Below are 70,678 nucleotides of genomic sequence, written 5' to 3'. Positions count from 1 at the left end.
AAAAAAGGTAGGTACGGCTGGTGCAGATCAAACAAGGAAGGAGTGAATGTGAGACAAAGCCAGAAGGAAGCTGGGCTCAGGCCGGGAAGGTCCTTCAGGGCCACATTGAGAAACTTTTTCTTTATAGGACCAGTCACAGAAAGCCTTCAAAGGCATTTGGGCAGGGGAGGGTGGGCCTTGTACTCAGGTGTGTCTCCCAGAACTTGCTCCACATCTGGGCAGGAACAAAGTTCAGCGAGGTTGGGCTGAAGAAGGCGCACTGTCTAGATGCCCTGGTATTTATTCCAGATATAGCTGAAGCCCTGAATCTCGGATCTATCCAAAGATCCCACTGTGTGCTCAGGATCACTCTGCCCTCCGCCAGTTACAAGGAGGGAGCTCAGGACTGAGATTAAGGGGCTGCCCTTGGCCATCAGGAAGCAGCCTGGCTCAAATATAATCTATAAGAGCAAATGAAAGTCAGGAACTATGACATATAGCAATGTAGCGATTGGAATGGCTGAGACCCAGGGTCCCCGTGAAGGTCACCATTTCGTCAAAAACAATGAGTCTGTGTCAGGCGTTCACTCTGTCCGTGGATCCCAACACGGCACGGCTTGCAGGGGGTGGCAAGGTTCTGACGGGGCAGCAAGTCTGGGTCCCTGGGCAGAAAGCTCCACGGAAGACAAAGTGGATTCATCGGATGGCCTCATGCGATAGAAATACTGCTATAGGACACCACCTCTATTTGCTCAAATCAATGTGATCTATGCTTTGGTTCCTTGAATAAGCCAGGGTCCTCAGGGAGGGAGGGTGTTGGTCCAACAACCACTTGTCATCACCAACTCCTGGGCCGTTACAGACTGGCTGGCTGACCCGGAATCAGGCTGGGACCCCAGGAGAAGTAGGACAGAGGCTATAAAGGGATCTGTCGCTCCAGGGAGGGTGGGGGAGGCAAGGACAGCAGAACTTCTGGTTACGGGTCATTTGCTCACATGGTACGTGACTGTGAAACGCCTTTGCTTCTATGAACCTCACTTTCCTCGTGTGCACCATTGGAAAATGACAGCCTCTACCTCCCAAGTTGTTAAGAGGCTCAATGAGATGACCCATGAGTCCCTCTATATAGCACCTGGCGGGGTGGGCGGGGTCAGCGAGTACCCAGTAAACATCAGCTTTTATTAGTGTGGCTGTGGCACCCTCAGGATCGAAGCTCTCTAAACTTGCAGGCTGGTTTCACTAGCTTAGAGCATCCCAGAGCTAATGTTTGTAAGCAGAGGGCCAAATTAAGGCAAAAAAAAGAATCACATCAGTGTCAAGGCTGAGAAAGTTCACGGAAGAAAGGAGGCCCTGGAGAGGGAGGCAAGAAAAATAAGACAAAATGGATCCATCGTCTTCCCTCTCCTTCTACCAACCCCCACCTTGATTCCCAGGAACACTGTTGCAGAGCCCACCTAATATCCCTCAGTATATGTTCTTCTTTGATAACAGAACCTCAAATGTCAGCTGGTTATGCCACTTCAAATAATAAAAGACTACATTTCCCAGCCTTCCCTGCAGCAAGGTTAGGTCATGTGACTAAGTTCTGCCAATGGCATGTGAGCAGAGCAGGGGCCTGTGTGCCTCCGTGTGTACATGAAACTTCCAGGTTGTATCTTTTCAAGGGAAGGGCCCTTCATGTCCCGTCATTCCATTAACGTGGACATGGAGGTGAGGCAGATCTGATCAACGGATGGGATTAACACCTTAGAAGGGCAAGGCAACAAAATGGAAGGAGTTTGGTCCCCAACACGGGGGAGCCATCACATGAGGCCCTGATGGCTAACACATAGAGTTTACTAGGAAAGAATACACCTCCATCTTGACCACTGATGTGTTGAGCTTTCTTAACTTTGTCATAATGCTCAGGGCAATCAGCACCTTGGCGCAATAGCTGAGTTCTCTCAGCAAAACCTATGTCAAGGTCCCGTGTGTCAGTTCCCTCTTCCCACAACACAAACTACCCGCAACCTTAGTGGTTTGGACAACATTCTCTGATTTCGTTCACATTTCTGAGAATTAACGGCTCGGGCTGGGCTCAGCGGAGCAGCTGTCTCCTTCTGCCGGGGACAGCCGGGCATCAAGGTTCCTCACCCTCCAGTAGGAGGGCGGGCGGGGGATTAGTCTCAGTAGGTTTCCGCCCAGGTAATCACGTGGCATGACGTCACTGTTTTTCCTGCCGATTATTGGCCCAAGCAAGTGGGGAGGAAGGAGACTCCACCTCCCAGTGGGAGGAGCCACACACACCCTGCGGGCGGCATCCCTGATGTTATCCGGTCTCCCTGCCTCTGTCCTCAGGGCTCCTGCACATGAAACTCTACTTTTTACTACCCTGACTTCTCCAGTGTTCTGTCTTTCCTGCTTGACTGAGCTCCGTGAAGACAAAATTATTGTTTTCTTCACCACAGTTTCAGCAGCGCCTCACCAGAGCCAGACTTACAATAGGGACTCTGTATAGGATTGCAAATGAGTGAATGAGTGAATGAGTGAATGAATGAATGAATGAGAGAGAAGGAGGAAGGGAGGGAGGAAGGAAAGAAAAAAAGAATTAGGTGTTGCTGCTTGGCCATGCCTCCCCCACTGTGGGCACAGACAATGAGCTATGTGGACCCATACTCAGGAACTTCCCTTCTGCATCTGTCCATCCACTCCCCTGCAAAGGCATGTGGGGTCCTCTGCCTGAGCTGGAGTTCCAGGGAGGACACTTGCTATCTCTGTGCCCTTGGGCAAGGCGCTCCACCCCACTTGCCTTGGTACTTCATCTGTAAAGTGGGGCTATCATGAGGAAGCGGGGGTAACTTGGGTGAAGCACGTGACACCCAGCCTGAGACAAGGGGAGCATCAATCGTGTTAGTCACCATTAGTGTTAAGAAGGACTGAGTCCCAGCACATCCTCCTCCAGTCAGGAATCTCACTGGGCAGATGGGAAATCCTCACCCCAAAGGAATTAGGGGTCTCCTTTGGAGCTGTCCCCTCTCTCACAACCCAAAGATTCCCCACCTCAGCCCATTGCCAGCTGCCTCGGATTTGGATTCAGCCATCCACAGAGCAGGGAAAAGGAAGGGAAATTTATGACACCCTGACAATTATAAACGGCTGGCTGGCCAGCCACCACCCATCACACCCACAGGACAACCAACAGCAGGCGGCTCATGGACCAAGTCCTCCTTACTGCAGGGCACGCTCAGCATCAGCCTAGTGGAGTCATCAAATAAATCCAACATTTAGAAAATGAGGGTGGGGCAGGGGACTTCAGCGGACACTTTCCTGAAATGTAATGGTAATAAAAGAGAAAAATGGACACACTTGCTCCAGATAACCAGCGCCAGAGAAGTAATTTCTCTGCCCTGAGTCAGGATGCCCGTGGCAGAGGCACCTGCCCAGGTAATTCATCAGCCTCAAATGAATGGACTCCTCACAAGTCGCCTGCATATGTCTCCATCCAGGGTTCTCAGAACGCTCCCATTTAGATATTATCAAGACTGTTTTTCTCTCTCATCCCTGATCAGGGAGGCTGGCACCATACATGGTGCCACAACTGAATGCCAATTTACCAACAAGGACCCAGAGTAAAAAACACTCTCATCAAGTGAGCCAATTGTTCGCAGCTGCCTGAGACCTCCCCAGGGCCTCAGTTTCCCCGTGAGTCACTGAAGTGCTAGCGTTAGACCAGGCAAATGAGAGCCCAGGGGAAAACGGACTCACTGGGGGAAAGGGCTGCATTAGGCAGAAAATGCCTCCGTTTCCTCACCTGTTAAATGGGGACAAGGGCATGGGATGAAGAGGGCTCTCGCTTTAGTGCTTGAAATCTTTTTAAGCAAGCGTATGTTGCCATCGTGCTTGTACCGACAAAATAGCACCATGAAAACATAAGTTGAGGGTAGGAGCCCACACCTCATCAGTCTGCAGCAAGGTTGAACTAGACGGTCCTCAGGATGTCCACAACACATGGCCAGTACACACTGAGCACACGATGCCTGTAGCTGCCAGGACCCACGATGGTCGTTGCCGTTGGAAATCTTGGCAGGTGTTGACTGTGTGACTTTGAACATGGGGCATGAGCTCTCTGATTCGTCTTTAAAATAAAACACCGCTTTCCTGCCTAGAGCAAAAGAATGGACTGAAAGACCATCAAGAGCCTGACCAAAACCATCTCTGAAGAACAGTGCAAAGAAAAACCCTAAAGCTAAGGGCTCAACAGACTTTGTGCTGGCAAACCAACCCCATGCAAGGTGTTGCTACAAAACTTTAAAGCCTAAGATGCGCTGGGGGCAATCGGAACAAGTCAGTCCTACCCTGAACGTTTTCATGGTAAAAACACTTAACAAAGGAGGAATAGAAAAAAGGCACCTTAACACAATAAAACCCATATATGAAAAGCCCACGGCAAACATCACACTCAATGGTGAAAGACTGAAAGCGTTTCCTCTAACATCAAGAAAAAGGTAAGGATGCCCACGCTTGCCATTTATTTTCAATATAGTACTGGAAGTCATCACCCGCGCAATTAGGCAAGAAAAGGAAGTAAAAGATCCCAAAACTTGCACGTGGGGGTTTACAGCAGCTTTATTCATAATTTCCAAAAACTTAGAGGCCACCAACATGTCTTTCAGTAGATGAATGGATAAATAAACTGTGGTACGTGCTTCCTTTTTTTTTTTTTAATTTTTTTTAATGTTTTTATTTATTTCTAGGAGAGAGAGAGAGAGAGAGAGACAGCGTGAGCAGGGGAGGGTCAGAGAGAGGGAGACACAGACTCTGAAACAGGCTCCAGGCTCTGAGCTGGCAGTCAGCACAGAGCCCGACGTGGGGCTCGAACCCACGAACCGTGAGATCATGACCCAAGCGAAAGTCGGACGCTCAACCGACTAAGCCACCCAGGCGCCCCTGTGGTATGTGCTTCCTAAGCACAATGTTCTTTAAGAGCCACTCTGGGGACGCCTGCATGGCTCAGTCAGTTAAGTGTCTGACTTTGGCTCAGGTCATGACCTCACGGTCCATGAATTTGAGCCCCTCATTGGGCTCTGTGCTGATGGCTCAGAGCCGGGAACCTGCTTCAGAGTCCGTGTCTCCCTCTCTCTCTGCCCCTCCCTTGCTTGTGCTCTGTCTTCCTCTCTCAAAAATAAAACATTGAAATTAAAAAAAAAAAAACAAAGAGCCACCTCTGTGAGAGAGTTTAGGGTCCATCTCCCTTTCGATAGAGATCTTCTGCATCTCTGTCCCTGCACCATGCAGAGCAAGTCATCTAGGACTTAATAGGAGCTTGGAAAAACACTGGTTGGATCGAAATGAACGTGAAACAGAAACTGAACATGCTTTTAAAGTTGTATTGGAGCATAAAAAGAAAATGTTTGAAAATTAAAGTCCTTTTCTGTTGCTCCCTGGAGAGCACAGTACTTCAAGAAAGCCTTTGGCAAATCCTTTTGTAAAGTGCAGAAGTGTGGGATCCTTTTGTGTCATAAATAACCCTCACTCATGACACTGTGAACGTATATATGTACTCCTACGCGTGTGTTAATATTGAATATATAATATTAATGTATAAATATTATTAAATAATTAAATACTAAATAAAGTATCTAGTGGATACTTTATACTGATCATCTTTCCGGTCTTGCCCCTACAGGACACCCACAGTTAAATTTGGGGTTTTATTTAGGACTTGCTCAAGGTCACCTGGGTGGCTCAGTCAGTTAAGCGTCCCAACTCTTGGTTCTGGCTTAGGTCATGACCTCACAGTCATGAGATCAAGCCCTGCATCAGGCTCTGTGCTGACAGCGCAAAGCCTGCATGGGATTCTCTCTCTCTCCTTCTTTCTCTGCCCCTACTGTGTGCTCAATCTCTCTCTCAAAAATAATAAATAAATTTTAAAATAAATTTTTTGAAAAAAGGATTGCTCAGGGAGTGCCTGGGTGGCTCAATCAGTGAAGCATCAACTTTGGCTCAGGTCATGATCTCACAGCTGTGGGTTCGAGCCCCTCATCAGGCTCTGTGCTGACAGCAGGCCTGGAGCCTGCTTTCGATTCTGTGTCTCCTTCTCTCTCTCTGCCCCTCCTCCACTCACACTCTGTCTCTCCCTCCTTCAAAAATAATAAACACTTAAAAAGAAAGGAATTGCCCAGATCAGAAACATTTCATCCTCTCAGAACTGGATGAAATTTGATAACTTTTTTATTATGAGACAGAAAATCTGGGAAACCAAGAGACGGGTCTCTGGCCCACAGGGCTTCTTCCTCCCTCTGTCCCCTAGGAAAAGAAGTGCCCACAATACGCAGCTACTCCCGCCACCGTCCCCTCCCCCAGCCGCAGGGGGTGTTGCCAGCTATGGGATGGTCCAAAGCCCAGAGTCACTCACGTCACTGGGGGGACCACTGTTCCGGAAGCAGGGGCTCTGACTGCAGGACAGAAATGAGGCGCAGCGGTCACAGCACCCTGCAGAACTTTGCATGAGAATGATACACGTGGTCTGCAAATTTGCCACAGGCTTCCCCCTGAGGCCTGGGTTCAACGCTCCTCCCCCTGCGTCTGGGCGGAGCTCTGGCGACGCCGCAGCCAGCTGACGGACCCTTTCCCCAGCCTCTCCTGGAAAGTCTATGACGGCGTCATCAGGCTTAAGCAGGGGTCCTAACATCTGAAGCAGGTGCAGGTGTGGAGGAGCTCCTCGGGGACAGCCCGCAGACACAGGTGCCCTGGGGGAGGAGGCGCAGAGAGGAACAGGTGTGGAAGAGTCTGCCAGGCCAAGTAACGAAGAAATGAAGCCGTGCGACGGAGTTGTCACAGAACTGAGTTATGGAAGAAACTGATGGCACGTTTTGCCCGGATGGGGATGAACCCACTGAAGGAGGGACATTGACGACTCGGGAAGGTCAGTGCTGCTGGAGACATGCTCTTGACAGGTCACAGGTCGGGGGCGGGGGGCGGGGGCAGGGGAACCGTGTGCACAGGTAGCCTCGATGGGGCACAGAGAGCTCCACTCAGAGAGTGCTAAACCCATGGTGGGTTTTCCCCGGGGTCTCCCAACACGGGAGCACGGCCTTCCTTGGACAGGAGGCTGACTCTCTCTCGGAGAGCCCTGGCCCGGAGAACCTCCATCACGCAGGGCCTTTTAGAACTGAGGGCTGAGCCGACAGGGGCCGTGAAGGTCATCTGGCTAAAACCTCTCATCCTGCAGACGTGAAGCCCAGGGCCCAGCCCCACAGTGACCCAGAGGCCGGGTCTGGCCCAGAACCCCATCTCCCAAGTCTGAATTCAGTTGTTTTTCCTCCAAGATTAGACCTGCTTCCTGCCCAGATCCTCAACCTTCCTCCTTCCCTGTAGATTCTCTTCTTTTTGAGGTTTTGGGTTTTGTTTTGGGGTTTTTTCTTTCAGTCTTATTGATATATAACTGCTGTAGATCGCCGTATCCCTGTTGGGTCTCGGTTCTCCGGAAAGCAGGCCCAAACATCTCCCTGCCCCGGGCCTGCCCTGAAATCTCTGAGTCTGTGTCGCACTGACCAGCTGCAGGCTCCTGGAGTCAGCACGTCCAACCCCCTGAGTGAATGTCAGAGGTCATCCGTGGCACAGAAGGTTGGGACCTGTGGTCGACAGACACGTGTGAAAGTCCAGCCCCACTCATGAGAGGCCTCGTGTGACTGACGGTCACCACGCACTGTGTCCGCAAGAGGCCACCCCGCCCCGGACTCCACGGCCTCCACGGGAAGGCTTGGTGATCAAAGCCGATTTGTAGAGGTTGGAAGGCTTCCCACGAAGCTCCCAGCAGTGGGTGACCGGCTCCGGCAAAAATGCAGGCTCATCGTTTAGCTGTTGGCGTAAAACACAAGGACCGTCATGAAATTCTAATGACATTCTTATTTGTGTTAAATAATTCAGCACTGACTGCCCAGGCCTGTCTCTGGAAGGGAAGCCATGGCCTGCCTGTTCCAGCAGAGAAATATTGGCGTTGGAGATGCCATGTGGGTCTTCCCCGTCACCAGCCCTGCTGGTGGCTTCCCACTTCCTGCTTCCTGCTCTGGTGGCCCCGCAGAGTGAGGAAGCTGGAGGAGCAGATGGGGGCAACCCAGAAGAACCCTGGGGCGGGCACTTGTGGCAAGACCATGGAGCTCAGGGTCCAGCAGAACAAGCTACAAATCCTGAGTCTATAACTCACCAGCTGCAAGATCTCAGCATGTCACTCCCCCTCTTTGAGTCTCCATTTCAGTATCTGTAAAGCCAGACTCGCACTCCCATCTATATAGAAATGCCAACTATTTTTTCCCTGCACATCTCTTCTTACCAGCCCACAAGCCTGCTAAGGGTCTACTCCAACCCCCACAGTTTAGCAGGCCTGGAGTGCACACTTTGTCCAGGCTGAAAGAATCAGATCCTCTCTTCTGGGAATTGTAGTTTGGAACATGAGGGCGAAGTGAAACTTCTGCACAGAGCCAATCATGTCAGCCCTGGGGTAGAGGCATTATTACCTTGGGTCACCAGTGAGCAGAGAAGCCAGTCTGCAAAGGAATTGAAAAGATAGGCAAAGGGAAAATAGAGATGAGTCACCTTGCAGACCCAGTGAGGGAGAAAAGCAGAGAAGGCAGGGAGAGTCAGAGAGGGTCCTTGCCAGGAGACCAGCAGGTCCCAGGATACCTGATGGGCCTCTACTTTGGGGTCGAGGCATCCTAACCCTGTTCCTACTTGAGTTTCCTCACATGAATTTGTTAACTCATTTCTGGTCCAAGCAAAAAGAGAGTGAATTCAGTGACTGGTGTAATGGGAGCTTGCTGGGTTAGACTTGAGTCAGGAACAATTTACTGGGGTCCCCAGTGATGGCACCAAGACCAGAATTCTCTCTATTTCTCCTCCATATGCTATCTTCATTGTCAGGCTATATATGGTATATATATACCATCTATATACCATAGAGATGGTAGCAACCACTCTAGAACATGAACTTCTCTGGGTTCAGGTTCAGTGGGAAGAATCTAGGTCAAGTTCAGGGGAAAGAGCAAGAGCATATTTCTCAGAAACCCCAGTCAAAGGCTTATTGTAAAACAATAGCTCTGGTTGGGTCACATGCTCATCCCTGAACCAATTACTGTAGCCAGAGGAATGGTCTGAATGGATTCGTTCGAGTCTCAGTCTTGTAGCTCACCTCTGAGCTGTGGGGGCAGCCTCCCTCATGAGCTGAAAGTGGAGAAGGGGATGGCCCACTTAAAAATTCGTTCTGCTCATAAATGGCTAAGGAATGCAAGAAAACAACCCTTACAAAGACACAAACTCATGGACAGATAGTAAGGGTCAAATGAAGTTCCTTATGAAATGTCTTTTTTTTATGTTTTATCTATTTCTGAGAGAGAAAGAGAGACAGACAGCACGAGCAAGGGAGGGTCAGAGAGAGAGGGAGACACAGAATTTGAAACAGGTTCCAGGCTCTGAGCTAGTTGTCAGCACAGAGCCCAATGCGGGGCTCGAACCCAGGAACCCTGAGATCATGACCTGAGCCAAAGTCGGACGCTTAACCAGCTGAGTCACCCAGGTGCCCCATGAAATGTCTTAGTAAGACTGGTGCTTAATAATGGTTTCTCCTCTTTCTTTCCCTTAAGTTTGCAGCTTTTCTGCCCAGCTCAATTAGACTAGAAACCCAAGCCCTTCCCATCCCCATCCAGTAGTTTGGCCCCGTGACACCAGCAGGCCAGTCTCTCCACCTTTTGCACACTTCACATGTGACATCCACGGGTCTGGATGCTCACCCTTTCCAAACCATTACCTGTTCAATGCTTGAACTCAAAGCAGAATTCAGGTCTCACCTCCTTCCCGAAAGCTTCCTGTAACTTCCTGATGGACACTAATTTGTTATGTGAGGCTGCAATCTCTCAGAAGAGGGAGGTGTTTTTACAAAGCACTTTGCCTGCAATTCTAGTAGCTGCCATCAGGAGGTGGTGTATGTCAGCAGTCTCAGATACCGGTGAATCTCTAGTTTTTTTCTTTTTCTTTGTAGAGCTGTATTGTCAGTGGAACTATATCAAAAGGTGATGATACTATTTGTAGGCATGATGTATCAGAAAGATCTGGGTTTTGATCCTAGCCCCAACATTTAATAGGTAGGAAATTTGGGCAAATGTCTTAGCCTCTCTGAGCCTCAATCACTCCTTTCATACATGCCATCAATATCATTGGGTTGCTGCAAAAATTCGGTAAAATGACATATGCAATGTCCTTGGCACATGCCTACCACAATAGGTACATGGTGGGTATTAGCCTTTCTAACAACTTAGAAATGTGTTCCAGAAGTTTTTTGAAACTCACTTTATATATTGTTTCATAAACTCTACTCTAGTTATGATTAGTCAAAATAAAAGCACTAATGGCTTCTACTACTAATAGCCATGAATAACAATGTTTCTTTGGAAAAATCTGGTTCAAACTCCAGACATAAGCAGCCAATCCTCCCTCGCCTAAGCAGCTCTCAAGAAAGAAAATGTATTTAGGATGATACCCAGGGCAGAGACAGGACCAGGCTCTACAGACGCAGATGCTCGGGGCTGATAGATGCCAGGAGCAGGAATGAACTTCAAGCTCTTTCATCCATGATCATTATAATAACAATAATTAATAGCACCAACTATACCATCACTTGGGGGCTTCTGTGTGCCATCGTTCCCTTAATGCTCACAGTCACCTTCGAAAGAAGGGAGCGCACTATCTTCCATGTCACAGCTGAAGGAACTGAGACCTGCAATGGTAACAAATTTGCCCAGTCTTCAGGGGTCTGAGTGACTGACTCCAGGCCCCTGCCCCTCACCATGGCACTCAGTGCCCCTCCCTCTGCTCCTAGGTGTCCATTTGTGCAGCTTTTAGGGCTCAGGAGCCACCGCTGTGGTCAGCTGCAGGCCTGGGCCACACAGGACCGCCCCCTCTCCCTGACCCTCTAGGAATAGACAGCCAAGGCAAGAGAGTCTGGGCCCCCCTGCAGGCCCCCTCCTGGCGGCGCCCCCGGTGGACAGTGGGTGCACGTGCAGGCTTCAGGGACGCTTACTTTCTGTGTCACTCATGCAAGTGGCTAACCTCTCTGAATCCCAGCTTCCTCATCTTAATGTGGGAAAAATACCTCCTTTTCCCTTTGTGGACCTTAGTTTCCCCACCCCGACCCCCCACACTGCAAAATAAAACCCATATCCATTGGCTCACGCTGTCTGTGCTCCCACATCAGCAGGCATGTGAGCTCCACGAGGCGGGGCAGACCCATCTTGCCCACCGTGTCCCAGTGCCCAGCACACAGTAGGCCCTCAGTGAATGCTTGGAATGTGAACCCACAAGCAAGATGACCTCTGACCGCCCTGGATCGTCAGCAAGCCCTCTGTGGCCCAGCGGCAGCAGCATGGCCCAGGGCTTGCTGGGAAAGCAGTAGCTCAGGGTACCATCACCGCACACCGCCCCCCCCAGGCTTCCTGGGCCACCGCTGCACCTGCACACCGGGCCCCCCTCCCCGGCCACCTTCCGGGACAGCAGGTGGAGGGGCATATGGGGAGGGCAGGTGCCCAAACTGAGTCCTCCTGACCCTTCTGCGGTGCTAAGTGCCCCAGTGTCCATGTGGTGCCAACCCCCATGGGCCAGGCATCATGAACATATGGGATCCAATCCCCACGGCAGCCCTGCAAGGTGAGGACTGTCATCTCTGTGCAGAAGCCAAGACTCAGAGAAGTTTGCGTGGAGTTGGGAGGGTCCCTGCTGCTGAGCCCATGAACTAGCCCAGCCCCGCTCAGACACTGTGCAGCTGGGAGCTCCAGACCGCCTTCATTTCCTGACCCCTGATCTTGACCTCCTCTACAGTCAGCAGCCTGGTTCCCCCCCGCCCCCACCTCGCCCCTACCTGTCCCCTTCTGCCATTATGGACCCCTGGGTTTTTAAGGATGTCCCCCTTCCATTCTCTTTGCCTGTGGCTGGGGTGGACTCCACCCTGGCCCCTTGCTGGACCATGTGACCTTGGTCTGGCCAATCAAAGCCCTTCATTCGCCCGGCCTTGTGAAGCTCCTAGCCCAGTGACACATCACAATAAACAGAGGAATATATGGCTTAATGTCAGATTAACACAGTGAAGAGAAGCCAAGCGGGGCAGGGGATAGAGGGCCATGGGGGAGGGGCCTGTGTCCAGGGATGGGGATTTGATAGAGACTTGAAGAAAGCAAGGGGATGAGCCAAGGTACGAGGACATTCCCAGCAGTGGGAAGAATGAGTGCAAAGGCCCTGAGGCAGAAGTATGCCGTGCGACTGGAGAGGAGGGAGGGAAGGAGAGGCGAGCTCAGAGGAGCGGGCACTGCGAGCAGCAGGGACTTCGAGTTTTACATTAAGCAAGATGGGGAACCCAGTGAGGGCCCTCTGCAAGGACTGATGTGAGCAGTTATAAATCACAGTCATAACAATAATGCCAATCACCTGTGTACACTTACGAGGGCCAGGCCCCTCTTTTAAGCTCATTAAATATGTATTCTTGTCCTCCTCACAACAACCCTACGATGCAGACACTATTATCTCCACTCATTACAGATGAGAAATTAAGGCTCAGCGAGGATACATACACAGGTTCAAGGTCACATGGCTAGTTAATGGCAGAACCAGGATTTGAACCCAGGCAGTCTGGCCCCAGAGCCCTGGCTCTTCATTACTCCTTCCTTTAAAGAGCTTGATTATTCCTATTTTCTAGACAAAGAAACTCAAGCGATTTCAGGCATCCAGGTGGCAGAGCTGGGACTTGAACCCAGGTCCAGTGGTCCGGTGTCCAGCTCTCGACAGTGAGCCTGGATCCCAGAGGGAACCCTGCTGCCGTCACCCACCCCACAGGGAGCCCAGACACGGAAACGACTCCGCCTCTGCCTCCCCAATCACCTGTCTCTATGGCCTGAGCACCACCCCCCCACACCTCCCGTCCAGGACTCGGCACCTGCCTGAGCCTGCACGAGCCCCCTAGGGGGGGCTGGCCTAGGCCCCAGGGGCATCGGTGCTCCCCCAGGTGCCTGCTGGGATCCACAGAGGGACTCTGGCAGCTCTAGTTAGGCCCCATTAGCAGGTGTCGTGCCTGCTTCGTCATTTGTCAGTGACAAGGTTCAAAGCCCCAGGCTCATCAGAGCTCCCCTGTGGGGAAGAGCCACCTTTCCATCGAACCCTCTGTGAGGCTTCAGGAAGAAGCAGGCTCCCCCTGAAGGGCTCAGCTTGGGGGTGGCCAGGTTACGCCTCCAGCGCCTCTGCCATCTGACTCACAAAGGACACAAAATACTAAGGCCCGTGCTGAGCAGAAAGCAGAGGGTTGACGACCAAGATGCAGCACAGAAGCCCCAGCGGCTCCACTCACCCCTGCGGCTGGGTGGGGCTGCGGCTGGGCGGGGCTGCAGCTGGCCGTGGCCGTGGCCGTGCAGGTCCGCGTGGCCTGGCAGTGGTGGGAGGGCACTTGTGCCTCTGGTGGGGGATGGGCTGACCTTGGTCATAGGGGGTTGCACTTGCTGGCTCTGATCCCTGGGCACTCCTGTGCTGGGGGCTCTTAGTGTTGCAGACTCCATGGGTGTCCCGCCCATGTCCCCAGCCAGTCACCCTCACGCCCCGAGGAAGGCTGCCCAGGGAGGACACTTGGGACCCTCCATGCCCCCTGTGCCTCCATCAGAGCACATCCAACGACAGTCCCAAAACAGCGTTCGCTACGTGCCAGGACCTGTTCCAGGTATGGGACAAAGGCCCACCCTGGTGCAGCTGACGTCTGGTGGGGTGACAGACATTGACAGACGCAACTGTCTCTGGGTCAGTTGGTGACATGTGCTAAGGGGACACCAAGCAGGATGAGGGGACAGAGGTGGCAGCGTGCCGGTTGGAGGCTGGTGTGACCTCACGGCGTGCAGAGGGAGGGTAGGGACCAGGGCTCGTCCAGCCGGAATCTCCAGCCCAGGCGCAGAGCGGACACGGGCTGGCCCTCAGCCGGCACTGGCTAACTGGACATCTAAGTGAACAGCCCCCGCACCCCCCACCCCGGGGCCTTTGTCCAGGAAGGGGTTACAGGAGGCTGATCTCAATCCTCCCATCTCTGGTGAGATGTCTCTACATGGCCCACACCCCTAGAGAACTGGGGTCCCTGCACGCCCTCTCCCCAGCGTCTCCAGGGTTCCTTCCCCAGCAGATGGGAAGTGGGAGGGATTGAGGAGAAAGCAGGACCCCTTCCCACCTCCCTTCTCCAGGCAAAGCCGGAACCCCCTCCCAAACACACACCAGATGGGAGGGAGTGACCCAGACACCCTCTCCCTGTGGGGGCAGAGCCGGATGGGGACGGGATCAGAAAATGCCACCTCCTGTGACTAAGAAAATGACCCAGGGCATCACGCTCCCCTGGAAGAGGCGCACACGGCCCCCTCCTCACCTCCCAGCCGGGAAGCCCTCCTTCTCCTTGTAGCTCATGTTTCAAGCACCTTGTTTTCCCCTCTTGATAAAGTGTAATGGGTTTAAGCCTCTATGACGGCGATTTCATGTCTCCAAAGCATACTTTTCACGGGCAGATCAATTGCAGGAAAACACCTAGAGCCTGTGGAAGTTAGATCCATTAACAGGGCTAAGTGGCCAGTCACTCACCGAGGGGACTTTTGACTAAGACCGAGGAATGATAAAAATGGGGCCACTCTGCCCAGAGTCCTGGAGCACTGTCCACAAGGCTTTACAAGCCTTAATTGTCTTTCCTGCAGCTGAAATGAAACTTCATTTCTGAGTCTGGAGAGGATGATTAAGAAAGACTCAGAGAGCAATCAGCCCCATGTGGCGGACCGAGGGGCCCCTTCACAGATCACCCCCAGAGAGACCTCTGTCCCTTAAACCCTGTGAATGTCGGGGAACATCCTCTGACTCCCATGGCCCCCCACGGTTTGGACACTGTGCAACCTCACATGAGTGGGGGCAAAGGGGAGAGAAGAGACCTGAAATGCCACCGCGACACCACAGTCCGTTAGGAAAGGGAAGCCAGGCAGGGACTCTGGACCAGCAGAGCCCTTTCTAGAGCCCGAAAGAGGGCTGACTCTTTCCTACCAGCTCCTCGATTCTAATGCATTAGTAGAAATGTGGGTTCTGAAGACTGACCTCTGGGAGTGGCCAAGGAAGGGCCCAGGGACTCGGTGTCGGAATGCCCACAATAAAAATGTGCAACTCGGACCATAGTATTGACATTGACTCTCAGCGGCCGGGAGTTTCTGTGTGCCCTGCCCTATGTTAGCACTTTGCTGTCACGCCTCCCCGACTCCCGTTTGCAGACCTCCATGTCCCCGCCCCTTGCAACATGACTTTGCAGATCTTCCCATCAAGAGGTAAAATCTGTTTCCCCACTCCTCAATCTGAGCTGGCCTTACAGCTTGCTCTGGCAGACTCGATGCTACAGGAATGACATAGTGCCATTTCTGAGCTTAATCCCCAAGAGGCCTTGGGGGGTCCTGCTCCTCTTTTTGTTACATGCCTTCACTATGACAACAGCTCTGGAGAACTACTCTCTCATTACTGCAGGATGGGAAAACACAAGGAGCAGACATAAGCCATCCCAGTAGAGGGCATCCCAGACCCCTCTACCCCTCAACATACGAGCCAACAGGTGTCCTGAGGTGCTAATAATGAGCCCAGCCAAGCCCAGCCAAGAACCACCCAGAAGACTTACAGATTCTGCGTATTTGCTTAGTTTTAAGTCAGCAAGTTTTAAGGTAGCTTGTTACACAGTAATAGCTAACTGATACACCATACCTCGGACTCCAAAGCAGTTATACTCATACATTTTTCAACGCTGGTAGCACCTTGCCTCTTCCAAATTCTCCCTCAACTGCCATCTTCACTCCTGAAGACCAGAGGACTTTTTCCTAAATCCAGAAAGACCATGAATAGACAGTTGCCGGAACGCATATCTCCTTCCAGCGATTCCTTCATCTGGTCATTTGGCAACTATTGATGATGTCTCACTCTGTGTAAGGTACGTGGTCGTTGCCATTTTAGAACACACAGGGAATAGCAGCATTAAAGAAACGATTGCAGACGTAATAACAATGGAAAGAGTTTGCATGTAGTGTCGCAGCCTGATACAAAGCTGCTACCTCAGGGCTGAGAGGCATTTTATGAAATGGCAGATGCTCATGGGGTGGGGGTGGGTGAGATCGGCTGGCTTGCCCTGCACTGCGGGGAACATCAGCTCTGCATCACAAGAGCGGCTCATGGGCTTAGCAAAGTCCTCAGGGCTGTGTGAACCCACAAGGGCTTCTACAGGTAAGACGGGAAGAGCTCAGTGAGCCCTTGTTTCTCCCCCCGCAGGACACATCCTGACTGGAGGCCAATCCGGGGAGGAATGGGAGGCCCCTGGGGAGAAGGAGCACTGTCCAACAGGACCATGGTCATTAGAGCCAGACACAGGGGGAGTGAGCCACAGCTCTGCCCCCTGTGAGTGGTACCAGCCTTGTGCAGTTGCTCGACACCTGCGACCCCCGAGGCTCGCCACCCACATGCAGATAATGACCAACAACGCACAGGGTTGGTGCTTTTGAATGAGAGCATCGAATGGGATCATGAATGTGAAGGAGCACATATGGGTCCTGATACAGGCTCAACAGATGTTCACTCTGTGACGAATGCATTTATAGAAGACATCGCATCCAGGCACCGAGAGAGGACAGGATGTTGGAGGCCGCAGATCTGAACGTCCAGTTTTCCTCTTACCCCAGCAGCCTTGGGCCAGGCATCTAGCCATCAGTCCCCTGGATCTGCGCCCTTCCCAGTGTTTCACCCTCACGGCCAGATGTTTCCTGCTCTCCCCTGCCTGGATTCTCTTGTGCATCAGGGTCTTTATTTTAGTAGCTCATTTAGCCCCTCCCCCCCCCCACAAGCCTGTGGGACAGGAATAATCCCAGTTCCGTGTTTGTTGATAAGGAAACTGATCCAGAGAGTAAGCTGGCCAAGGGCTGGTGGCTGGTGAGTTCCTGAGCCAGACTCTGTACCCAAGTCAGACAGGGTCCTGGGTGCACGCAATTCCCTCTATGCCTTGTTGCTGCTTGCGTGGTCACGTAGACCCTCCCCCATGCTCAGAGGACAGTGGATCCGCAGACCCTAAGGGGACGGGAGCTGGGAGGGCCTTGCAGACAAGCCACCTGAGACAGGGGGTCGGTGCGGGCTGTGAGGGGGTCTTTCCTCCCTTATTCACGCCACCCTGGGTTCCACTATCAATCGTCTCACTTGAAACTGGAGGACCTTGGGGCCATCACTTAATGCCTTTTAGCTGCCTTGTGTTCCGTACTTGGCAAAAATGCCCGACTGGATGTCCAGATGCATGTTGTCCTGTGTGTATGTTCCATATGCATGTAGGTACCATGATATGCATAAAAGCATGTTGTTTGGCTCAATAAAGCCTAGCTGAATCTGGGGCTGGATGTCTGAGCCCCGGACCCCAAAGCTCTTCTTCTCACCTAGAGGCTAATACCTTCTTCTCTTGTCTTGGAAATAACATCACCAGAAGATCCTCCTTTTTTACTCGTATGCCCTTCTCAAGTGGCCCAAACTGCCTGAATTAACCAGCATCGTCACCCCCAGGGATGGCCACGCCTAGGGGAGCGTCGTCCCCCACTCCCTCTGTCTCCCCTTGTCCTCTCCCCCATCTTCCTCTCTCTCTCGATGCCTCTGTCCCTTGCGCGGTGGCCGAGGGCGTCTGCAGAGCTCTGAGTGGCTGGTGGGGACCCTCTGTGGACTGTGCTGTGCATTCCCCATGAGGACGTTCATGACTCCGGCCAACTTCAACACTGTTCTCAAGTTCATCTGTTTAACTTAATGAGGCCTCATTTTCACTGTGAAAACTATTGAAGAAGCATGTTTTCTCCCCGTGAAGTCAGCTGATAAATAGACTAATCCCAGACTCCGAGAATGAAAATGGCGGCTCGTTTTTACCCTCCAGTTTGGGCTGGCCTTGAATGAACTTGTCTTAACCTGATTGTTGCTTCTGGGAATAAATAGGAAGACGTTCTCTGCTAGGCCCTGTGACTGATGTGTCCTCCTTTGTTACCTGTTGTTTCCTTCCTACCAGCTCTGAGGAAATGAGAAACTAGTACCAGCCCCTCATGAGGGGGAAACAGTGCCTGAAATCCAGCAGCAGGGAGCACCCTTGCTGGCTCACCATGAATGAGCACCCTAGGCTTAAAGGTTGGTGAATCCTTGACTGGAAAAGTGAACAAAATACTGGGTGCTGCCCACAGCAAAATGCACGTTCTTAACCACCCTGTGCTCCCCTCCAAGGAGAGCTGTTTTGCTCACTCTGGTTTTTTCCTCATTCTAGATGCGATTCCTCATTCTTCCTTGCCTGACCCTTTCTTGGCTGTGGTAGAACAGCTCCGCTACTCCAGGAAAGCTCACAGTGCTGGGCAAACCAGGACGGTTGGCCACTCTACTGTAGCTCCGGGCTGCACCCAGACTGCCCCCTGTCCCCACATCCCCACTTTTCTAGCTGGTGGACTTGCTAGGCAGGGGGACACCTCCCCAGGGCGTAAATATTACTCAAAGATCCAGATACCAAAATTTTTAATAAGGAAACACAACTATGTTATGGGGTCAATTGCAAAATTCACAGGGCTTTTAAAGTGAGCCATCAGCCTCTAGAATGTTTTCTTCGTGGGGAGCATCCCTAGAGGAGCACTCACCCTGCACTGTCCTCACGCAGGGAGCATCTCAATCCTATCCTTAAGCTCGGTGTTCCCACTGACTCACCCCTCACCTCTGTCTTGCACTAGCACAGCTCTGAACAGCCAGTCCACGTGGCTGATCCTGACCTTGCCCTTGAACCGGTCCTAATCTGTCTCAATCAAAAGTCTAACTCTTGGAGTGTCTGGGTGGCTCAGTCGGTTAAGCGTCTGACTTCGGCTCAGGTCATGATCTCGGTTCATGGGTTCAAGTGCCGTGTCAGGCTCTGTGCTGACAGCCAGCTCAGAGCTTGGAGCCTGCTTCAGATTCTGTATCTCCCTCTCTCTGACCCTCCCCTGCTCACACTGCCTCTCTCTCTCTCTCTTTCTCAGAAATAAATAAAACATTAAAAATTTAAAAAAACAAAAACAAAAGCCTAACTCCTGAGCCTAAGAAGTAGACATGGCGCTATGTCTGGTGTTAGACATGGCTGGGTTTGAGGGATGCCAACTCACCGAGTGTCTATTTTCTCATCCTTCAAATGGGGATAATGACTCGGCTCAGAGGAATTCCTTACATCGCTGCACACAGGATCATTCATACCCAGCGTCCAAACAAGGACTGGCACATGGCGGGGGCTCAAAGACTTCAAAGACTTCACCTTAAACTTAACCCAACCCTATTCAAGCCCCTGTCCAGCACGTCCCCACTGCGCCCCATGCCGATGTCTGGAGCCCAGACCTCAGCTCCTAGCCCTTGCCACCTCCAGATTTATCACACTGCATCAGGACACTCCCACTCTCTCCACACACTGTATCTCATTAAGAACCTTTCCAGAAAAAAAAAAATCTCCCAAAGCGCTAGCAGCTTTGAGCGAGCAGCTGCAAGGGGACAGGAGGGGACTGATGTCGGGAGCTCCAAAGGGGAACAGGACAGTGCACTCCTGTTCTGGTCTTTCAAAGCCTCTCGGCTTAACAGTCCAGGCTGGGCTGTCCGGTGCCCCAGCGCTGCCCCCCGCTGTCCGCGTCACCTCGGGCGACCTCTTACCCTCTCTGGCCCCAGGTTCCCTGCCTCCATAAGAAGTCACCTGGGGCTTGAATCTATGTCTCCTCCGGCTCTACCCCCCAGAGGACTCTAGCTGGCACAGGCCTCTATGGACTCTTCCGTTTGGAGGCCTTGGGAGACCTCATCTGCTGAGCCTTGCTTTAGTCCACATGCAGCCTGTGGTCCTCACACATTTCCGAGAGAGGTGGGAGCCCAAACGTCCCCTGCCACCTGGCCTCCTGAGTCTGTAGCCAAGCTCTCTGAGCCTCCCTTTCTCGGGCAGAAGTGCGGCAAGAACCGAGAACTGGAGACCAGAGTTCAAGGCTGAAGGCTGACGGACGCCCACTCACAGAGTAACCGGGCATACCTTGCTCTACCCTGGGTCTCAGCTCTTCTGCTTAATGAAACAGAATTCATCTTCCCTAAGGCTCCCAGCTCGTGAGTCTGTAAAGCTGATGTTCTGCAACACGCCCTCCCTGCTTCCCCTGAGAATCGTTCCAAACCCACCCACCAAGGCCCTACTGTGCGCCAGGCCCTGTGACCCAGCCTGGGGATGAAGGACGCATGAGGCCCCGGTGACCTTGCTGAGTGATACTCTTGTTTCCATGGGGAGGGAGACTACGTAGAGTCGTGACCCCAGCACAGGGGCAGAAGGCCAGGGCCAGGTCGGCTCAGGGCCCCGCAGGCCCCAGGACTGTGTCCGTGCTGGGCGTTTGGGAAGCACCCCCGGGAGCTGGGGCACACCTCCCCCGTGGCTCCAAACCTGCTCCACGACTCACCACCTCCAAGGGCTTGGGCAAGTCATTCCCTCGCAGGCCTGCTGCCCCTCCTCCAAAGGCCACCTCCTCCAAGAGGCCCTCCTGGACCCCAGTCCAAAGTAGCCCCATGTCACTCTCTTCCACGCAGTCTGCAAATCATACTTTCATCTGTTGCTTCTTTATTGTCTGAATGTCCCTGACTCCACACACATGAAATGAGATCCTCCCATTCATACACACAATAAATATTTATCTGCCGGGCAATATTCTAGGAGTTGGGGATTCAGCAGTGGGCAAAAGTGTCCAACACCCCACCTTTCATACAGCCCACAGAGCGGTAGCCGGGGAGATGGCAGACAGCAAGGTAAATACATTACAATACAGAATCCGTCAGATAGAGTGGAGTGATTGGCAGGGAAATGAGGCAGGAAGAGGGGTGAGGGGTGGGCCAGGAGTCGGGATGCCCATTTATGCGGTTGGGCAGGAGGAGCTTACCTGGAAAGACTTACTGAGCACAGAGCTGGAGGGCGTAAGGCTGTGGGGGGGAGGGGTGTATCTGGGGAGAGCACCTCGGCCACAGGAGCCATGGGCTCAAAGGTGGAAGATGGGAGTGTGCCTGGCGCACCTGAGGGTCAGCAAGGAAGCCAGTGTGGCCGGGACTGGGTAGGGGGAAGCCAGGGGCCTGTGAGGGACTCTGGAGCTACCCTGAGGCAGACGGGAGCCATGGTGGGTATGAGCAGGGGAGAGAAGCGACCCCACTGTTGTTTTTAAAGGCTCTCTCCAGCTGCTCTCTCCAGCTGTTTTAAAGGCTGATCTCCAGATCAACGAGGCAGTTGGAAGAATCCAGGCTGTGGGTGATGGTGGTTCAGATCAGTGTGGGGGTATGATGGGTAGAGATGGGAATTATTTTAGGTATCCTGCACAGCACCTGGCACACAGTAGGCCCTCAGCGAGAGTATGGAAGGAATGAAGTCCCTTGGCCACGCGTGCTCATCTCACTGCAGCCCAGCAACTATGTTGCAGACTCTCGAAGGGATTAAAAAGGACAGATCCCTGGGCTGCAGAGAGAAATTGCCAGCGACTCGGTGAGGGCGTAAGTCACTTGCCGAGGTCTTCAAAACAGTGGAGAAGACGAGAGGGCTGGATTACATAAGTGATAAAACACTAACATTCACACATCCGACATGTGCTTAAAGATGCACGTCCAGAGTATTTTTAAGGGTAAGGTAACCTTTAAAAATGATTTGCTCTTTCTTGGTTTAAAAAAAAAAGTTTGAGAGGTAAAATAGATCTGTGTGTGCGGTGACTTGCATTTTCCCAGATAGAACCCTTTCCTCCTGTAATGTATTCTGTCACTGGGATTTTAACTGGATGTAATTACAGCAACGGCCATGCTCTGCTCGCATGGGCGAGCGATCACACACATTTCTTTTAGAGTGAAGCTGACAGCAGGTTAGGATGGGGATTCTGCGAGTGTGCGTGCGAGCGTGCGTGCGTGCGTGTGTGTGTGTGTGGTTTAAAAAGAAAAAACCAAGCCCTGAGCAACTGAGCCACCCAGTTGGCTGGGATGATAAACCCACTGGAGAGACCGCCAAAGTGAGGTCCGAGGTGACCTCGGGGAGCCGAGGGGTAGAGCCTGGCAGAGCAAGAAAATGGGGCTCAAACTCTTGCATGGACGTCGGGATTTGGTGGCAGGCTGGCACGGTGATCTGGAGCCTCCTGCTCCTCCTCTCTGGGCCTCAGTTTCCCTAATGCATAAAACAAGGCATTATGTCATCTCTCAGATTCCTTCCTTCCAGTTTCTAGAATTATAAGCAAATCTAAGATGAATACAGAGAAAGGAGGAAGGAGTGGAGGGGAAGCAGTAAGGATACTCTTGCTGCACTTGGGACCCTGATTCATAGTGTGGCACCAGCCCGGGGGTGGGGGGTGGGGTGGGATGAGGTGGCAGAGTCTACGAGACACTCCCCTCCATCGTCTTGCTCAACTCTCCTGTAGACGCAGGAGGTGGCTGTTGTCATCCCCTTCCGTGGCCATGGCGCCAAGGCCCTGACGGGTGGTAAGACCTACCCAGAGTCCCTCAGTCGCGAGTCGCTGGCTGGGACTGGCTTTCTCTCTCTGCCTCCAAATCCCACGACCTGTCGCAGATGCCGGAGTCCTGAGTTCTCAACACAAAGATGAAGGACCCCGCGCCCCCTCGCCCCTCCTCCAATGCTGGGGGGAGTGTCCTCTGTGGGCTGACTCCCGGGCGGGGGGGGGGGCATCGCAGAGGCCCCGCCCCCCCAGCGAGCACCAAACGGGAAAGTGGCCTTGTCCTATGGGGTCACCCTCTGGGCTTCGTGCCTGCTGGAACTTGGCTGGAGGAAGCTGTTGGGTGGGGACAGCGAGGCTTCTCACTCCCCCGTCTAGGTTCTGACAGGCCCCCCCTCCCCCCAGAGAAACGGGGTTTCAGAGCTGACACCCGGGCCGCCCCAGCCCCCCAGGTGTGTGGGAGCAGGGGCCCCGAGAGAGGGACCCGTGCCTGCCCAGAGAAGGGGGACCCTGGTCCACGAGCTGGGGCGGAACGGGGGGCACGCCCCACCGCAGGGCCGACGTTCCCGTTCTTCTCTTACAGACGTCCGCGCGATGACGCGTTTCCGCCGGATCCCGTCCCCCCCGGCTCTGCCGTCCACACGGCAGGTGCTCAGCAAGGCAGGGAAGTCCGCCCTGACCGCCTCAGGAGCCCAAAGCCAGTTTCAAAATCCGGAGGGGGGGGGGCACGGAGGCGAGACTCAGCCCGACGGGCTTTCCTGCTCCAGGCGCAGGCCTTTCGCATCAGTCTCTGCATTTGTAAGCACCAGACGCCTCTTCCTGGGGGCACCATCCGCACCTTCAAGTGCAGCTTGTCCAAAACCGAGTTCATCTCCTCTGCACCCAACCTGTTCCTCCCTTGTGTTCTCAAGCTCCAAGATTGGATGCACTCCCCCAGTCACCCGAGCACGGGACCTGAGTGTCATCCTGTCACACTGACAAAGCCTTCTCCTAAGAAAAGGGCAAGGAGCACTTTCTACGCGATGCCCAGAAAGCACGGAGGGATGTGTAAGGCTGGGTCACAGCAGACCAGACATGTCTCAGACGTGGGTGATGAACACACGGTGCATATTTGATGCACACATTTTAAAACATAAGTGAACGGACAAATCGGGGAGTGAACCAAGGCGGGGCGAGTGAGTGACGTGCTCGGGAAGGAGGAGGTGCGGAAACAAATGCATCAGTGAGCTGATCACAGAACGAACACAGAATATTTCTAGTGATGGAGCAAGTGAGTGACGGAGTGCGTGTGAGCAGACAGATGCACAAGTGGGCGACTGAGGAAACCGGGTCCGAGCAAAGTGCAGGCACACGGTAACGTGTGACCAAATGATGGAAAGGAAGAACACATTCACACAGAGTGAGGGGGAGAAACCATTTTCAAACGGATTGTAAGGCTGCTTGAAGAGGGGAACGAATGACTGAGCGAGTGAGCCAAAGAATGGACGTAGAAGCAGAAAGATCATCCCGCGAATGAGCCCCCTGAGCAAGCACGTGAATGGACCAGTGGACAAGGTGTCCCGGGGGACCCCAGGGACCGGCGGGTCATAGGGCAGGACATGGCCACATCCCACAGGGATCCATTCGGACCCCTGGAGTGGAGGGCTTGGCCGACTGGCCACATTCCTCTCCTGGAAGGGGTTTAAAGTGGCTTCTGTTTGGATTGGATAAGAATATTATTAAACCCATACCGGCTAAAGGTGGCTGCTCCACAGGGTTAACTGGTTCTGCCGAAGGAGCTGAGTAGAATCGACTCTACTGTTTTCCCAATTTGGCTGCAGATAATTACCTATTATGTAGCAAACCCTCAGCATGATTTTAATAATCACTATTAGAATAACTGCTTCCACCATCTCTTTACAAATTAACCTCGGGTGGTGTAATTACTGTCGGGAGGAAATGTTTGGGGAGGGGCTTGGGGTCCTGAGAGACAGCAAGCAGGCCACGCTGCCCAGGCAGGAGGTTGGGGAGCTCAGAGCCTGGGACCTAGGCCCCATCCACCGCCATGTGACATCACACAAGTCACTCAACCATCTGGGCCTCACCGGGGGGTCCTATAAAGGGAGGTTGGTGCCCCAATTCCTGACCTCCCTGGGGGAATGGGGGGCTTGTTCTAGAAGGGTTCCTCACTGTCCCCTGACCCCCAGCAGGGGCTCCTCCTGACCTGGCTTCTCCCCCACCAGACCAACCAAAGATGGGACCCGCTGCCCTCAATGGGTGCTCAGCACACAGCGGGGGGCCTGCACACAGTAGGTGCTCAGCAAACACTGGTGGGAGGAACAGCGGATCCCACCATGCAGCGGGGATTTAGAAACGTCCCTTTCAGGACAAGGAGGTTTGATAAGCAGACGGCCCCTCTCCGCTGTCCTCAGGGAGCCTGTCACTGTCACCCTGTCTCTGAGGCTGGCCTGGGCGGCACTGGTTCCCTTTACTCCTCTGCCGTCGGCCTGTCTGGGCCCCTCTGCCCCCCATCCCTACCCCCACCCCCGTGCACCTTCTCTAACAAACATCTGGGGCCTGAGAAGGAGGGACCGCTGTGGGTCGAGAGTGAGAGGCCCTGGGGCTCTGCCCTGAGGAGGAGCGTCCAGGGAGCACCTCCCCTTCTGTCCCCACAGCCCCGACCTGCCACTGACCGAGATCGGCTAGAGAGCCTGAGACCTGCCGAGTCTCTGTGGTGCCCAGAGGAGCTGGTGCCTGACAGCGGACTCGATGCGCCCCTGCCGCCCTTCGTGCACACTGAGGGCTGTGTCTGCACGTGGGAGTCTGGAATTTCTGCATGCTTCCAGAAGTCCGCCTTCCTAAATAGCCCAGCTCCTTCCAACCCTCTTCTCGGTCCCTGAGAACTGCACACCCTGCACGGATAGGCCCCTGCCCACAGACTCCCCTCTGGGTTGGAGCCCACCTGACTGCCTCATTGTTCCACTCTGTGCCCACCTCTACCCGCTGGGTGACAGCCAGCCTCCTCTAATCCCGCCTGTTGGAGCTGGCTGTGAGGAGGATGGGGGAAGAGGCAGAAGGCCAGTCTAAATTGGAGAAGACTCTAGACATTTTTACAGGGCTGCTCAAACAGTATCATTACCAGCTAAGCCTGGTCTGGACTGGGCAGTATTGCACGCATCTATTGATTAATTCCACGCACACTGGCTGGGAGTCCTTCGTGTGCCCCAGGCTGGGTTCTGGGGCCAGAAGGGCCAGTATGAACGCTCCCAACCTTCTCACTAATAGAGAAAGGACAGCAGGACGGAGTCATCACAACCACCCTCAGCCTTTCAGCAAATATGCGTTCAGCGCCTACCACCCGCCCTCAAGCAGCCCACGGTCAGGAAAAAAATAGTCCCTAAGAAAGCGCTGCCCGTAGGTGGGTGCCCCAATGGGGACGAACACGTGATCCTCTCAGACACACACATCTGAGTTCAGAAGCTGGAGGAAGCCAGAGCTAAGTCATGGAGGACGCGGAAGGCAGTTCAGCTGGCAGACAGGTGGGGAAGGGGGACATTCTGGGAAATGGGCAGCACTGGGGAGAGAGTGGGGAGCAGGTGAGAGACTGGGCTGTGTAGAGAACCATAAGTAGCATATGGACGTAGCTGGGGGGGGTGTTCACACAATGGTGTAAGGGTGTGTGTGCATGTGAGAAAGTATTGTGTGCATGCATTTGTGAGCGTGTGTGCATATGTGTGAGAGTGTGTGCACGTGTGTGTAAGAGTATGTGCATGTGTGTCCGTGCGTGTGTGTGAGAGTGTGTATGCATGTCTGTGTGTAAGAATGTGTGCATGAGAGAGTGTGCATATGCATGCATTTGTGTATGTGAGGAGTGTGTGCTTGTGTGTGTAAGAGTGTGTGTGTGTGAGAGTATGTGTGTGCATGTGTGTGCCTGTGTATGTGTGAGAATGTTTGTGTGAAAGAGTGTGCCTGTGTATGTGAGTGTGTGTGCCCATGTCCATGTGAGAGCATGTGTGAGAGGCAGGGGCTCGCCTGTGCATGTGTGAGAGTGTGTGTGCACATGTATGTATGAGAATGTGTGAGAGAGTGTGTGCATGTGTGTGCATGTGTTTAGGAGAAAGCAAGACAAAGCGGGAGAGCCCCAGGCAGTCACACTGGGCTCTGGGCCCTGGCCGCCATGCCAAGCAGTGTGGACTCTATGCCGTACGAAGAGTAGACGGGCTCCTGAGGCAGAGTCAGTGGTAGTAGATTCTGCACAACCAGACAGCCCATCCATGGAGCACAGTCTTTGCTCTGTGCTCAGGGTGGCCCCTTGGTCGCCCCAGGGAGTGTGGTCACAAATTGCCTTGGGACATCTTGCCTATAGGACCCTCTGCCAGTTCTGGANCATGACCTAAGCGAAAGTCGGACGCTTAACCAACTAAGCCACCCAGGCGCCCCATGAGTTCAGCCACTTCTGTGGGCAGGTTGTGCTTCACCTTCCAAACCTCTGGAGTGGGAGAGGGCGTCTCTCTCACACAAGGGAGTGCACGAGCGTGGGTGCAACTCGGGGCCCTGAAAATCTTCCGGACATGCTACCGCCGTGATGGACTGTAAAGAGCAGAGATAAAGCAGAGGTCATGGTGGGAGTGACGCGTCTGGCCTCTTGGTCCCTTTGGAAGTGTCCGCAGTGGACAGCCTGAGCCAGTGTGATCGTCTCCTATTCCTCTGATGAAACAAACTTGACTGCGGAAAGAACGGGACATAAAAGACACTCCCTCTGCACTGTTCATAAAATCCGCTTCTTACACAAGTTCCCTGGTTGCAAAGAGGCGAGGGCAGTCACTCGCCCCCTCCGTGTGTCGTCTCATCCCACAGTGAGGACCAGGGAGGCAATCTCATCACATCCCACAGCAACTGCAAGTGGGCATCATCCCCGCCCCCGCTGTGCAGAGAGGGGAAACTGAGGCTCAGAGATGTGACGTCATTAAATCCTTTGCTCAAAGTCACACACGGATATGAGTGGCAGTGCCAGAATTCTGCATTCTTCTTTGCAGTATCAATCAAAATTTTTTTCCTTTTCTCCCCCTCTAAGGGTTTGGAAATTGAACATTCTGTTTATCTTCTTTGCTGGTTAATCTTTACGTTTTAATAAACACATTTAACACAGTCTAAACTAAGTCAGTATCTCTCCTCTCCCTCTGATAAGATCTGAGAATACATCAGTTTTCATGCCCCTTCCCATCTTCGTGCGATGCTTTCACTCTCCTTTACACTCCAAATTAGTCACTATTAGTGTTGTCACTGCTCTTGTGGTATATGATTAGTGTATGTTGACCGGTTTCTCCCCTCAGACTGTACTCGTGATTTACTCCTTCCTTCTCATAGCAAGGCGTTCCCTGAAATAGGTTATTTTATCAGTTCTCTCAGCAAGGTCCTGTGAGCGACGTCTCTCAGACTTTGTCAGAAAATATCTTTATTCCTCCCTCAAAGCTTTCTTGGATTTCAGAAATTTTTATTCCTTCAAATTTGTTATTTATCAAGAGTGACTGAAATTTTAAAAATATAATTGAGGGGCGCCTGGATGACTCAGTCAGTTCAGCGTTCAACTTCAGCTCAGGTCATGATCTCATGGTCCATGAGTTCGAAGCCTGCATGGGGCTCTGTGCTGACAGCTTAGAGCCTGGGGTCTGCTTTGGATTCTGTGCTGACAGCTTAGAGCCTGGGGTCTGCTTTGGATTCTGTGCCTCCCTCTCTCTGCCCCTCCCCAATTTGTGCTCTGTCTTTCTCTGTCTCTTGAAAATGAATAAATGTTTTAAATTTTTAAATAGGGGTGCCTGGGTGGCTCAGTCGGTTAAGCGTCCAACTTCGGCTCAGGTCACCATCTTGCAGTTTGTGGGTTTGAGCCTGCGCCGGGCTCTGTGCTGACAGCTCAGAGCCTGAAGCCTGCTTCAGATTCTGTGTCTCCCTCTCTCTCTGCCCCTCCCTTGCTCATGCTTTGTCTCTCTCTGTCTCAAAAATAAACATTAAAAAATTATTAAAATTTTTTTAAAAAGTAAATATGCATAATTGAGCTCCATCACCATCGTCAACATGGAATGGCTTGAAGAAAAACTGGTCAGATGAGCTAGTATTTCCCACTTCAACCATGATGTCCCTCACCGTGCAACGACAGTGTACCTGACACCAGAATTTGATAGCCCTAGCCCTTGACACTAAAGGCATTATCCCATTGTTTCCTGATCTCTATTGTTGCTGCAGAGAAGTCTGTTGTCTTTCCTTGGTAGGTCATCAAGCCTTTCTCTGGTTGTTCTGTGTGATGCAAACTTTGTATCGACACATATGTAACATACATGCAGAAATATGTCCAAGCCATAAGCATTCAGCTGTATGAATTTCCACAAAGTGAACGTAAAACTTAATAAACCAAGAATCCTCCTTGTAATTGCTTCACTACACCCCGGCCAGGCATTACACCCTCCTGACTTCTAACCGCAGAGAATACTTTGGCCTGTTTTGAACTTTATGTAACAGAATAATGTACTATGTACTCTTTTATGTCTGGTTTCTTCTCTCCATATTATATTTGTCATGGTGCTGTGTGTGGTTTTGGCTTCTTCATTCTCATGGCTATTTAGTACTGTAGTTTATTTATCCATCCTGCTTTCATTGGACATTTGGTTAGTTTCCAGCTTGAGGCTATGATGAATACTGTTGCTGTGAAGATTCTCGTACCTTTCGACTGGTAAACAGACGTATATAAGTGGGAGTAGAATCTGTAGCCAAGTCATAGGATAAGCCAAGTGGATTTTAACTTTTGTAGACCCCCAAAGTTTCCCCAAATGTTGAACCAGCTCATTGTCCCCCTGGCTGTGAACGTGAATCCTGCTTACTCCAATCTTCACCAACACTTGGTACTCTCATTCCCATCTTAGCCAATTCTTGTATGTGTATCATGGTGTTACGTTGTAGTCTTACATTTTCCTGGTGACTAATATTTGAGAAACTTCTCATATGCTAATAGATCATTTGCATAACCTTTTTTGTAAAAGAAGTCCTTTTCCAGTTTTCTATGGGTAGCCTTTCTCTTCATTGTTGTTTTAGAGGAACTCTTATTTATTCTGTGTCTGAACCCATTGTCAAATACCTGCAGTAGCGTGCTGGAGACCAGCACCGTGGGGGAAGGGAGAGATAGGCTTTTTGCATTTGCCAATTTCCATGGTATTAAAACTCCCTCCATGGCCAATTTCAAGCTACTGAAAGCTTGACAACAAGTAGTTCTCCACGTTTTTGAATATTTAACAATGAGTTCTCACAAGATGGTACAAGCCAGCCTCATCACTGGATATATATTTTTCCACTCTGTGGCTGTCCTTATATTTAATTTTTAATGAGGTCCAATTTATCATTTTCCCCTTAGTAGTACTTTTTTTAAACCTGTTTAATACATCTTTGCCTCCTCCAAGTTCCTGGAGATACCCCTCTATAGAGTTGTCTAGAAGCTTTATTGCTTTACCTTTCATAGTTAAACCTACAAGCCATCTCAGTTGATCATACATGGTGTAAGGTAGAGGTCAAGCTCCTTTTTTATTTAGTGTGTGTATATTCTATCGACCTGGTTCCATTTATTGAAAAAACTATCTTTCCATGATGCTTGAGTGTTCCCTTTGCCATAAGTGAGAGTATTCTCATGGATTTTTGGACTTTCTCCTGGTCTTTGATTTACTGCATTTTCACTATGATATATCTAGAAGTGGGTTTATTTTGTAATAGGATTTTTCACTTCAGAACAGTCTTAGATTTACAGAATTATTGCAAAGACAGTAGATCTGATGTATTGCAAAATGATCCCCATGATAAAAGTTAACATCCATCACCATATAGAGTTACAACTTTTTTTCCCCTTGTGACAACAACTTTTAAGGTCTACTTGACTTCTCTAGTTTTAAGAGAGCACTTTATATGATTCCATTTGATCTTGTCTCTGCACGTGTCAGTTATACTTCTTTTTAAAATAAGTTTTGGGGTGCCCGGTGGCTCAGTCACTTAAGCATCCAACTTTGGCTCAGGTCATGATCTTATGGTTCATGGGTTCGAGCCCCACGTCAGGCTCTGTGCTGACAGCTTGGAGCCTGGAAACTGCTTCAGATTCTGTGTCTCCCTCTCTCTGCCCCTCCCTGCTAGTTCTCTGTCTCTCTCTCTCTCTCTCTCTCTCAAAAATAAACGTTAAAAAGGTTTTTTTAAATAAAATAAGTTTTAGTGGCTCTCCTAGAATTTGTTATATATACCTTCAATGAGCCCAAATGTACTTGCAAATAACACTATTTCAGTTCACATGTAGTACAGGTACCTGAGGGTATTCCCAGCTCCCGACTCCCATCACTTAAGAAAATGTGGTCCTTATTTCACTTATATATATGCTATAATCACCCAATATAAAGTTACTGTTATTTCTTCAAATGGTTTAAGCAGTTTCCGATTAAGAATAAGAAAAAAACAGTATTTACTCTTACCTTCATTTATTTCTTCCCCAACGCTCTTCCTTTCCTGATGTCACTGCAAGTCTTGGACCACATCCTCGTCCTTCTGCCTAAAGAAAATGTGGTAACATTTCTTTCTGGGCAGGTCTCCAAGTGACAAATGTCTTCAGCTTTTGTTTGTCCCGTAAAGTCTTTCTTCCTTCTCCTTCACTTCTGAGGGAGGACCGAGGCACCCAACGAGCTTCTCACCTTTACACTCAGCCTCTAGCAATTTGTCAGGCCTATCCTGGAATAGCCCTCCCAATAGGGGGCTGATGGAATTTCCCATTCTCTCCTCTGTGACTCTGAATCTCTCCTCCATATTTTCTTCTCCATTCCTTTCTGTGGTGCATTCAGGGTCATTTCCTCTGGTCTGCATTCCAGGTAATTGACTCTTACCCCAGTTCTACCTAATCCACTAGCCAATCCACCCTTGAGGACTTATCAAATTACAATGATTATCGATCTCATTTTTATATTTCTATTTTTTTCTAGTCTGTTCTTTTTTCATAGTGTCTTCTTCTATTCTTGGCCTTTCATATTTTTTAATATTTTTAATCACTTTAAATACAGGTATGTTATAGTTTCTATCAGAATTGTGCTAATTTGAAGTTCTTGGGTTCTTATTGTCCTGAATTACATGGTTACTAACTCTCACGGGTGGTAAATTATTTCCTTATTTGTTTGTACGTTGAGTTTTCCATTCATCTTCAGTGGGGCTTTATCTGTGGAAATTCTGAGTGGAGGGTGTGTCCCTCCTGAACTGTTTGTGCCTTGGCTTCTGCCAAATACCCCCAGAAGCATCACCAGCTTGGGACCGATTGTATGTAAATTGCTTCATGTGGGGGCTCATGGACGATGCCTGCCGTATAACTTAAAACCACAAACCCAAGTACAGCACAGGCTTGTAGCCATGATCACCCAAGAGGTGGTCAATTTTCTCAGAGTCCAAGTGGAAACTGACACACTTCTCTGTTGTTTCCCATTTCTTGAAAATGGATTATTTTTCTTTCTTTCTTTCTTTCTTTCTTTCTTTCTTTCTTTCTTTCTTTCTTTCTTTCTTTCTTTCTTTCTTTCTTTTTACAAATAGTTTATTGTCAAGCTGGTTTCCATATAACACCCAATGAGAGGCAAACCATGACAGACTCTTGAATGCTGAGAACAAACAGGACTGATGGGTGTGGGGGATGGGGAGATGGGCATGGAGGAGGGCACTTGTCGGGAAATTGATTATTTTTCTTGTCTACCCATCTTTAAGGCTCAGTCCTTGGAAGGTCTCGACTTTACGCAACTTCTGGCACTGCACTTCAAGGGTCATTTTCTGTCCCGAGGGGCATCAAGCCTCTCCTCTCAGCCCCTGTGACTGGCTGACTCCACCACCAGCCCACCATATATATGGCGGCTGCTCTATCTCTTCACACACTCGCCACCTGGTTGCCAGCTCCTTTCCCCTTCCAGGGAATGACCCTGTCCCTTTCGCTGTACTTGATCAAGTGTTTCTAGAGTTCACAGAAGGGAGGTTTTTAAGAGCAGAAGTCAGCACGCAGTCCCCATGTTGGGTCCATCCTCTGTCCTGCCCACCCAAGGCTCATCCTTGGGAACATCCATACAACTGTGTCTGGGTTTTGTTCCTTGGCCTGTGTGTGCCTGGGCCTGTGTGGGTGGAGGTGTGTACTTTTGTGTCTGAAGTCTAGATCAGTGACAAATATGACTGTAAGTTTAGGGGGCACTGCATCTTGCTGCCTTTAGGGGAGGAACTAAGTGGACTCACATAAGCCAAAGATCAAAAAGACACAACTTATAGCTGTGTCCAGGCTCTGGCATTGATTAAGCATGTAACATTGAGCCAGTCAATTCCCCTCTCTGAAACTCGGTTTCCTCATCTGTAAAAGGGGGATAATATAGATCAGCTTACGAGTTCAGATTAACTGGGATGACACATCTTGGTACATCTAGATGTACCAAGCCACGCCCATAGTAGGGGTCTAATAAGTGCACAGAAAGCCCCTGCTCCATGTTCAGAGTCAGGTCAAACAGATCCAAGATCAAGGCGTGATCAAGAAGATTATGTTTGAGGGGCGCCTGGGAGGTTTTGTCAGTTAAGCGTCCGACTTTTGATTTCGGCTCAGATCATCAACCCAGGGTTGTGGGATCCAGCCCCACATCAGGCTCTGCACTGGGCATGGAGCCTGCTTGGGATTCTCTCTCTCTCTCTCTCTCTCTCTTTCTCTCTCTCCCTCTGCCCCATTCCCCTGCTTGCTATCTATATAAAATAAGATGAAAGAAATGAAATATAAAAAGATAAAAAAGAAAAGAAAAGAAAATAGATGGTGATGTTTGAGTTGGGTCTCCAAAGATCAAATTTCACCAGGTGGGAAGGAGAGGGAAAGGCCTTCTAGGCAGAGAGTATAGAATGTGCAAAGGCTAGAGACGTTACAGGTTATAGAATGTTCCAGGAGCAGGAAGTGGTTCTGTGTGGCTGTTGGGAGCAAGGTAGAGGTGGGATGTGAATTCCATGGACATGAAGGAAGACTTAGGGGATAAAAATGCAAAGGAAAGCAATCCCACGACTCAAACTGAGCGTGGATGAGGCGCTTGGAGCTTCTGCGATGACTGACCCAGGGACTGAGACGTCTGAGCTCCGCGGAGTCCGGAAGCAAAGCCTCGCTCTGCACCTTCCGCTATTCAGGCTCCCAAGAGTGCAGGGTCCTTCCCGGCTCTTCCTTTCATGTGGATGTGGGAGTTCTGGACACAGCCTGGGCAGGCCTCAGATGAGCGCAGGGGTGGATCCAGCTGATCCCACAGGATGGAGGGGTGAGGGTGAAGGAGCCACAATGATATTATTGACTCTGTGAATCGCTTCATACACCTCATAGCTAACATCTACTCAGGGATTTCTACTCACCAAGCACTGTTCTATGTATTAACTCAATTAAGCCTCACCATAAGCTCATGAGGTAGGTACCCTTATCTCATTTAAAACATTTTTTAATGTTTTACTTATTTCTGAGAGAGAGAGAGAGCATGAACAGGGGAGGGTCAGAGAGACAGGGAGGTACAGAATCTGAAACAGGCTCCAGGCTCTGAGCTAGCTGTCAGAGCCCAACGCAGGACTTGAACCCACGAGCTGTGAGATCATGACCTGAACCGAAGTCGGACACTCAACCGACTGAGCCACCGAGGTGCCCCTCACTTTACAGATGAGAAAACAGCCACAGAGTTTAGCTGATTCGAGAAAAGGAGGAAGGCAGGGTGAGCAGCACAGACTGAGGACTCAGAGCACAGTGCATGTCTCCATCTGGCCCCTCACTGGCTGTGGCCTAGAATAGGTGACCCGCCACATCTCTGAGCCTCAATGTCCCCTTCTGTACAATTGGGAATGAGATAGGACTGCTGCAGAACCCAGGGCATAGTAGAGGCTAGAAAAAAGAGTGCGCCCCCTCCCTCTCTGACCCCGAGGTCGGCACCAAGCCCCCAGACAGCCAGCCCCTGGCACATTTGGGCTCAGAGATGCCCAGAGGGGGATGCTGGGCCTTTAGGGACAACATCTGACTAAGCTGGCCTCCTCTAGAAGCTTCCTTGGAGATCTGCACCCGTGTCACTTTTGGGGGCCATGCCCACCTGGCCAAGGACAGTGGGTGCTCAGTGCCAGCCCTGAAACCCAGCAGAGGATCTGAGCTCCCGCCGCCGGAGGCTGGACTGCCAGATGCAAGCACCTCTTTGATTACTTTTTAATGAAAAACACGTTTGCATCCAAACTGAAATTATATTGTCAGCAGTTAATTATCACTTGTCAAACAAGCGTGTGTCCAGATTGCGGGTTTCATTTCCATATAGGTTTGCAAAAGCCTCGTTCCTCTCATTTGATGAGGCCTCTCGAAGCAAGAGACACTCATTGTCAGAATTGTTCCTTTTTTTTTAAGCAGTTTTGTGTATTGTTGTTGTTTTTAATAAGCAGGTATCCTTGGCATCTGAGTCGGGGCTCTTTGCAAATCACAGAAAAGCACTCGGTGTCATTTAGGCAAAGAAACATGGGGCGGGGAGAGTACAGGGCTGTGAGGGTGTCTCTGGGAAATTAGGGCCCCCGGGCTGGATGCAGGGCAGGGATGGGGAGCTGGAACCCCCGTGGGACCCCAGACCCCTGCCCGCTCACCCTCTCCCTGGGCGCCTGGTCTCTCGTGGCGATTTCTCTTGATGTGTGTGTTCCCTTCTTCCCGCCACTTCTTGGCTCCCTCTTTTCTTATTACAGGAATAGCCCTCCCTCCTCTTAAAGACCCAGCAGATCTGGGTTCAAGTTCTGCCCCCGACTCACCAGCCCCCTTGGGTTAGCCCGTCAGTCCCACAGAGCTGCTGCCTTGTGTGCGACATGGGGCCAGCACCCACCTTGCCCACTCATTGTGTGGATTAAATGACATCCTATAAGCAAAGTGCTTTGCCTGGGGACAGTCGCAAGGAGGGGTGGCTGTTTCTGCTGCTGCCGGGGTTATTACTGTCATTGTAATGATAACAGGGCAGGCTCCTGAGCAGACTAGGAGCCCCTCCCTGGGGAGACAGGGACAGGGAAAGGCTCTGTCTGCCAGACCGTAGCCAGGTGGCCAAGACACCCAGAGCAGGTGCTGTGTGACCTCAGCCCAGGGCGCCGAGTCCCGGCTTCCTTGCCTGCAAAATGGGGAAAGTAATGTCTACTTTTTGCAGCATCCTTGTGGGGACAGAATGAGACAAGAGTGTCTGGCAGACGACAGGTGTCTCCATAAACCCTCCCTTGCTTTCTGGCACAAGCCCTTGGCCATGGGAAGGAACAGTGAGTGCCCAACGAATGAAGGAAGAATACATTAATGATATTTTTAATGGGATTATAGACCACATTACAGCTCGGTTTAGAATCCTCTCCAAAGGCCTGGAACCGGGAGCTGGAATCTTTTGTAATTTTATTTCTTTGTTCTTTTGGCTGATGTCTGTTTTCTCCAGTGAAACCGGAATTTCCAGGAGGCCAAGAAGTGAGTGTCTGTTCATGATTATCTCCAAAGCATCTGGCACAGCATGTGACACATAGAAAAACATCACAAATATGTTACACCGATGAAAGAGACAACGCGTGTAAACCACTCAGCTCAGCACCTGGAACATTCTACGTCCTCAACAAACATCATGTATTATGACTTTTAACTTTTTACGGCTCAGGGTGTCTGAGGGCGGAGGGGTGGGAGAGAGAGGAGGTGAGGGCAGAGGGGGACTAGACTGGAGAGATGGGCTGGACTCCGTGTCTGAGGGGGAGGGAACCCTCGGGGAAGGACTGGGGACACACTGGGACAGGCCTCCAGGATTAACTCGGGGAGTGAATGGGAGAGAGGCACCGCGTGTGATGCAGCAGAAGAACCCCGCCTGAGAACAGGTGGAGCCCAGCTCTGCAAAGAGAAAGCAGGCCTCAGTTTCCCCATGTGCACAGCCCCCGCCATCCCCCCCCATAAGTCCCACTGTCTTAGTGCATTTCAGGCCAGAGCACGGAGCCACGGGGACGTGCAGTGACAGGTCCTGTCCTGTCCAATGAGGACCCAGGGAGGCAGTGTCTATGCCTGTCCCAGGGGCGGTCAGTGGGAGGGTGGGGGCTGGGGCTCCGGTTAGGGATCTCATCCTCACAGGGAGCAGAATCCACTCACAGCTCCGGAGAGAGGGAGGACAGTAACTCCAGCCTGGATTTGCATGTCACTCAGTCTCCCGTCGGGTCAGCTCCATCGTCAGGACAGACACTCCTGAGAAGGAGTGTTGGTTGAGGCAGAGGCACGGAGGTGGGGGCGGGGAGGGGGAGGCACATACACCCACCCACTCAGGCAGCCTCACGGCTTGCCTTCCTCCTCCCACCCGCGTTCCAGACCCACTTCTGCCTCTCATCTGGGCCACCGGCTTCTGCTCCCTGGGAAGAGGGGACGACACGTGTTTGTCCCTCTACCATCCGCTCCAGGCCTCCCCCTTTGGGAGGCAGCCTTGACCCCACCTCTACCTGCAAGACTGGGAGAGACCATGTCTTCCTGGAAATGGGAAAGACGGAATACGCAGCCCACTTTGATGCTGAAGGCGAAACTGGAAAGCAGAGCCGAGGGGTGGAAAACCATGGGTCCTCGGTTGCACAACTGAGATGCTAGATCAAGCCTTGCCTGAGACCCAATCCACCCCCGAGCTCGATAGTTGAAGCCCTCGTGCACTAGGCTTTCTGCTGCCTGCACTGGGCCCCAGCTTATCTGTCTGCAGCCAGAAGTCATTACTCTGATGGCGCAAATGTTCGCTGGCTCCGCTGAGATGAAAGTTCCTAGGAGTTAGCAAGCACTCCACGCCCCTGAGCAGGGGCCCTGCAACAATGAAGCTCAGAGCGTGTTTCTGGTACCCATGCAGAATCCATTCACTCACTCATTCATTCAGAATGAGTCTAACATCTCCCACGCTCCAGGCCCCCTGCAAGGTGCAAGGTTAACCTCCAGGGGACACAGGGTGGGCGGGACGGCAGCGACCGGCAGCGGGATGGTGTGAGCTCCGTGAGGCACTCACACCTGCCTGGATGGTATCTGACCCAGAAGGGGCTCAACTCACATGCCGTGAATGAGCCGACGATTGAGGAAGGGTAACAGGGACCCAGCTGGAGCTGATGGAGGTCACACAATGTCATGGCCGCGGGCCATTCTCAGAGAGGAATCTAAGAAGAGGGGTGGGCTGGACGGAGCGGCCTGTGCATGCGGGATGAGTGTGTGCCCATGTGTGCATGGGTGTGTGTGTGTGTATGTGTGTGTGTGCTGTGCCTGTCTGCACACCTGTCTGCACATACAGAGGCCCCTCCGCCGAGACCCCCATCTCCCCCTCCCCAGCCGTAATGGATAGAACTGCGGTTCTCACGTCTAGTCTTTCCGTGCCATTGGCAGGATGGTTTCTTTGGCTCCCGCACAAGGGGCCACCCAGTCAGCTCGGCTCCCTCTTTCCTTGTCGTCTTATAGTTAAAGAGAAGAACGAGAAAAGTGATAAACCATCATGGGGGGAGGGGGGCAAGGCGGAGAAGCAAGGCAGCCGCGGAGCCCGAGGGTGATTACAGGGAAGTGATGTGAGCGAGTCGTTTAACCAAACTGTTCGAATGAAGGATGAGCCCTGCTCACTTCCTAACGCACCAGCTCCACTGGCTCCTGTGTCACGTGCCCCGCGAGGAGGGCACGTGACCTAATGCACCCCCACCCCCACCCCCGCTAACCCATGCACAGGGCTTAGTCGCCGGGCCCTGGGGCTTCTGGCTCCCTCCTGATCACCCAGCAGCTGTAGGGAGACCGCGTTCGCACCCCTCGGGGCCGCGGGCCCAGGTCCCCTGTCCTCATCCCTCCCTTCCTGCACCCACAGTTCCTCTTGCCTCCCAGGGCCCTGGACAGGCTGGGGCCCCTGCCATGTACCAAGTACAGAGCTAGGTTCCGGGGTGCGGGGTGACTAAGGCAGTCACAGTCCGTACCCTGCGGGGATTCCAGTCATAAAGGACAGGCTGACGTGAAAGCAATAACTAAAATAATCAGCTGTAACATGATGAAGACCACAGGGTCCCACCTTGTTGGGTGAGCTTCCCAGAGGAAGTGACACTTCTTTGCACAGACGCGACAGCCACTTAGGAGTCAGCCAGGTGAGACGCCCCGGAGGATGCTCCCGGTGGCGGGAACAACATATGCAAAGGCTCAGAGGTTCAAGTGCAGAAGAAAGGCCTGTGTGGCCTGACCACCTTGAACGGGGGGAATGTGGCGGGTGCTGAGGCTGCAGGGACAGGGGCGGCCAGACTGCCCTTGGGGCAAAGGGCCCTTCGGGAGATGTGGGGGTAGATGCAGAGAGGAGGCTCCAGCTGGAGGGAAGGGCAAGGGCGAGCCTTGAACCTGACCATGCAGACGGCTCCAGGCTCAGGATGGAGCCTGGGGGCTGAGGGTGGGGAGGGCTGCAGGGTGGTGGGGAGGAGCTGGGGGCTCAGGATCCCTGGGGGACGGTGCCCAGTGTGGCAGGGCCCTGGGGGCGCGGAGCAGGGCAGGGACGGCTCTGCCCGGAGTCTCCCGGTCACCTGGCTGCTCTGGGGGGAGTGACAGGGGCCGGGGCCGGGCAAGATGGTGGAGGCGCCAGGGTGGGAGGCTGCAGAGCCGAGAAGGTCCCAGACCTGGGAGTCAGTGAACAGGACCTGAGGAGTATTCTCTCCTTAAATATTAGCCGTTTTCAGTTCTTAAAACGTCACGCTATTTCACCCCACGTTTCCTTCCTTTATGGGAGACTTTTCTAACAAAATAGAAATTTAGACGAAGGTTAAAGAAGGAAGACAAGCACTGCAGTGTTAGATATGACAGCAGGACAGAACGAAATCATTCAAACTTCAAAAGCGGGAGGTTTGACTGATGGGAACATCAGTCAAATGGACTATTTCCAGGAATATAAGGAGGCAGAAGCCCGGTCAGACCGGAGTGCCGGGTGGGGACCCCGATCTGCGCGGCAGCGTGAGGAGGGCGTGGCCGGGGTTCGCCGGGACCCGGGTGTCCTTCCGGCGCCGCCCCCTCCCAGGATGCCCCGCGTGCCTGTCACCTGCGAGGCAGGTGCCCGTGAGACCTGCTTTGGCCAAGAAGCGAGGATAGAGGTGGAGCGAGAACCTTCCAGAGGGAGCACGGAAGGCTCAGAGCCAGTTCTGTCCGTTCCTCCCGGTCACCGTGACCGAGAAGCGCACGGGGACATGCTGACACCCTAGGACGGGGGCGCCCATGGGCCTGGGCCCCCGTGTCTGAGGGAGCAGCGCCCTCCTGCCGACCACGTGACGTGTGACGGGAGTGAGAAATGACCCGGCTGTTCTGGAGGCTTCTGTGCGGTCGCATCGGATCCCGGCTCGCTGCCGGCGTCGTGGAGGCAGCGTCCGCGGAGAAACCCGGAATGAAGGCGGACCAGTAACGTACCGGCCTCCGTCTCCGGGAGGCGGGGCATCAGGTGACTGACGTGCTCTCACACTTACCACTTTGCACTGTCCAGACGCCTCCCGGTGCGCGTGCGTGACTTGTACCGGGGGAAGGAGGAGCGTCGTCGCGGAGACCGCGGCCACCAGGCCGGCCCCGCCCCGGGCCGCGGGCGCCTCTCCCTCACCTCCGCCTCCGCACGCGGAGCCTCTGTCCCGCCCAATTAGCCCTTTATTACAGATCGTTTGGTTCTCTAATTGTCCGCCCTGCGTAATTTAGCACGGCGTACACTGTCCTGCCCCCAGTCGTCTAATCTGGGTCCCTCGGCCTGGGTTTCTCATCCGTCAGCGCAGCGGTGACAGAAGGGGAGAGCTTTCGGGTGCTCAGCGCCACACTCTCTCAGGGCCTGGAATGATAACATCATTCTAAAAAGCAGATACTGCTTTGCAGACAGACAGGGAGCCCAGAGAGGGGGAGAAGTTCCCCAGAAGTCACGGTCTCAAATGATTTAAGTTTAGGAATCCACCTCCTGCTGAGAAGCCCTCAGGCAACCCTTACATGACCCTATGTGGCCAGGTTTATTGTGCCCACTTGACAGAAGGGGAAACTGATGAAGCTCTGTCACTTGCCCACATCACACTCGGAGTGAGTGCTAGAGGCCGAGTCTGCCCCCCCGCCGTGGGATGGGAAGTTCACTCTCCTCTCACCGCCTCCGTGAGGGGAGCCCTGGGTGTGGTGGGGGCGGGACCCTCCAGGTTCAGGAGAAGCTGCTGACCCGTGTGTGCTTGGGGCCAGAGAAACCAGCAGCCCTGACACAGCAATAGCAGTAGCGATAACAGCCCTCGTCGATGGAGTGTTTGCAGGACTGTGAGCCAACGACTATCCTACCCCATCCATGTAAGTCTGGCCTCCATCCCACAAGGCAGGCCCTTTCATTATTTTTCAACTCCCATGTAAGGGCACTGAGCTCAGAGAGGTTAAGTAACTTCCCTGAGGTCCCACAGCAAGGAACGGGCAGAGCCCAGACTGGAAACCAGGGGTTGGTCAAAGCCTGTGGTCTAACCCGTGCCCAGCGCTCTGGCCATTAACAGGGACTGAACCCCCACTGAGGGGTCTGGAGTCTGAGCTCAGAGACACCACCAGGAGAGGCCCCAGGGGAGACAAGGTCCTGAGAGCAGAGAGGGGAGAGTGCGGGAGGCTCCAGCAGGGAAAGGGGGCCAGACCCCAAGCAGCCAATGAAACCCCGCCCCCGGGGGGTCCTCGGCAGGGGCCCCTGTGACACAGGGCAGCCAGACAGGGGCAGCATCCCTCTGTGACTGCGGAGACCCAGCAGGTACATGCGTGTGGACGGTGGCCGTCTGGGCTCCGGGACTCACTGCGCGTCCCACATCTGGCAGGAGTTTCTCGCCCATATTAATTGTTCTAAGTGTCACCGTCATGGCCAATAACACCTGTGACAGCCATGAGCTCAGACCATCTGAAGGAAGCCCCGAGGAGGGAGCAGCTGAAGATGGTCCGGGCGGAATTCGAAAGGGAAGGGGGTGTAACCAGGGACCTGGGGGGGACGCAGCTGCGGGGAGTGGCTGCCGGTTCCTGAGGAGGGGGCTTGCCCGCCACAGGAGGCTACACCCCCTGGATATGAGAATCGGAGACTATTGAAGGGAGATAATAATAAGTTAGAATTGTTGGACATTTAAAAATGTATATCATTAAAACAGAATTGTCAAAAATCACAAAGTATGGTTCACAAAACAGGAAAATAGTGGGATGGTAGATGGCACATGGTCAGACGCTGAGAACATCACAGAATCCAGGGGTGCCCGGGTGGCTCAGTTGGTTAAGCGTCTGACTTCGGATCAGGTCGTGATCTCACAGCTGGGTTTGAGCCCCACATTGGGCTCGGTGCTGACAGCTCAGAGCCTGGAGCCTGCTTGGGATTCTGTGCCTCCCTCTCTCTCTCTGCCCCTCCCCTGCTCTCTCTCTCTCTCTCTCTCAAAAATAAACATTTAAAAATTCTTTTCAGAGAAAGAACATCACAGAACCTTGGACACGGCACGTCAGGGTCTGGGGCTCTGAGTGACCGGGATGGGGTGAGGGTCAAGAGTGGGGGCACTGAGGGGGCAGGCCTGGATTTAAGTTTGGCTTTGTACCTTACTAGCTCTGGGACCACTCACTTACCTCATACAAAAAGTAGAGGGACTGAAAGTGTGTGCCTTGTAGAACAGGTGAGTCCTACGTGGCATACATGAGTGGTACCTAACAGCTAAGCATATGACAGAGACAGAGATGAAATAGAGACGAGACAGAAGCAGAGATAGAGACATAGAGAGGCAGATAGACATGTCTATATTATATGTGGTGTATAGTATCCGACCGGTGTGTGTGTGTGTGTGTGTGTGTGTGTGTGTGTGTGTGTGCGCGCGTGTGTGTGCGCATCAGGCATGGCTGCAAGGAAACCTCAGAAATCGAGCAAAACCCAGACCAGGGCCCTCGCCTCAGGCTGCCAATTAGAATTACCTGGAAGATTTAAAACAACCTGATGCCCGGGCCCCATGAGGACAGGGAAGCACAGGGCAATGGCTGTGACCTGGTACCCTGGCCACCTGTACTCTCCACACAGGCCACGAAGGCAAGACAGTCAGAGCTGATAAGTCTTGGCCGAGTACGCTGACGCCCTCTCAGAACATGGACTCACCTTCCTCGGGGTGATAAAACTGTACCCACGCAATTTGCTTCTCACTGCCAGGTCAGCCCACTGCCCGTGTCGCCTTGTCGTCTGTCACGCTGGTTCTGGTGTCTTCCTATGGGACATGGGACATGAGGAGCTGGCACCTGATGTCATTTTTGTGGCCTGATGAATAAACTGACTCCCCAGCTGTATCTGACGACCTTCTTTAGCCAGCGACATGGGCTTTGTTGCACCCTGTGTCCTGAGCCCCCAGAACACAGCCAAGCATGGAACAGGTGCTCAATAAAAAACTGTAGGACAGACAAGCTAAAAGAAGAATTACACTTAAGAGGCAGAAGCAGCAGCAGGTGTCACGGTGGACAGAGATGGGAGGCGACCTCCTCACTCCGAGCCCCCTGCACCTCTATTCCACCAGCTGTGAAGTGGGGGGGGGGTGCAGCACAGCCTCAGAGCCCACAGATGGACATACATTGTTCTGCAGTGAAGCCCTTTGTCTAATGCAGTCGACGAGACCGGTGCTCCTGCCAGGAAGTCCCGCCGGGGAGGGGAGCTGGTGGAGTAGAGTGAGGTGAACCCCATTCCAGGGGCCCTAATGCTGGGGTGAGGAGCTGGATTTTCCCAGCAGGCAACTGGGAAACGCCAGCCTCCTGAGCTCAGCAGCGGTGGCAGGACCTGGTTCGGGCAGGGGTGGGAGGCTGCTTGTTGGAGGTGTGGCCGGCAGCCCGCCCAACCCCTGCTTGGAGGTCTCAGGGGACACAAAGGGGGTCTGTATGCTTAGAGCCCCTCGGGTGGTGCCGATGAAGCCAAATGTGGGGTCAGCATCAGGGAGATGCTGCCGTGGAGGATTTTCTAGCTGTGTGCAGGGATAGGCTCCAGGGAGGGAGGGGAGGAAGGCAGGGCTGGGGTGGGGAGGTGCTCCCTGAGCCTGCTGCGTCTGATGGAGCAAAAGCAACCTGCTGGCTGCTGGTGGCAAAAATATCACGTTGGATCGATTGAAAAGGCTGTTTTACGTGTTCACTAGCAGCAATTGTACTTGTACTTGGTGGTTCAACCGGGTCTGTTCATTTCTGCCCATTGACTGAGGAATCAGGACTAGGTGGGTCTCCGGAAATGAGTCCTCCTGGCGGAGCCCCCCGCCCCATAACAGAAAATCTCCCTAAGGGCCCCCAGCCTGGGCACCCCTGCCCCATCCCTGCTGCCTCCTCCTTGTCCCCAGCACCCAGTGCTCAACTTCCTTCTGCCCAGATCTTGGGAGTTGGCATAGATTCCCTCAGCTCCACTGGGGATGGGACTGGAAGATAGAGGGAAGCAGCCCCTCACCCCTGCTCACCCCTCTTCACCCCTGCTCAGCCCTCCTCAGCCCTCCTCACCTCCTCTCTCCTCTTCACCCCTCCTAACCCTCCTCACCCTTCCTTACCTCCTCACCCTTCCTCACTCCTCCTCACCCCTCCCTAATGCAGCTCATCTCTCCTCCACCTAGTTCCTGACTCTATCCAGGAGGCCTGCCCTCTCAACCTTCCCCAACCTCTCTGCCCAGCCCCCCACCCTATCCAGCTTTCTCAGCTCCTCTGTCACTGAGCCCCACCCCAGTGCCCTGGTGAGTGCTGCTCACTCTGCCTGGATTTCCCCCACATCCAGAGATGTGCCATCTCTCTGGGAAGCCAGGAGGACCGGGAAGGCTGGGAGGGCAGCGGCAGGCCAGGCCTGAGTGAGCAGGGCTGGGCTGCACGTTCGGCCCACCCCGGGCGCCCCGGCTCACGTCGTGGGGCTGCCCAGGAGCCTCCCGTGCGGTTACTACATCGCGATGCGCCTGCAGGTGTGTAATTGTCAGAAGCGGTCTTACATATGTTGGTAAATCTATAAATACGGAGTGTAATTACCCATCATTAGCATATGCTTATGTTCCGCATAAGCGCATATTGTTTCCCCAAGAGTGCAAGCCGCCACTTCACCACATGACAAGTGACACCAGCCATCACGGATGTCACAGAAGGTGTCCATTCGTTACCATGGAGAGAGGGGGCAGTGAGTCAGTGGGCACATCCCCCCACGCCCCAGGCACGTTCTGGGGCCCTGGACTCGGGGGGAACAGAGGGCAGGGTAGGGAGATGGGACAGGCCCCGCCACCAGCCTGGACCCTGGTGACAGCCAGCAGGAGGGGAGGGGTTACCTGAGCACCCGCCTGTGCCGGCTCCACCCGGCCCTGCACTGGGTCAGAGCACGGTGGCTGGACAATCCCAGAGCCCGGGCTGCCCTCACTTGACCCAGGGCCACCCTCCTGAGCCTCAGTTTTCTCAGCTGTAAAATAGAGATGAAAACAGCTCCCTCCTTGCAGGCGGCTGTGAGGATGAAGTGACCAAGGACGTGGAAGGGCGCCCAGCACACACAGGAAGTGCTCACTCGTATGAACTCATCTCCCTGCTATTCATCTCCCTGATGCTAACTCATCACCCCAGGACTGTCACAGAGGAGACTCCATGGGCCCATTTTACAGATGGGGCTAATCGCTGAGATAGCCAGCAGCTGTTAACACCCCCTCACAACAGGTGTCTACATGCACGACCCTTGTCCCCTTCACGACCTCCCTGCTTGGCAGGTACCATCATGGTCCCCACTCCACAGGGGGGAGGCCATGCCATGGTCCAGACCCCACAGCCCATGGAGGACAGAGGCTCAGTGCAGGGCTCTCTGTCCCCAGGGCCGGGGCTTGGCCACCACCCCAGAGCCCACACTGCCCGGGACACTGAGTCACAGCACCGACGAGAAGGTGGTACACACGGGTGGCCCCTGCCTGGAGCCCGCACCTCCTTCCGTCACTCACAGAGCCCTGGGCTTGTTCTGCAGCCACAGACTCAGCCCTGGGGGCCTCCCTGGCCCAGGGTGCAGCCAAGCCTGGCACACCCCCTCCTTCTCCAGATATGGTTTCAGGAGGGAGTGTGTGACCCAGATCTGGTCACTGAGGTGTGAGGGAAGCCTGCTGGTGCAGGGAGTGCTCCTGGGAAAGGGCCTCACTCGACTCCCCTCTTCTAGACTTGAATGCTGTTGTGTGAGACGATGTTTGGAGCTGTGGCAGCCATCTTGCAACCCTGAGGCAAGAAGCTAAGGAAAAAGACCACCGCAGCCGAGGATGATAAAAGGAAAAAGGGAGAGACCCTGGGTTAGTGGCCTCACTGAGCATCTTACCAGCCCCGGAACTGCCTCCTTCCAGAATCTTCTATGCACGGTCATTACATGTCCCGGTGATCAGGGCGTTGTCGTTGGACCTTCTGTTACCAGCCTCCCAACTCGTTCTAATCAAGGGACGCACCTGCTGTGTGCCCGGCACCACGTCTCTCCTAAGAGTCATGGCCATTCGATGACAGCCCATCTCTGCTGTCAAACCCTGAGGTCTGGAGGCAAAGGCTGTGTCCTGTAGGTCCCTGTAACCCCAGACCTTCAGACAGATCATGACCCACAGTGAGCGTCAGCTACCGCAGTGCGAATAACATGAATGAATGCACGAATGAATGGTGCATGAATTCAAATGCAGTGCTTTGCAAACTGTAAAGGGCTGGGCCCCAGTGCAGGACTAGATCTGAAAGGTGGGCAGCGATGGGGAATGGAAGAGGGGAAGGGTGGAGAGTGGGGGTTAGCAGAAAAGCGGCAGCCCCCCCCACCCCGTCTCCATCAGGGGTGAGGCACCGCCGTCCTCGCAGACGCCCCCGCCTCTCCATCCTGCCGCACGGCACACGGACCCTGGGTCTGTAAACCCCCTGCCCACCCAGTGCGCTGTCATCCCTGGGCTGCGGGGGCCACTGACAGCGAGCACCTCTGTCCCCAGACAGTCACCGCGAGGCAGGCTTTGTGCTCTGTCGTTTCCCCCTAAACACTGTCCTGAGGAACCAAATGGTTGTCATTAGCCCAGCCGCGCTCCTCTGCTGTGCTGTTCCGTAGGAGACAGAGGACCGGGCACCAGAAGATTTTGGGGGGGAGGCGTTGGGGTTGGAGGGTGAGGGGGAAGAAGGAAAAAACATTCATGGTGAACAAGCTTGAAAATTTCAGCACCAAGGCTCACAGGGACACTGGATTAAATAATCATTTCAAGTGAATTTTGCCGTCAGGGTATGAGATCTGTCTCCCCCCTAAATGCTTTACTTTGGGAACCAGCCTCAAGAGATTTGACAGAATTCATTTATCCAGCCGACAAGACATCAAGGTATTAAACACAGCGCATTCTGCCATGAGAACTGTTAGCCACCTGGTGCGATGCCCTTCACCCAGAGCTGAGCATCTGGGCTCATCCGTCCCTCTTTCCTACTCGGCTTCCTACACTGACGAGACGCAAGGCCAGGAAAGGCCCGGGGCTCTCTGCCATCAAGGCCTCGCGCCCCCAGATGGCCATGGAAGGGAGGGGCCAGAAGAGGCTGCGGGGTACCCACGGGACACGACCAAGAGTGAACAAGGGGAGGCTGGGGGAGGGGAGGCGGGGAAAGAGGTAGAGTGAAGGGGGTCCCCAGGCCCGAGGGCGCAGAGGACACAAAGGGGCAGCGCTGAGACCAGAACAGGCTTGGGGACGGGGCAGGGAGGAGGCCGGGCCCCATTTTCTGGTCCCCGGAGCTGGCCACTGATAGGCTAGGCATCCTGGTCACCTTCTGCTGCAGGCACTGCTGGGCCATGAGGAAGCCACCAGCAGGAAGCCAGCTCCGGCAACAGGCTCTGCTCCTGATCAATGACGGAGCCGAGGTTCTTGTTAGGGCTAATCAGCTGCTGCATAAACGCTCGCACCGGGTAATGACATGTTCGGATAAACCCTCCCAGGAGTGCTGAGGGGCCCAGCGGGCCATAGGAGGTCCCCACCCTGTCCTTGGAACCATCCAGGTAGACCCAGGAGGCTCGTCTGGAGGATGGGGACTTTAGAGTCAGGCAAACTGAGGTTCCTCTCCTGGCGCGGCCAGTTACTAGCACTGGGAATTCGGGCTAAATCCAGCTGAGCCCGTCTCCTCAGCTGGAAAAGAAGCGAACACTGGCATCTCCCTCAGACCTTCGAAGGGTGAATGAGAGACCACACCTCAGGGGGCTCCATCCTGACCTGAGAGCCGGTGCCCAGCAAACCAGCCACCTCTGCTGCCTCCCTCCATCCTCTTCCTCCCTGCTCGCCTCGCCTTCCCTGATTCCAGCACACAAGTCGATATAAAAACAAGAACTGACTCTATAAGCCCATCTCGCCCTGTGCTACACTCTGCATCCCCATTTTCTCGTTTATTCTACTGGTCTGCTATAGGTTCTGCTAATGGCCCCATTTTACAGATGAGGGCACTGAGGCCCAGAGAGTAGAGTGATGTAAAAAGTCACACAGCGGTAAGAAGTCAGATCTCAGCTCTTACTTTTCTTTGCAAGTTGGGGCTGGCAAACCCCATGGGAGCTGACTCTGAGCAGAAGGGTGGCTTCAGATCTGGACAGCGCCCACCCCTCCTGTCCTGGTATGCCCAGCATCAGCATCACCCCAGCCGATGATTGTGCCCGATGGGGCCTCCCCAACACCCTGGCATCTCGAGAACCATTAAACGGGTGATGTACGGGCCTGACATGTAGGTTCGTATGAGCCGCGCCCAGGCCAGCTTTATCAAGAACCGGATAAAGATTTTACATTTGAACAGCTCCTTCCTTCCAAGACACCTGGGTGCTCCATGCAGCCAGGGCCCCAGGCCTGTCACCTCACACCTGAACCCGGAGGAGGCACGACCGTGGACTATGCCAGCCTGGCCGAAGGCTCCCCTGGTGCCCTTTGCCCACATTCTCTCTCCTCAGGTTCATGATTGAGAGCTGGACTGAGGAACAACAACCCCTGAGTCCAAACCCCAGCTGTGTGACCTGGGACGGAGATCTTGACCCCTCTGGGCCCCTCTCCCCATCCGAAAATGGAAATAGTTAGCTATGGTTATTGTTACCGATGCCCTCAGCCCCCTCCCCCAACCCCGCCAACCCCGCTCCATCACATCCCACCTCCGGGACCCACACCTTGCTCCTGGACGCCTGCCCCCTGTCCCGAGGGGACACCGGCTCCCAGAGACTTTGGGGCGAGACCCCAAGGATGGTGCCCATTTCCCAGATGTGAAGACAGAGGCTCCAGGACGGAAGTGCCTACCTGAGGTCACACACACTGTGAATCCAAGCCAGGATTCCACAGTCAGGCCTGTGACTTTAATTCTAAAATCCTGCTGCTGTGCCACATCCAGGGGTCCTGGGCGACTTCTAGGCACCCATCCGCAGGCCGGCTGCCAGGGCGCTACAAGGAGGAGGCGCCCATGAAGCCAGGACCACCCCCTCCTTCTCCAAGAAGTTCAGAGCCGGGGCCCCTGTGAACCCACACCTCCTCCGCCACGCACTCTGGGAGCCCACGGCGGCGACAGTTACCTGTGTCCTTCTCTGTGTCAGTCATGGCCCACGCAGGGCTGAGAAAGCACCACTCGCCTATCTGGAAACCTGGGAAGCCTTGTGCCCCGTGTGCAAGGCCAACCCAGCCACCCCTGCGTGCCCTGTGCTCGGGCAGCCCGGGCTACCTCCAGGGCTTCCCGGACAGCCTGCCACCTCCCTGCCAGCCAACTCACCTTCTACCAACCCGCTCCCCTCCCACCTGCCTGCCCTCCTCCCTACCCCCCTACACCACTCCTATGGGCGCCCCCCTCTGGCCAGTCTGCGGCACGACTCCGCATTCTTTCGCAGGATGTACAGAGATGGAAAAAAATAAATAAATGTCCGCGGAGGCAGCAAGATGGCGCTCTCTCCAGCTCCACAGCCTCCTCCCACCCCATCGGCTCCTCCCTGGAGCTTTCCTTGACCTCCTCTGCCTCCTGCTGCTGCAGAAATCTCCTTGTGTCTCCCTCCCTTCGAACACTCAGTGGCTCCCCGGTGCTCTCGGGATGGAAACAAGGGTGCTCTCACAGCTGACGAAGACCTACGGGACCTGGCCCTGTAGCTCCCTCACCTCGTGGGCCCTCCGCCACCCCCCTCACGTCTCTCCAAGGCGACGGGTACCTCTTGCTCTCCCCGTGAGCTGCACCCATGGTCTGGTCGCATCCAGTGCCTCCCTGCCAACCCCGCACGCACTGAGCACCCCCAGTGGCTGCACCAACATTCCGTTTGCCCAGGAGCATCCCTGCCTCCCTCCCGGGCCCACACAGGCCGCTGGCCGGCCCGCTCCTCGCCAGCATCGTTTCCCAACCACGGGCCCCGGGCTGTAAAGTCAGGACCTTGTATCTCCGGTGAGCAGGTGCTGCAAAGCCACTGGAATTTCAGAGATTCTGGGAAGGAGGGGGGAGAGCATTCAGCCAAAAAGCAGTGGGAGGGAAGGAAAACACAGGGCTGTGTCAGGGCCAGTAATCCATCACTCAGACCTGACAGAAATATGCTACATTATTTTGTATTTTGTATTCCATTTCATTGGAATGTGCCGGCCGTACTTAGCCTCCTGCAAGCGTCAGATTGCCCAGAGGGAAAGCCCAGGGAAAGACAGGGAGCATAAAAATACTGACAGAAATGTTCCTGAAATTGGAATTATTTAGAGAGAAATAAAAGCGCTGTTTGAAACAAAAGAGGCTGCTGGCATCAACTGAGGCCTCTGGCACAGGTGCTCGGTCCCCCCGCCAGATCAGCCTGGGTCAGGGGGGGCCAGGCTGTCATCTTGGAGCTACCGCTGATGTGCTGTGTGGTTTCGGGTAGGTCGCTGCCCCTCTCTGGGCTTCATTCTCTATAAGTCCCGTGAGGCTTCTCAACAGCAACACTACTGATGTTGGGAGCTGGATACATCTCTGTTCAGGGGACTGTCCTGTGCACTCACAGCACCCCTCGCCTCCGCCCACTTATGTGGGTGCCTACTGCCAAGTGTGACCATCAAAAATGTCTCCAGACTTTGCCACATGTCCCCCTGGGAAGCAAAATCACTCCCGGCTGAGAAGTTTGAACCAAGCACCTTCTGAGTTCATGTGGGAAAGGGGAGAGCAAGAAAGGGGTCATGGTGGACCCCAACCCAGAGCCAAGGAAACCCCAGAGACTTCCTTGGGGGTTACGACCGCTACCTGAGCCAGGCCAATGGGCACCTAATAAATCAGGACAGTCGGGGGCGGGGGACAGTGACGTGAGCCTACAGGGATCCTAGTACCTCCTCCCCTCCCTTCTGGCTCTTTCCGTTTGTCCTGGGAACCCAGCCCCTGAGCCCTCCGCCCCTCCCACATCAAAACATTGGCTGGGTGGGGAGGAACAGGTACCCCATAGTAGCATCTGGGGTTTCAGAGGGAGGAGATCTTGGAGGGATCCTGACCCTGGTCTCGCCCACCCTGAGAGTGCTGGGAACCAGGAGGGGGTGGCCCAGGCAGAGAAGCTGCTGTGTGAGAGAGCCAGAGAGCCAGAGAGGCTTGGGCCAGTGCCTCGGTAACCGTGCACAGCGGGAGGTGGCCCAGGCACACGCTTAAAACCCTGACACCAGCAGTATAGCTCCCTCAGCTGCACAGAGCAGGGCTGAGGCTCCCAGGAAGGCTCTGGACACAGTCTTGAACCAGACCCAGCCCGGTGCCGCCAGGGCAGGGCCGACAGTCTGAGGCGCCCTCCGCCCCCTCCCCCAGTCAGGTGTCCATAAAAACACACCAACATCAGGGGCGCCTGGGTGGCTCAGTCCGTTGAGCGTCTGACTTCAGCTCAAGGCATGATCTCGCGGTTCGTGAGTTCGAGCCCCACGTCGGGCTCTGTGCTGACAGCTTGGAGCCTGCGGCCTGCTTTGGATTCTGTGTCTCCTTCTCTCTGCCCCTTCCCCCTCTCAAAAATGAATGAACATTAAAAAAAATTAAACAAGTGAATGAGAGAGGGACCAAGTGATGGAGTGAGTGCAGAGGCCGTCTGGTCCAGGGCACTTCCTACGAAGAAACTTGGCCCCCAACAGCTGTCCTCATAATTCCAATAACAGCCCCTCCAGTGAACCCAGCCCGGTTAAGGCATTTTCCTTCCATTCCTCATTATTAATAAAGCCGACTCCCCCCTCCCCAAACTGAGGCTTTTCGCTCTGACCCTTACTCTCTGCTGGGCTTTTATTAATAAAGATTTAGCATCCAGCTTGAAGGAGGTGAAATGTCCTGACAGAGGATACTCTCTGTTCTGGGCTTAGGAGGGACCCAGACTCTTGGGGCCATGTCCCAAGAATCAGACTGCAGGGTAAATGGGAACCCCACCCCGTGCCTCACCCCACCCTCCCCAAGCCCAGAAAAGGGTCCTGTGGCCGGTGCTGCGTTGCCTCAGCTCCTCTCAGCCTGCGGGGAATTAAGTCTGCCAGTCTTGGATTGTGAGGACTGGTCTGGGGAAAGTGACAGAACTCCAGCTTGCCCTGGCTGCTACCAAGAAGCCCAGAACAATGAGGATAACAGAGCCTACAGGAGGCTCGAACCAGGGGCCAGGGGCCCCCAGGCTCCGTCCCTCACCTCTGCATTGGGTGAAAACCCAGGGCCCAACAGTCGCTGGAAGTCCCATTGCTGTTTCGGTGTCCTTCACTGAGGCCAAGGTCATCGGGCCCGCACTGGCCTGGCTCTGGAAGGCAACCCACACTTACTGAACAGTGAGTCATGACCGGGGTGGGGGGGCTGGCAGAAGGGTCCCGTAAGACCGTGAGAACCCCCTACTGTCCCGTGGAAAGGGATGGGGGCAGATGCCAGCAAGAGGGAGGGAGACTGGGCAGACGGCAATCCCCATGTTACAGATGAGGAAACTGAGGCCCTCAGAGCAGACGGAACTTGCCCGAGGTCACACTGTGCCTGCATAAGTGGCAGAGCTGGACCCCGAATCCAGCTCCATCGCTCTGCCCGGCGTGTGCGGGAAGCTCCCAGGCCGCGCTGCCCATTCGGCAGGGCCCCCCAGCCCAGGACGCCAGGGAAGGCGGGCGCTCTGCCCTCGGCTCCCTCAGCACCTGTTGGGGGCCTGGCTGCGTGAACGCCCAGGCATGGAGGCTGAGGGCAGCCATCAGGAATCTTCCATGCTCACAGCCCAGGTTGGCGCTGGCAAATTACTCCTAGTAATGGGGCTGTTCGCCCAGGGAATGAAAGAGGCAGTAAACAGTTACCGGAGTAATTAGACATGAACACAGACGTGTCAGGCTTCTTAAAGCTTCCAAGCCACCTCCACAGCCCCATCCCCTCCGCAGGGCGAGCTGAGGCCACCAGGCTGCATGGCCGACCTGAGTGGTTAAGAGCTGGAGAATCAGAGAAGAGACTCCGACTCGGGGAGAGGGAGTTACCTCAGAAGCCTCGGTGTACAGATGGGGAAACTGAGGCTTGGGGAGAAGAGGGGACTGCTCCAGGACACACACCCCCAGGCTGACAGGTGGACGTAGAGCCCGGGTCTCCTAGGAGGCAGGTCAGGCCTGTTCCCGATACACCCGGTTAAGTACAGGTCAAGGTCATGGGGCAGCAGAGGAGGATCACAGTTTGTTTGACAGGCAACGAGGACACAACAGATGACAAAAGGTGACGCTTTGGGCACATGTTCTTTCGTTCATCCCCTGACCATTTATTGAGTGCTTACTATGGTCCAGGGACTGTTCTAGGCCCTGGGGACAGGACCATGGACAAGACAGGTAAGGGGCAAGTTCACTGGAGGGACAGGGAGCCCAAAGGCGAACATGGGTCCTGACTCGTGCTTATAACCTGCACTGGAAGCCAAAACGCAGCAGGCAAGCCCCGGGGACCCAGGAGCAGGGCCCATCCTGCCCGCACCGGTGGCCAGAATGGGCAGGAGGGAAGTTCTGCAGAGGAGAACGGGAGCTTGGGACCGCCGGGCCGACAGTCACCGCATCTGTGCGGTATGGACTTTGTCTCTTGGCAACTGAGGGTCGTGCTGCAGAAACAGCCCAAGATCAGAGCCATGTTCAAGAATGTTCTCTCTGGGCCAACATGGAGGGTGGTCTGCTGGAGGGGAAGGAGGGAGGAGCAGGTGGGGTGGGAAGTCAGGACACAGCTGTAATGTGCCAGGTGAACCCCAGTGGGACCTAGGACAGAGACAGGGACCTAGGACGGGGACAGGGGACCTAGGATGGGGTCGGGGGACCCAGGACGGGGACAGGGGACCTAGGATGGGGTCGGGGGACCTAGGACGGGGACATGGAAACTAGGATGGGGTCAGGGGACCTAGGATGGGGTCGGGGGACCTAGGATGGGGTCAGGGACCTAGGATGGGGACAGGGGACCTAGGATGGGGACAGGGGACCTAGGATGGGGACAGAAGACTTAGGACAGGGTCGGGGGACCTAGGACGGGGACAGGGGACCTAGGACGGGGACATGGAGCCTAGGACAGGGTCAGGGGATCTAGGATGGGGACAGGGGACCTAGGATGGGGACAGAAGACCTAGGACAGGGTCAGGGGATCTAGGATGGGGACAGGGGACCTAGGATGGGGACAGAAGACCTAGGACAGGGTCAGGGGATCTAGGATGGGGACAGGGGACCTAGGATGGGGACAGAAGACCTAGGACAGGGTCGGGGGACCTAGGATGGGGACAGGGGACCTAGGATGGGGACAAGGGACCTAGGACAGGGATGAGGGACCTAGGACGGGGACATGGTACCTAGACCAATGACGGGAAGAGGGCACCATGAGCACCTCTCCTGCTTCCCTGTGACCTGGGAAGGCGGCATCTGGGCCCATGTGGTTCAGGACCTGCCTGGTGGCCCTCTCAGAGGCAGTAGGTAGAGAAGCCCGAGCCATGGACCCAGCAGCCCCCACCTCTGCCGTCCCAACCACAAGGGCAGGCCTCCCGGGGAGCCCCGGCCCACGGGTGGACCAAAATGAATTAGCGTTGATGGGGGGCCTGCCGACAGGCTACACTGCAGGCCTCTGGACCTGGCTTCAAATCCCAGCCCCTCCATCCACTTGCTGTGTAACCCCAGGCAAGTTATTGATCCCTCCGAGCCCCAGGTTTCCCATCTGCAGAAAGGTTAGAGTTGGGCTCCTGGGCGGCTCAGTTAAGTGTCCAACTCCGGATTTTGGCTCAGGTCACGATCTCACAGTTTGTGAGCTCGAGCCCCTCCCCCCACCCTACCCCATCCCCCCGTGCTAACAGTGTGGAGTCGGCCTGGCATTCTCTCTCAGAGTCTCCCTCTCTCTCTGCCCCTGCCCTGCTCATGCACTCTCTCTCAAAATAAATAAATAAACTTAAAAAGAAAGAAAAGAAAGGTCTGGAAACTCTGGCCATCGTGATTCTTCCTGCAACACACAGCGAGCAGGGAGGTTAAAGCCAAGAACCACAACTGATACTGCACGTTTCCCATCAACTGGGCCAAACAGTGCGAGGGGCGTTCCCCGGGCATCAGTGTTATTCAACTGTTAGAACAGCCCCGGGAGGCCAGACCGTTCACTCCGCCTGTGATACCCTGGTGCCCTTTCCCTCCGTCCCAGTAAACCCCAACCCAGCCCCAAAGCTCTGCTTAGAACAAGCAATTAGCCAAGGGACCAGGTTCTAGGGAGCCTCTGTCACTTTCTCATTGTGTGACCCGAGGCCCTCATGCCCAAGTCACCCCGTCTGTACAGCCGGCCCTCAGCTTGGAGTTCTGTAGAGACCTTTCCAGCATTCATGTTCCAGACATGGGCTTATATCAGCTGTCACCTGCCACGTGACTTTGGGGCAGTTACTGGAAGTCTCTGAGCGGGGCTGAGCTGCTCGCCCAGCAGCCTGCCCTCAGAGCCAGGGTGCCTTCTCTTGTCCACCTTAATCGGCATTCAGTGCCCAAACTGAGAGACTCCAGCACATTCTGTGGCCCCTCAAGGTAACAAGCAGACTTGTGCTGTCTCCCTTCTTGACAGGAGACAGGGGCGCATCCATACTCCAGAGCTGATAAGCTCAGAAAAATAGCAGCCAGAGCCCAAGGGACCCGAATCCTTGGGCTACATCAGCACTTCCATCCCAAGGAGGCGAGGGAGGGGTGCATCTTTCTGAGCTGTCCAGACCTTCAGATCCTGGATACAAGCCCCAGGGGCAGAGAGGTTGAGCCAAGAGAGGGGATGGGCCCAGAAGCCAGGCCCTGAGCACCCACTACACAGATAGGGTGACTCAGCATGTTGCTCCCAGGTCACACCTGAGGGTCCGGACCCAAGGCCAGTTGCTTATTCTAAGCAGAACCTTGAGGAAGGGTGGGAGGTGTTTGTTGGTTCTGATTTCAAATACACTTGAATCAAGTGCTGCTCAGGTGCCACATAGCAACGATAAAATAAATGTAGCACCCTGATATTCGTAGTATAAATAAGTCTCTGAAGTGCCAAAAATTATTTTTTAAAAAGAAAAACATTGGGACACCCGGGAGGCTCAGTCGGTGAAGCGTCCGACTTTGGCTCAGGTCCTGATCTCACGGTTCGTGGGTTCGAGTCCCATGTCGGGCTCTGTCCTGAACATTTGCTCAGAGCCTGGAGCCTGCTTCCGATTCTGTGTCTCCCTTTCTCTCTGCCCCTCCTCCGCTTGCACTCTGTCTCTCAAAAATAAAAACATGTAAAAATAATAATAAAACAAAAAAAATATTTAAAAAGTAGACTTTTTTTCAGACTAAGTGTGCTCATGATAACAGAAAATGGTCACTTCCGTTATTTTGGCCCGTGTTAAAAATAGGCATTAATAGGTGCACCGCCTCCTTATAAGTAGGTGCCTTAAGGTAAATGGTCGGGTCTGCTGCTCAGCATCTCACCCGAGGTGTGATTGACCTGGGACATCCCCGCAGCTCAGGGATGCAGAGCCCAAGAGAATGGGAGTGGGGAGGCTTAGGGACGATTATTTAAAATTTAAAAACTAATACTAGGGCCACCTGGGTGGCTCAGTCCTTTAAGCGTCTGACTCTCGATCTCGGCTCAGGTCATGATCTCAAGGTGCTTGAGATCAATGCCCGAGTCAGGCTCTGCACTGACAGCCTGCTTGGGATTCTCTCTCCCTCTCTCTCTGCCCTTCCCTGCTCACTCTCTCTCTCTCAAAATAAATAAATGAGGTACCTGGGTGGCTCAGTCGGTTAAGTGTCCGACTTCGGCTCAGGTCATGATCTCACGGTCTATGGGTTCGAGCCCCGCGTTGGGCTCTGTGCTGACAGCTCAGAGCCTGGAGCCTATTTCAGATTCTGTGTCTTCCTCTCTCTCTGACCCTCCTCTGCTCACACTGTCTGTCTCTCTCTCTCTCAGAAATAAAATCTTTAAAAAACATCAAAATAAATAAATAAACTTTAATAATAATAATAAAATGTATTATGTTATTCTTTATTATAAAAGCAATGCCCACCAGGCCTCCCATCAGCTGGTGGGAAACTACACGGGTCCAGTTTTCTGGAAGGCAATCGGAAAATGTTGATCGAAATTGAGATGCCTGTACCCTCTGTCCCAGAAAGTCCACATACAGGAATCTGTCCCCCAGAAATATACACAAATACCCGAAAGCGCACATGCAAGGGTGTTCCCGGCAGCCTTATACCAGGAGAAACAGGAAACCCCCAAATGTCCATCAGTGAGGGACCGGCTAGTAAATCACTGTGGTCCACACAATGGGATGACACAGTTGTTTCTTCTCAAACAAGGTAAATCTCTAAGGCTGCCACAGACGCATTTCCAAGACAAATTAGAACGGGAGAAAAGAAAATTGAGAAATGACATGTAAAGGATGGTCGTATTTTTAGAAAAAGGAAAGACTCCAGTCTGAAAACTGAACTGTGTCCTCTGGCTGGGGGGACGAGGGGGTGGGGGTAGTGTGCGGGGCTCACTTCCTACAGCAGACAGGAGGAAGTGTTTGAAAGCTTCCACCAACTCCTTAGTCAGAAACGCAACAACGGTAACGATACTCGTTTTAAAATTAAATTAAATCGGGGGCACCCGGGTGGCTCAGGTAGGTGAGCCTCCGACTTCAGCTCAGGTCATGATCTCATGGTTCACAAGTCTGAGCCCCAAGTCGGGCTCTGTGCTGACAGTGCAGAGCCTGCCTGGGATTCCCTCTCTCTCCCTCTCTCTCTGCCTCTACCTCTCTCTCTCTCTCTCAAAGTAAACAAATAAAGTTTCTAAAAAAATTAAATTAAATTAACTCAAAGTACACTGGCAATAAAAAAATTTTTTTGTGTTTTGTGTTTCTTTTCACCATGCATTCTGAACACCCAAAGGTGTATTTTTAACATTCAGCTGCGTTTCTTCCTGTATTTTTTAATCAGTTTCTCAGGCACAGTTATTATTGATCTGCATGAATAATTTAGCCTCCTAGGGTGTTTTAGAAACTTAATATTATAGCATTAAGCATTTCCCATCTAGTATGAGCGTAAACAATGTTTTTGTTACCTTCAGAATATTCTGGATGGTTCACAGTTTAGTTAACCAAACCCATCTTGCCAAGTTTAGATTGTTGTTGGGTTTTTTTGTTTTATTTTTTTGCTTTGTTTGGTTTCATTTGCTATCATAAATAAACGTTATAAGTGGTTAATATATTTATGTCCAAAGTTTTTGAGGAGAGGCATCTGGGAGTCCCTATGCCTCATTAAAAGAAATACAAAATATAGGGGCATCTGGGTGGCTCAGTCGGTTAAGCATCCAACTTCGGCTCAGGTCATGATCTCGCGGTTCGTGAGTTCAAGCCCCGCGTCGGGCTCTGTGCTGACAGCTCAGAGCCCGGAGCCTCCTTTGGATTCTGTATCTCCCTCTCTCTCTGTCCCTCCCCTGCTCATGCTCTGTCTCTCTCTGTCTCCCAATAATAAATTTTAAAAGTTAAAAAACTTTAAAAAAAAACCAAAATAAATCTGTAATCGTTGTATTGAATGGGGTGAACCTGATGGAGACACAAACAGAAATGATACCTTCTCCTCCAAATCTGCCTTCAAACGTGCTCTGCCCCCTCGAGGCATCCCAAGCAGACCTCTCAGCTCAGCTGTGGAGCTCACTCTGCCCACAGGCCAGCACCAACCGGTCCAGTCGGGGCCAGTCACATGCCCGCTCCTGTCCCCGCTCAGATGCGACAAGTTCAGGGACCCTAGCTGGGAAGCGGGTGGCAAGGTGGGGCACGGGGGCTGCTCATTTCCTCTTCTTCCTTCTAGCCCTCCCCACTTCCAGCCCCTCAGGGGTCACACAGCCCCGAACTTAAGAGCAAGCTGTCAAGTTCCAAAGTCTGTGTTCTCAGCCACCGGGCTTCACTGGACGGAGGACAAGAGGAAGGGAGGAGCAGAGGAAGGGACCTGCCAGCCCCAGTCACTTTGGGACAGAACGATGCAATCCTTGGATACACTGGACAGGTCGTTGGCCTTTTAGGGCAGGCCGCGCCCCTTCTGCATGACTGGCTACAGACTGACCCTCCGAAAATTCCCACGGAGAAACCCAAGAGTTGGTCTTGGATGCTTATTTCTGGACCCACTGATGCCTTTATCACGCACCCTTTATTTGTGCAGGGACAATGTCTTTGAAATAGTAACCAATGATTTTTATATGATTCCCAGTCTCCCCTCGGCCCCGTTTCAGGCCATAAGCAGGTCACTCTGTACTTATTGACTCAAAGAACTTTTAGCAGGAAATGGAGTATAAACTCCTGACTATTGAGGCTCCCGGGGGAGTGAATATAAATATGAAGGACTGTGACATGGGCTCCCCGCGGGGGCAGGTGCAAGATACCCCGGCCAGGGGAGGAAGGAGAGGGGAGGGCGCCCTCACTGCTGGGCTTCTATGGTCTCCCCGCTGAGTTATGGCTGCAGCCTCTTCTCTGCTCTCCCTGCTTCCACCCTTGTCCCCTACAATCCCCTGTAGACACAGCAGCCAGAGGGGACCCTGGAAACCTAAGTCCTATCATGGCCACCCCTTCTCAAACCCTCTGATGACTCATCCCTAACTCAGACTCAAAGCTCAATCTTGAGAGGGGCCTAGGAGGTGCCCTCCTGATCTGGCCACCTTTACCTCTCCCCCTCTTGTTCCAGTAGAGACGCTGCCTTGAATACATTAGATGTGCCCCAGGCCCTTTGCACTGGATGTTCCTTCTACCTGGACCTCTCTTCCCCTAGACTCCTGCATGGCTTACCACCCCTTTATATACTTCCAGCCTTTGCTTAAATGTCCCCTTCTCAATGAGGCCTTCCCTACCCACCCTCTTTAAAATTACCCTTCTTGGGGACGCCGGGGTGGCTCAATCCGTTAAGCATCCGACTCTTGATCTTGGCTCAGGTCACAATTTCATGGTTCATAAGATTGAGCCCCATGTCAGGCTCTGCACTGACAGTACAGAGCCTGTCTAGGGATTCTCTAAATAAATAAATAAAGTTAATATGTGCTTATTTTTGGAGGAGCAGAAAGAGGGGCCAGAGGATCCAAAGTAGGCTCTACACTGATAGCGGCGAACCCAATGCAGGGTTCAAACTCACGAACCGAAAGATCATGACCTGAGCTAAAGTTGGACACTCAACCGACAGCCACCCAGGTGCCCCAATACATTTTTTTTTCATTACACTTCTCTCCCCTCAATCCGGCAATTCTGGCCCTCCTTACCCCACACTAATGTTTCAGGTACTCATGGTCCTCCAAGATACTTTTTATTACATTTATTTCCTGCCTCCCCCTAACTAGAATGTAAGCCGTGTGAGGGCAGGGAGTTTTTGTTTGTTTTGTTTTCTGCAAGATGGATGCTCAGCAGATAACTGGGATGCAGACCGGATTCCTAAGCAGAAGGCCTCCCCGCTGGCTGCCCCTGGAGTTGGGCCCCAGGAAGGAGAGCACACTCACAGCCCCGGGCAGTGTGTGGCTCCTGAAAGCCGGCCCCGAGAAGGGGGGGAGGACCCTGGAGAAGAAGAAGAAGGAGATAATGGCATATCCAGGGGCCAAGGCTGCAGGCGGGCGGCCTCACAGGACTCCCAGCGGCCCAGCCAGGCACGGCGGCGTCCCGGTCAGGCACAGGGGCGGCCGGGAGAGGCCCGGCGTCCCAGTCAGGCACAGGGGTGGAGGCCCGGCGTCCCGGTCAGGCACAGGGGCGGTCAGGAGAGGCCTGGCTCAGGGCAGTGCTGCAGGAAGACGAGGTCTGGCTGCCTCCACCTTTCCTCCCGGAAAGGGCAGGGGTGCTTCCACAGGGACCAAGATGGTGGGTGGGCCCTGGATTGGACTTGGTCCTGGGGAAAGGAGGGAGCCACCCTGGAACTGAGCTCAGAGTCCCTCCACCCTGCAGAGCGAGGCCCACTTCTGAATTTGGAGGCTGCCACCTGGGGAGCAATTCTATGCTGTCAGGGCTCCACCTCAGCACAGAGGGCAGGCCTCGGGGGCCCCAGGCACGTGAGCAACGCTTTTCACATGTTTTCTCCCAAGGACCCTTCACAGAAAAAGAGAGTGGCCCACACAAGGCTGAGGGGTTGGAATGCAAAGCTGATGCACTCTGATGGTTGATTTTATGACCACTCGGCTAGGCCACAGTGCCCAGATATTTCCCCGTCAGGGAAACACCCAGAATTTGGTCAAACACTATTCTGGGTGTTTCCCTGATGGGGTGTGGTGGCGGATGAGATCGCCATTTAAATCACGGAACTTTGAGTAAAGCAGATTGCCTTCCATAATGCAAGTGGGCCTCGTCCAATCAGTCAAAGGCCTTGACAGAACAGATTAACCTCTCTTGAGTAGGAAAGAAGTCGTCCAACAGGCCACCTTTGGACTCAAAACCACAATGCTTCCCTGAGTCTCCAGCCTGACGGATTACCCAACAGGGTTTGGATTTGCCAAGTCTCCACCATCACATGAGCCAGTTCTTGAAAAAATATAGACAGACAGACAGATGTTAGAATGAACTAAGGAAAATGGCAGATTCGAAAAAGATGAAGAGGGGCGCCAGGGTGGCTCAGTCGGTTAAGCGTCTGACTTTGGCTCAGGTCACGATCTCATAGTTCATGGGTTCAAGCCCCACGCTGGGCTCTGTGCTAACAGCTCAGAACTTGGAGCCTGCTTCAGATTCTGTGTCTCCCTCTCTCTCTGTCCTTCCCTTCCTAGCACGCCATTTCTCTGTCTCTCAAAAATAAGTAAACATTAAAAAAAAGTTTTTTTAAAGAAAAAAATGAAGACAGGGGCACCTCGGTGACTCAGCCGACTAAGCACCCAGCTCTTGATTTAGGCTCAGGTAACAATCTCATCATTTGTGAGATTGATGCCCCCCATTGGACTCTGCACTGACGGTGTGGAGATTCTCCCTCTTGGGATTCTCTCTCTCTTCTCTCTTTCTGCCTCTCCCCCACTCATGCTCTGTCTCTGCCTCTCTCTCTCTGTCTCTTCATATCTCTCTCTCTCTGTCTCTCTCTCTCTCTCAAAATAAATAAATAAACTTAAAAAAAAAACACGGGAACAAGTGAAGAGAGTATCAGTGAGCTGAAAGGACGCAGCCCAAGAACACAGCAAGATGGAAAATAAGGAGGCTAAAAGACAATGACAGTGAATGACTCTGCTTGAAGACAATTATCCAGAATTGTTGGAAGACAGCAATTTCCTCCCAAAAATATTAAATGAGATAAACTTTAAAATAGCCACACTGAAATATACGTGGTAAAACTGCCAAATCCCAAAGAAAGAAAGAGAAGGAGAATATTAAAAATAGCCCTGTTTGGGGGCGCCTGGGTGGATCAGCACGTGGGCGTCCAACTCTGGCTCAGGTTACCGTCTCACAGTTCGTGAGTTCAAGCCCTGCATTGGGCTTGCTGCCGTCAGCGCAGAGCCCACCTCAGATCCTCTGTCCCCTGTCTGTCTCTGCCCCTCCCCTGTCTCAAAAATAAACAAACCTTTTTTTTTTTTTTAAATAACCAGAAGATAAAGAGACAGGTGCCTATAAAGCAAGGATGGCTAACTTCTCAGCAGTAACGACGGAGGCCAGGAAAAGACAGTGAGATACGATCTCCATTGCACCAAGGAAAACTAACTGTCGACACAGAAAGGCTAGCAAATCCATCTTTTAAAAAGGGCAAAATAAAGACATTTCCAGACAAACAAAAACAAAGAGTACTCCCAGCAGGAGACAAATTCTAAAGCAAGCCTTTTTCAGGCAAAAGATTATTCCACTCTAAAGAATGTGGGTTAATAAGGAAACTGAGTCACCACATAAGGACTGAGAGACAAAACAGAATGGCAACGCGCTGATTATCACCCGGGAAGCCTGAACTAACATCAAATGTGCGAGACAATACATTCCAGCAACAAACTCTAATTTCAGAGGTTAGAAATTAACAAGAGAGAAAAGATACCAGAAAAGAACCCCAGGTAAGTGGTGATCAGAGCATTCTAGGCTTGTATTATTTAAGAGCAGTGTAAAAGTACTGATTAGCTTTACAACCCGTTAAACGAAGTAGGCATCTTAAAGCATGCAGAAAACAGCTAGAAGAACAGATCCTATAGACCGAAGCCTGGACCTTGTGCCAAGATGCAAAGCAAACTCCACACATTTCAAAGTGTTGGCACGTGGTCTCGGATGGCCAAGCAATTAGCAAGTAGTAATAAAAGAGATAACTAGAAAATGATGCCCCTGTGTTTAGACGTTAAAACCCATCTCCAAGCAATTCAAAACTAAGGTGGAAATAATCGTGAAAACTCTCAAGCATATAGAAAAAGAACAATGACACTACAATAATCCAAAACGTATTGGGCATCAGGAAGGCGCTGTTTGGAAAATCGTAGCGTTAAATGCTCACATGAGAAAAGAAAAGCTTTCCAAACCGACATAAGCATTCAAAGTGAGAAGTTAGAAAAAGAACAATAGCATAAACCTAAAGAAAGGTAGGGAAGGAATTGAGAACGTACGGAAATTATTGGCAAAATCAGAAATAAAAGCAAACACTTATTGAGCGCCTGCTATGTGCAGAGCACGATTCTAGCATGAATTAGCTGGAGTAACCTTCCCCCAAAGCATACAGAAGGCAGACTACTGCCGTCCCTCTTTTCACAGATGGGCACACGAGGGCACAGAGCGGGTAAGGCAATCATCCAGTAGACAGGGTTGGCAATGCCAAAAGTGGGCTCTTTGAAAAGATTAAAAAAAAAAAAAAGTCGCCCCTGGCATGGTTGAAACAAGAAATGAGAATAATGAACTGAAGACACAAAATAAACAGCATCAACCATGGGAAAAAGACCAGACCACAGAAGCTGCAGGGATTAAATAGATCAATAAATAGGAGAATACGAGGACAACATTATGACAATAAATTGGAAAACAGATGACACGGACACATTCCTATAAAAATACAATTTACAAAAACGGACTCAGAAAGACGTTTTAAAAACTGCATAATCGTATCACATGATGAAAGAATTAAGGAAGCTGGCGTCGAAGTAGAAACTTCCCACAAAGACGTTTGACCCATGCTTTCTCAAATATTCCAGACAGAGATCAATCTAATCTTTCAAAAACGTTTCCATTTTCCTGGACAAGAACAATATGAGAATGAAATTTTACAAACCAAATTCCCGCAAGAACAAGGTTACCAAAAAAAAAAAGTGAAAACCAAAAAAACCACAAAAGAATAAAAATGTCAACTTCTGAAACATAAATATTAGCATGTGAAATCCAGCAATGTATAAGCAATAAACATATCGTGACTCAGCTGCAGTTATTTCAGGAATTCAAGGTTGGTTTAATATTAGAAAATTGATTACTGTAAATTATCACATTGAAAGCTTAAAAGAGAAAAACCACATGAATATCTCAGTTGATGTAAATAAAATCCAGTATCCTTTCAAGCGTAAACTCCCAGCAAACTAAGAATAAAGTAGACTTTTTGTAGCAGGATAAAGAACATTTCTGAAAAATCTAGCACAGGCATCATACATTATGACTCTGCGGAAACAGCTGTCCCTCTAAAATCAGGAATAAGATAAGAGTACCTGCCCTTGCCACTTCCAGGAGGGTAGGAAAGGAAAAGAAATGTACAGATAAATAAATAGAATGAATAAAGAAGTTTATACATGTATCAAATTATTATGTTGTACACTTTAAAGATCTTACTGTTTTACTTGTCAGTTATGCCTCAATACAAAATAAAGAAGCTCTAGGGTGCCTGAGTGGCTCAGTCAGTTAAGCGTCCGACTTCGGCTCAGGTCATGATCTCACAGTCCGTGAGTTCAAGCCCCACATCGGGCTCTCTGCTGACAGCTCAGAGCCTGGAGCCTGCTTCCGATTCTGTCTCTCTCTGTCTCAAAAATAAATAAAAACACTAAAAAAAATTTTTAAAACAGAACAAAGAGGCTTAACAAGTTTCCTGGATACAGAATCAATTACATAGTGCTAATTACATGCCTATGCATTAGTAAAAGAAACATGATACCATATGCAATAGAAAAAAGTATAAAATACCTAACGATAAATCTAATGAAAGTCATCAAAGTCCTTTCTGTGGAAAATTAATATACTCAGCTTGCTTAATACAAAATGCTTCAGCACTTTGTAGCACTCAGTGTACATGCCTTTCCCTTTCCCTTCCCCTATAGCTCGGGTGTTTCCTGTTTTCACCCCGAGGGGGAGAAAAGACCAACCAATTTTCCAAAAACAATTTCTGTTTATAGATTCTATGGGCCTGTTGCTTTGAAACTAAAGCTCTCCATTTGCCTAATGCCTTTGAGTTCTCCAAACGCGACCACCTTCGCTGCCTTTCTCACAATAACCAACAGGTGGGCAAGAATATGCCATCTGCATTTTAGGAAACTGATGCTCAGAAAGATGAAGTAATTTGCCAAGGGACAGCCAAGTGCAGGCAGGATCACAGCCCAGGTCTGTCTTGTTCCAGAGTCGAGCTGCTCCCACCACACCCCATGCCTCTTGACACGTGTAGGACACACGTGTTGATTCATTCCCCACTTATGTGTTAACAACATGCTGGAAGCTGGTGTGCACGAGAGCAGGAATGAACAAGATGGACATCATCTTGCTTTCATAGAGCCCGGAGTTCATTGTAGATATTGGATATCTAGAGCTGGATAGTAGGGTTGATTAATGTCGTGCTCTGGGGGCTCAGAGCAAGGGAGCAGTCAGGCTTCCTGGAGGAAGAGGTCTTTACTCTCAAACCAGAAGGAGAGTAGGAGTCTTCCTGGTAAAGAACCAGGGTGATGGTAAGGTAGAAAAACGAAGGAAAGGTGTTCCAGGCTGAGGGAAGAGCATGTACAAAGGCTTGGAGGAGAGAGAATGGCCTGTGCATGGAGCATCAAGAAGGCTGGTATGGCTGGAACCTAATTTGTGGTCAGTGAGGGGTGACCATGCAGAGCCCAGCACAATAGGCTAAGGAGTTTGGGCCTGATGCTAAGGAAAATGGGAAGCCATTGAAGGATTTTAAGAAAAAGAAAGTCATGGTTGACTTGGGCTTTCCAAGACAGAATGGACAGAGGCTAGGAAGAGACCCTCATACCCATCCCACCAGCTTCCTGCCCATTTGGAGCCCTCATAGCCTCGTGAGCCTCCCTGCCCCCAACATTGATCAGGGCTCCGGACCACAGCAACAGTCCCCAGTCCAGCCCCTGAGGACTTTTAGAAGAAGGATGTTTGGCCCCAGGGATCAAGAAACAGCTCAGGAGCGGAATGGCCAGAAACAACCTCAGGGCTCTCTCTGCCACCTTTCATTTCCATCTCTGCTTCTTTCTGCAAAATGGCTCCAGTTTCTCCCACTACACGTGGGCACGCCCCCATGAGGCCAGGAAGGTGACCCCAAGCATCCACCTTGACTTCCATGACTCCTGGGAAGGCAACAGGGAGTTTCTCCCACGAACTCCAGCAGAAAAATCCCAGGGAAGGCCGTGATTGGCTGAAGCTGAACCGGTTCCTGGGGCTCACAGATGCAGTGCTCTGATTGGCCCGCCAGGGTCACATGTCCATTTCTGGGCTCACAGCAGGGAAGGGCGGGGCTGAAGAAGGAACTAGAGAACAAGAAAGCAGAGACTGTCCCTTTCATTACCAGATGAAGGGGGAGGCTGGTGATTGGCTGAAAAATGAACCAACCATCCACAAATAAACAACCAGCACGCAAGCACATAAACACGGAGATGTTTACGTATGGACACACACTCGTTCTTTCAGACCCGCTGAGCTGTCCCCTCCAACGGGACCTCCCATGACCGCTCCCCTCCACCACCTGCTCCGTCAGAAGCACCCTGGTGTCCCCGTAGCAGCCTGCACTTACCCCTATCACAGCCCCAGTCGGAGGGCAGAAGGTCACGTCCCCGCGCAGCCGCAGCTTCCGGAGGACGGGGCCTGCCTGACCGCTGTCCAGGTCACACTTGGTACCTTCTCCCCCAACCTTCCCTGGAACGAAGTAGCAAAAAATGGACCAAAGCACCAAAACAACTGGTCAGTCTGGATCAGCCACCCCCGCCACCCGCCGGTGAGTACAAGGAGGAAGAGTGGGGCCCACAGGGCTGTTCCGACCGTGCGGTCTAGGTAGCTGCATAGACCACAGAATTTCCTGGAGCCGGCAGTGCCCCAGGAGCCACCGTAAAACACAGCCGCGGTGAGTGAGTCCCCCACCGTGTCGCCTCCTGTCGCAGACAGCCCCCTGGACTCCCCAGCTCGTGTCTTCCCCCAGCCTCCTGTGGCCTCAGGCAAGCCCCGGCCTGGCAACCCCTTCAACCCAGCAAGTCTACATCCGGGTATCCGTCCGGGGGACCTGCTCCCACGTGCATAGGCTGAGACCACACAAGGATGTTTATTGCGGTCCTTTTTATAGAGAGGGGGAAAATAGAAGGAACCTACGTATCTATCAATAGGGAAATGACTTTAAAAAAAGATGATGCATCTGTCCCACGAAGCATGACACAGAGCCTCATTAAAAAGAATGAGGTAGCTGTCTATGCACCAACATAGAAAGCTGTCTGGGATGTCGCTAGGAGAGGAAAAAGCCAAATGCACAAAAATGCATACTGCGTGGTACCTTGTGTGCTTAAAAAAAAAAAAAAAGCACCCACAGCAAAAGCACGTGCATTTGTGTGCATACAATGCATAGAAATAGGTCGGTACGGATTATAGCCACGCTGATAACACCGGTTACTATGACGAGGGGACTGAAATGGGGAGGTGATCGCAGCACAGGGTAGCCCGGGGAAGTTTTTATCTGAATCATTCAACTATCTGACAAAGAGAATGTATGCATACAGTGCTTGTATAGTCAAAATGAACAGTGGGAAAAGAAGTCAGAGAGTTATGGGCATTGTGGCCTTGCCATAATAGCGAAAGCCCAATAAGACCTAAACATGTGCCTGAAAAGGACCAGCTAAAATACATGTGGGTGCCAACGACAAAGGACAGTGGGGGCGCAGGGCCATGTATGGGAAAACACCCTCAAATTAAAAAGCGAGCTGCAAAATGATGCTTAGGGTATGATCCCACGTTCATAAAAGAAAGACAAGTTTTTATACACTTACAGCAAGCCATTAACAGGCAGTGGGGGGTCCAGTGGGAAGGGCATGCCCTTGGAGCCACAGAGCTGTGGGTTCAGCCCCTGCTTCAAGATCAGCTGAGTGGCCGTAGAGGTCCCACTGTGACTCTGAGCCCCTTAACTGTCCTTAAAAAGGGAGAATGGCAGGCGTGCCTGGAGGGCTCATTCAGTTAAGTGTCTGGCCCTTGACTTTGGCTCAGGTTATGATCTCATAGTTGGTGGGTTTGAACCTCACATTGGGCTCTGTGCTGATGGTGCAGAGCCTGCTTGGGATTCTCTCTCCCTCTCTCTCTGCCTCTCTCTCACTTGTGTGCTCTGTCTCTGTCTCTCAAAATAAATGAATAAAATTTAAAAAGGGCAGGGGGGTGGGGGTGGGGAGAATGGCAAATTCTGCCCCAGGGGCTGGTGACTGGATTGAAGGAGCAGTGCATCCAAAGGGCCCTTAACACGCGCGATCCAGCAAGTTCATTGCCATCCATATCACAGTGTTTCATCTGGGAAGCGGTTTTCCCAGACGAACAGGACACTTAAGATCCTTACACACTTCCACACGGCTTGTGCTGTCAGAGTGCACTGGTATCACTTTCATCTTTCAAAAAAGCTAATAAAAGCTAAAAGGAGAAAACTACCAGCCCAGCTGCCCCTGTGATGTATCCGCCCGTCTGGGCACCCCCCACTGGGCGCTGTCCTGGCTCGAATCGCCCACGCCTGGTCACCATCAGCTCTCACCTCCAGAAGATTGCTTTCAAGTCCAAGACTGTGATTACAGGGAAGTGAAGATCTCTCCCTGCTGCAGGCTCAGGGCCAGGGGGCCCTGTCAAGAGGTAGATGACAAGTATTGCACTGTCACCTGCCTGCGTCCTGTGATTTAATAGTTTTGACACTTCTGCAGCTGAGTGGCAGCCGGGGCTCCAGCCGCCTGGAAGCAGGCAGATAGAAGCCAGAGCAAAGGGCACCGAGACCTTGGCTCTCCGTCATCCACCGGAGCGCGGAGAGCCACTGAAGTTGATAAGGAAATGGATCAGGGCCGGAGGGAGATAGAGATCGAGAGAATTCCAGAAACTGCGCCTTCTTAGAGAGTCACGCGGCTCTGCTGCTGTCCCTGTGGCAGGAGGGTGGGGGTCAGGGAGGCTGCATCTGGCTGCGCAGAGGGCCCCCCACCGCCCCCCTGCCGCTGGCAATGGCTTCCGAGCACCTGCTCTGGGCTCGGCCATCACGGTCTCCAAGGACACAGCCAGGACTTGACGGGCAAGGCCCCTGAGCTATGAACAACCATTGTGATGAACACCAATTACTAACATAATATTACCATCCTTCCTCAGTGGCCTGATGCCCGCCCAGCTCTAGGCTAAGTATTCCATGTGATTTTTATCATTTACTCCTCAAAAACATCCTGTGACATAAAGTTTTATGGAAAAGGAAACTGGGCGGGGGGGGCGGGCACCTGGGTGGCTCAGTCGGTTGGATGCCTAACTTTGGCTCAGGTCATGATCTCATGGTCCGTGAGTTCAAGCCCCACATTGGGCTTTGAGCTTACAGCCCAAAGCCTGGAGCCTGCTTCAGATTCTACGTCTCTCTCTGCACCTCCCTTGCAGTTCTCTCTCTTTCTCAAAAATAAATACACATTTAAAAAAAAAAGAAAAGGAAAGGAAACTGGGCTCAAACCAGTTAACACGTCTCCCACTAGGACATGCTTTGTAAAAGGTGGCTTTACAATTGGAACCCAGGTNACTGCGGGGGGGGTGGGGGGGGAGTGGGGGCTGCGTCTAGAATTCTATAACAGCTCTGGGGGCCCAGGGACCTGAGTGCCAGTCCCTGGGGAGCCCTGTGTGGCACTGGGTGTGTCCTGAAACCTTGCACAACTGGCTAAGTCATCCCTGCCCTGGATAGATACTTGAGTGAATGTGGGGAAGAAAGGCAGAGGGTCTCACATTTTCTTATTCATCTACTATGTGCTTGGTACCCTGCAGAGCTAGGCAGGGCGGGGGAGTAGTGAGCAGAGAACAACCAGCCGGTCCCTGCTGTCGGGGGGCTACGTTCTAGAGGATTCAGGGACTCTACAGAAGTGAGGCCATTATCCCCAGACAGCCTCATGGGGCAGGACGCGGTCCTTCATCTCTGTGTCCCACTGCAGGGCCTGCACACTGTGGGGCAGACGGCGTGTGCTTCCCAGCAGGAAGCACAGACCTGGAGTCAGACGGACGGGACCTCAAGTCCCAGCTTTGCTCTTTGCCCCCCGCGCGGCCCAGGCCTGGGTCCTCTGCGGGGCTCGCTCTGTCCTCTGTAAGGCTCTAGTAGAGCACCACCTCCTCCAGAAGGCTGTCCTAGCTAAATGCCTTCCCGGCATCTCCTCCCTGCCGTCTAATGGGCATCCCAGACTTAACCCAAAACTGACCTCTGGATGCCGCTGACCCTGCAGCTGTCCTGAGCCTGATCGTCCAAGTTGTCGCATCTCTGAAGGGTGACTCCAGCCTTCCTGTGGCTCTAGCTAAAGCCTGGGGTCACCCGCGACTCCTCGCTCTCTGCCACACACCACACCCAACGCACCTGCAAGCCCCCGTGGCTTTACCTCCAACATTCTGCGACGTTCCAACCACTTCCTGCCACCCGCATCTCTGGGGCTGCCCACGGGCCCGCCCTGCTTCACCCTCCCCGCTCTCCTCTACCCCCAACCCGACAGCCAGGCGCCTGGAATGTCAGCGAGAGCTTACCACCGGGCGCCTCAAACCTAC

The 70,678-nt window shown here is 52.8% G+C and overlaps 3 long non-coding RNA genes across 5 annotated transcripts; 1 reads left to right on the top strand and 2 right to left on the bottom strand.

Annotated features, from left to right (window-relative positions):
* Nucleotides 1–35,786: 35,786 nt before the first annotated feature.
* Nucleotides 35,787–38,109, bottom strand: LOC144241203 (uncharacterized). 3 transcript variants are annotated; one of them, XR_013337990.1, is made up of 6 exons: nucleotides 38,032–38,109; nucleotides 37,841–37,931; nucleotides 37,541–37,643; nucleotides 36,957–37,036; nucleotides 36,596–36,708; nucleotides 35,787–35,988 (listed from the first exon to the last, which is right to left on the bottom strand). It is a non-coding gene; the product is annotated as an uncharacterized LOC144241203 (long non-coding RNA). The 3 variants fall into 3 exon arrangements; XR_013337988.1 differs by having other exon boundaries at nucleotides 37,841–38,109; XR_013337989.1 differs by lacking the exon at nucleotides 37,541–37,643 and having other exon boundaries at nucleotides 37,841–38,109.
* Nucleotides 38,110–39,514: 1,405 nt separating this feature from the next.
* Nucleotides 39,515–42,771, top strand: LOC144241204 (uncharacterized). The gene is made up of 3 exons (XR_013337991.1): nucleotides 39,515–39,925; nucleotides 40,687–40,788; nucleotides 42,638–42,771. It is a non-coding gene; the product is annotated as an uncharacterized LOC144241204 (long non-coding RNA).
* A 23,171-nt stretch (nucleotides 42,772–65,942) lies between these two features.
* Nucleotides 65,943–68,034, bottom strand: LOC144241313 (uncharacterized). The gene is made up of 3 exons (XR_013338020.1): nucleotides 67,933–68,034; nucleotides 66,696–66,817; nucleotides 65,943–66,432 (listed from the first exon to the last, which is right to left on the bottom strand). It is a non-coding gene; the product is annotated as an uncharacterized LOC144241313 (long non-coding RNA).
* Between the last annotated feature and the right edge of the window lie 2,644 nt (nucleotides 68,035–70,678).

Source organism: Crocuta crocuta, unplaced genomic scaffold (genome assembly GCF_008692635.1).
Source record: "Crocuta crocuta isolate KB4526 unplaced genomic scaffold, BGI_CrCroc_1.0 scaffold127, whole genome shotgun sequence".
In the NCBI taxonomy this organism is placed as follows: Eukaryota; Metazoa; Chordata; class Mammalia; order Carnivora; family Hyaenidae; genus Crocuta; species Crocuta crocuta.
This window is presented reverse-complemented; position numbering and strand designations above follow the sequence as displayed.